Raw genomic sequence first — 60,572 nt, 5'->3', positions numbered from 1 at the left:
ATGTATTTTTTCATCAGAAAACAGAAGACTGTTCTTGCCTGCAATCCTGGTTTTTTTTTTTTTTTCAAGCTTTTCAACTCAGTTTACTGTAGTTTAATTGTGGCTGGTGTGTGGTTTTCTTTTATTTAAAGTAGATGGTCTGGATCCGAGTCAGGCTTTCGCAGCTGTTGTGTAGGTAATGAGTGCTCACTGTGGCGCAACTTTTGCTTGGCTTCCCGCTGACAGGCACTTTTTAAACAGGGCTATTTATGGAACAAACAGTAAGGGAAGTTAGTAATTTTTTCCAAATGACAGATCGTCTTTTCTTTTGGGCGTTTAGGTCAGAAGTAGATACTCTTCCTTCCTTACCTATTTGACCCCATGTTTCTCTCTTGGTACCCATATGAAGAATGTTGAGGTTTTTAATGTGTTTTTAAGCTATGAATCAGTAGTTTCCTGTGATAGGAAAATAAATACTAAAAAAGAATGCATGCTTCAGGCTTCTGTTAAATTGTTCCTCAGCTGCTTTATGTGGAGTTTTCATATCTACCAGAATTGTTTAGAATCAGAGAATGGTTTAGATTGGAAGGGACCTTAAAGATCATCTAGTTCCAACCCATCTGCCATGAAGTTTTTTTAATCATGAAATGCTCAGAAAAACACCCAATTTTCAGTTTTATCTGATAATCTAGTGTGAGGTAGATTCCAAATTTAAAGGCTCAAATGATGCATGTTAACTGAGTAGTTAGGCACAGCTGAAGGTGAATTCAGTGCCAGCAATTAAAGCAGTAGTCTTAAAGCAGCTGCTCCAAAGCTCTTTTTCCTGTTGGATTATGAACCTGATCTAGAAGTAATGGTTATTACAAAACCACAATCACAGTGTGGCCCTGAATGTGTATGTACATCATAAAACAGCGCTCTTCCCTCTTCCTCTACGCCCACAATGTCCCTCCTCCAGTCCAGTGAAGATGCAGAGAACTATTTTCACAGGCAGTGAGGAAAGGCTAGGGGTCTGTGGAGAAGCAGGTGAGGGAAGGAATTGTGTGGAACAAATGGATCCTGCCAAGTACCAAAATGCAGTGCCAGATCTTACAGAAGGGTTTATTTACACAACCGCTTAAGTTGCTTTTCAACTCACTCACACACATCCTCTCACAGATTTCAGTTTTCTGCTCTCAGGCCCATGCTCACGTGTTGTCTGCCCAGGATTGTGTGGGTGTGATGCAGAGGATGAGGGATGCTGGCTGTCAGACATGTCTCTGGAGTTCTCACTGGCAGGTGACAGTGATATTAGACAGCTCTTCCCTGTCTGCTGGGAGTCGACAATGGTTTGGGGTTTTCCTTGGTTGTGCTCGCCTTGGTGGGAGGGACAGTGGTGTCTGTGGTGCACCCTCCTCTTCTTGCAGCGCAGTATTTTCAGCTGCGTGGCTGGTGCTGTGGCCCTGCCAGAGCCCGGTTCTCCAGGCTGGGTGGGAGCTGCCCCTTCCCAAGCTCGGCCGATGGGAGTGTGCGTGCCCTTCTCTTAATTGTTGTTGTGTGGGTTTTCCTGATGACCTCCTGCATGTGCATTTCCATTTATGTTTCTTTCATGCCAATATTTCTGTGACTTGTCTCTATATTATAATCTCACAACACAGAGGAAAAGTGAGTGCTCCCAGCCTCTCAGTAAGTCTCATTTACTGTGCGGGCGGTGAGCCCCTGGCACAGGTTGCCCAGAGCAGCTGTGGCTGCCCCATCCCTGGAGGTGTTCAAGGCCGGGTTGGACAGGGCTTGGAGCAACCTGGGCTGGGGGGAGGTGTCCCTGCCCAGGGCAGGGAGGTGCAACTATATGGTCTCTAAGGTCCATTCCAACCCAAACCCTTCTATGATGGGCTGTTCTTGGGCTGTTCAGCCTGGAGAAGGCTCCAAGGAGATCTTATTGAGGCCTTCCAGTCCCTAAAGGGGGCCTACAGGAGAGCTGGAGGAGGACTTTTTACTGGAATATATAGTGATAGGACGAGGGGGAACAACTTCAAACTGGAAGAGGGCAGGTTCAGATTGAACATTCAGAAGAAGTTTTTCACTTTGAGGGTGGTGAGGCACTGGACGGGTTGCCCAGAGAGGTTACTGAGGCCCCATTCCTGGAGGTGTTCAAGGCCAGGCTGGATGTGGCCTTGGGCAACCTGGGCTGGTGGGAGGTGTCCCTGCCTATGGCAGGGGGGCTGGAACTCGATGACCTTCAAGGTCCTTTCCAACCTAAACCTATGAGTCTACAATTCCTGTGATTTCCCATTGGGGCCACTAAGTCCTCGCTGGGCGATGCCTTTGCTGGTGAGAATAGGTAAAGCGAGTGCCAGCAAGGGGAAAGAGTGACAGAAATTCCTCCCTGAACCACCCCCACCCCGAGGTGCCCGTGCCGGGGTGACTCTGCTGGGTCTCGGAACAAGCCCATGCCGAGGGCTCTGTCCTGCCACGGCACCCTCGGCGGCTGCTGCGGGTGCGCGGCGCGGGCCCACCCGCGGCACCAACGCTGCGTGAGGCGGTGAGGGCCGCGGCTACCGCCTCCCCGCCCGCGGTGCGGAGGACGAGCTCCCGCTCCCCGTGGCGGGGCTGCAGCGCCCTGCGGCCGCCGTTGCTAAGGCGCGGCGCGGCTGCTGCTAGGGGCGCCATAGAGTCCCGGAAGTGCTCTCCGGCTAGAGCGGCACCCGGAAGCGGTCGTTCCGTCCCGCTCTGTGCTGGGAGCCGCGGGATCATGGCGGCCGGCGTGCAGGGCGGCGGGACCTGAGGCGCCGCCATGTACTCAGCTGCTGCCGCCGCCGCCTCGCCGCCGCGACGGGACTTCATCTCCGTCACCCTCAGTCCGGAGGAGGCGGTGGGGGCCGGCGGCTACAATAACAGCAAGGCCTGGAGGCGGCGCTCCTGCTGGCGGGTGAGGGCGGGCTCCGCGCCGTGAGGGCACCCGGGCCGCGGAGGACTCCGGGCCGTGAGCGAAGGACCCGGTCTGGAGCCGGTGGGGAGCTCTACGGTAGTGAGGGCTACCCCCGAGCCGTGTGCGGGGGCACCTGGCAATGAGAGAGCCCTCTTGGGCCGGTAGTGGGCGGTGGCCCTGGGCCTGGGCGCGGCTGGAATGTGTGTTGGGTTCCGGGCTCGGCACCCCCCGTTCCGAGCTGGGGAGGGGGCCGAAGCTGTGGGCCCTTGCCGATGGGGGTGCCCTGGGCCTTGGGGTGGGGTGGCCCCGGGTTGGGAGCTCCGTTCTCGGCAGCGTTCGGGTGGCAGCTCCCCCACCTGGTAGGGGTTTGTGGAGCACAGGCTGCTTGAGGGTGCTCCAAGTCATATCTTAATTTTGTGATGAAAGTTGGGGCGGGGGGATGCGATGTGCGTTTGAGGGGACTCCTGACCTCTGCTATTGGGCATTTTAGGGGTAGCACTTTGCTCTCTCTAGGTAGGAGGGCAGGGGCGTGAGATTTGGTCTTAGTGCCTTTCCCCTGGTTTAGGGCTTGAAGGGGGAACCCTGTACTCTGCCCCGGGAGAGTAAAGGGAACGGTTCTGCTTTCTGTGGGAAGGTTGAGTGTGAGAAGAGGGGTCTCTGGCAGAGCTGTGTGGAAGTGACCTTTGTGTCTGCTTGGGGATAGGGAGTGAGCAGGCAGCTTTACTGGGGGTGGGAGTCTTGAGCTGGAGAGGCGGGGTGGGAAAGTGTGAGTCACAGGGACAAGATAACCCTTGTTGCAGATAGGAGATGAGGTATAGCCACCTATAGAGGCTTTACAGGTGGACAGATGAAGCACGTGAAGAATTTGTTTAGGGATACAGTATGGCAGCTTCTCTCTTATTAACAGATAGGGAAATGTGGGGACAGGGCACAAGATGTTTCACCCTTCATTTTATCCTTATTCTTTGTCAGAAGAAAAAAACGGTAATATGGTGGCGAATGCCCTCATGTGTTCTTGTGCCTCATTCCTACCCATCCCAAGACACTACAGTCAATGCCTCTTCTGTCCTACCCTGAGGAAACACAGGGCTGCTGGGTTTTGAGCATCTTTCTGCAATTGGGAGATGACGATATGGTTGGCTGTGCAGGTAGAGCGGAAGGTGAAGGGGTGGGATCAGCACCTTGCAGTGTGCGTAGGGAAGGGTGTACAGGATTACTGTCAGCAGTGTGAGAAGAAAACATGAACTGTGTGCTGAGGCTTGGCGATGTGAGCACGTTGACAGTTCTTTACTGAAACATTCGCAGCCGCTGGTTGTTATTAAGATGATGAGGACTGTGGGAAGTGCTGTGGGGCGTAGAGTGGTTCGTAGGAAACTGCAGGTTGTTCCCAAGTGTAGCATTAGCACTGAAGCGCCCTCTCTGTATGCCCAAACAAGTAATTAGAAGCAAAATGCTGCTCTGGTGAATTTTGGTAGGACTGTTAGAAAACTAGCGAAGTGGTAGTTTAGCAGTTAATGTTTAACTCCAACTGCTCTCTCTCTAGATGGAGGAAGCTTCTCTCTCAGGCTAATATAGCATGTGCTGTCTGACTTTTAGTGATTCTTGTTGTATATACTGCAGTTTTAAAAACATAGTTTTTGCCCAGGACTAAATTTGAAAACATTGTGCTTTTGTCTTGTTCGTTGTTCTGTTGGTTTACTTAATTTTCATGTTGCTGTGGGTTGGTGACTGTATGTGTGGTGGCAGGACCTGTTCTGTGTGACAGTTCCACATGTGTTTGTCAGAGGCAGGATGCCTGGCTTTTCTTGTCCAATGACTGGTATTTAGCTTGTTTGAGCCTTTCTTCTTTGCTGCAGTAACATTTTTAGTTTTCCTACCACTTTCTTGTGTTTCTTATTTTGCATGTGTGTTCTGCGTCCCCAGCCAGAGGGGAGGAAAGAGGGTTTTGGCTTATTTCCCAGCTGACATCTGGGCAGATGCACAGGTCAGCCAGTGAAGGTTATGAATCTCTTTGGGAATCTCAGCACTTGGCAGTCTCCGAGGTTCTTGCAGCAAGTGGCTCTGATGTTTCCCTGAGCTTGCTGTGCCATATGCTTGTATGTTATGTTTCTATTTTCTCTGTCTTCAAAGAAAATAATCAATGGATGTCTGCAGTTGGAAACAGAGGGTAAAATTAAACTTACTCAGTTCTGTGTTTCGTGCTCTGAAAGAACCGGTAAGAGTTTATTTTTGACCGAGTGGGCTCTTAATGCCATGCTAAATGTTCTTCCTCTTACTTATTTTCTCTCCTAAAGAAATGGAAGCAGTTGTCTCGACTACAGCGGAGCATAATTCTCTTCCTGTTTGCCTTCTTGGCAGTCTGTGGAGTCATTTCATACACAAGCATGGGGGAACCGTGGAAAAGTATGTGTTCTGTATAGCTCAGAATTACTGGAATTTGGTGTTATATTTAAGAGATTGTTGTAATTCTTATAACTAGTTTTAATTTTTATTGACAATGACTGGGTGTGTCCGTTAAAGCGCAGTTCTGAAGTGATTTTATGGAACGTGTTTCAATGACTTGTTTCTGCTTAATTAGAAATATTTTTCATATGCCTTTTATTTATCTTGACTAGAGGAACATTTTGGTTTAGTTGATCAAGATTTGGAGGCTGTCAGTTTTTTTATTACGTTTGTATGTAGATATTGGTAACCCAAACCTAAACAGTTGAATAAGATAATCCTCTCTTGGTTTTGATTGTCCATCAAATTAGAAATTCCAAGCTTTTCTACAATATGAAGGCACTCTTACCTTTGATATTACCTTACTGCCTGTATGGAGAAGCTAAAATAATAGCAATTTTAAAATCGCATGTTCCTTCTAGCAGCCACTTTGTATATTAGGGAGAGTGTTTATGCCAAAAGGCACTTTCTGTCTAACAGTTAGTGTGTGTTTATCAGTGTTTTGTGAATGGAAACACTTTTTGGAGATGCATCTAGTATATGAATGCAGCAAACTGTTATAAATTTCTAGCTGGATCCTAAACTGTTGATTCCTTGTGCTGAGGAGTTTTGTGTGTCTAGGTCTAACAAACAAATCATTGGATGATCAGAGAACAGAAGCAGAAATTCCTGGATTAAAGCTGGCAAATCCAGCTGTACTACCAGCACCCCAAAAAGCAGATGCCAACCTTGGAGATGACCCAGAGCTTTCACCGCAGGTACTATGAGAAGAAATGAGTTTTATAAGCTACCAAAGAGTTTGTGAAAGCTGCAAATAGTGCTTGGTTGCAACAGTTGTTGAGGAGAAAGGAGTTAAAACTTGCAATAGAAGTCTGCTCTGGGTGGAATGCTCTCCTCAGGAAGGGCTTTGCTATAGTATTTCTTGGCTTTACCTTTTTTATTTAAGTGTTCAGTATACTATTTCTTAATCACTGATACACCTAGGAGTGCCAGGACTTTAGGTCCTAGTGACCTCTTACTTGAGGCTTTACTTTCCTGCTGTGATTAATTTGTTTGGACTTGGAGTACTCTGGACACCAGTCTTGCTGTTGTGAGGAGCCTAAATAGAGTCATGGCTGAATATGAGATGAAGGATATGGTCAGTGTCACGCTGAATTGGAGTAACTTTTCTGGTAGTTTGAAAAATAACAGCAAACAGAACAGATGTTAGTAGGTTTTGAAGGGTTACATTTGTGGGGGATGCAACAGGGAAAAAACATGAACTGACTGTGGATTAATAGAATAGAGGAATACTGGTTACTGTACATACGCATGTGTTGCTCTTCGTGTATTTACCTCAGATTTCCAGTTAATGAATACAAAATTTTGTATTAAATCTTTCCCTCATCGTGCACAAATGTACCTGCATTACTGTAGAGTAATTCTTGGTATTATTTAACAGTGGCATTGTATAAGTTTTTTTTTGTGTGTGCTTTTTGCTAATTCTAATAAATTTTTGCTGTGCCTAGTAAAATGGAATCAAATATCTTTACAGTCCTTTGGCAGTGCCTCGTGTTAAATTAAAATCTGGTAGCAGTAGAGGTAGTTTAAAAGTAATTTATCAGTGTCAACTTAAAAACTGGATAACTTTAAGAAAGGTTTAAAGCAAACAAAAAACCAAGGTCTGTAGCATACCTTTCATTCAGGGCAGAACTTGCATGCTGATACAATATCAAAATAAGATTTATCTGAAGTTATGATTATCACTGGACGGCTGTTGATTTATGGTTTGAAATTTTACCATCTCTGCAACATTCCAAGCATGGTTTTTTTCCTTTATTTTCTTAGAAGCCGCCAAAACCTCCTCATGTTCGGCGTGGTCCTTCAAATCTTCAGATCAAGGCACCACGGAGGGATGTGAGGCTGAAGACCCGACATGATACCAGCAGGGTTGTAGAAGAGCCGGTCCAGGCTGATAAAGAAGAGAAAACGGAGAAATCCATTATCAGGTAGAAATGTTTCCAGCAAATTACAGTGCTCCCCCCCAGGATCCGTTGCACGTTGGAGTGAAAATTGGAAGGGCCTTTTTGTTGTCTGTGTCTGAAGTTGATTTCTTTCCTTGCATATATTTGTTTTCAAGTCTGCCCTGACAGCTGTTGATATTGCTAGGCCGATTTATTTAATTTTGGGGAATGTGCAGCTTTTCTGTTTTTACTGTTTGCATCACAGAACTGCAGAGGATTTGGAGCCCTACAAGGCTGTCTGTATTTCTAATACGCTTAGACACTCTTAATGCTCAGGAGAATTCTCTGTGTCTGCAGGTTCCTGCTGTTTGTTTTGCAGTAAATATTAATGTACCAGTATCAATACACTAATACTGTCACAAGTGTCTTTGTCCTGGGCCAGACGTGGAAAGTTATACCAGTGTCAGTGTTGGGGTGTGATGCCACGAAACACAGTAAGCCCAAGCTGAACTGGCAGAAGCTGTAGACATGTACGTAGTTGTGTACATATAACTGTACAAGATATGCTTACTCCTTTCTTATAAAAGGTTAATTGTACAGTTCAAAGACCCCTTATGCAAATACAGTAGTGTCTTTTACAGAGGGTTTATGTTGTTGTGATTATATTTATACAAAGTTATTTCCTAAGATATTATTGATTGGAATATTTTGATTTGCGAATAACTGAAGGGAGGTAACTTGGATATAGAGAAGAGCTACAGGTTCAGCAGAGGTTCTTAAGAATCGGAACACTAAGCTTGTTTTTTTATATATATGTTTGTGTCCTTTTCAGCATCAACATAGCTGAGCTGATCATAGCATCAGAGCTGTGCCTGCATCAGCATTTTGGCTGTTGGTATTACCTGAAATCTCTCAGAATGACTTGAAGTTTTTTATTCCTGTGCTTCTGCTTACGCTCTAACTCATAGAGTTAAATGGGTGGTAACAGGAAAACTTAGGAGAGCAATGAAAGCATAGTGAAGACTGGTTAGATAACAAAATACTTCTCCTAAATACACCATTCTCAGGTAGTTTAATTATTTTTAGAAGTTCTTTGTTAAATTCCATTGCCAAGATATTTAATGAAATTCCAAAAGCCTGTAAGATATGTTTCTTAATCCATTAAAATTTCTCTGGTGCAAAGTACTCTCTTTGGACAGAAAAATTATCTAGTGGACAACATAGTTATTTCGATCCTTGATACAAAATCCAACTCCTGTTTTATCAAAGTATTGCGAGAAAAAGGAAATGCAGAGATAAGTCTCATTCATTTGCATGACTTACTGTGATCAAATTAAGTCTTAAATAGGATCCCTTGTATTTGCAGCTGGAGAGGAGCAGTGATAGAACCCGACCAAAGCACTGAACCTCCATCTAGTAAAATAAAGGAACCAGAAAAACCTTCATCTGTGGAAGCTGAAGACCAGAAGGAGCCAGGTAAAAGTACAGTTAATGATAGCTTTATTTCTGTTCACTTTTATGGTTGAAGTTGTGCAATTCCTTCCCGCACCCATCTACTTTATTTATTTATTTTAATTAAAGGAAACAGAAAGTGTACGAAAGATTATTTGCCTAGAACATCCAAGCCTTTCAGTGTCCACCATGACAGCCTTCGTGCTTATTAGCCTTCAGAATTTTGATTGAATTTCAGTCTCAGTTTTCAGTATTGAATAAAGAATATTCTGATGCATAAGTAAAACTTACCTGATGTGTCCAACGCCATGGCAGGAAACTGTTTGCTGTGGCTGTAATGGCCAGGCTCTATGTCAGTGGGTTGCAGAGTGCATGTTAAATGTGCTGCTCCTTGCAGCTCGTTGCAAAGTTTCAGCTAATGGGCTTGAAAATTTCAGTAGAACCATGGAGAAAGACAAGGCTTTGGTGAGGAGGGAAAATGTAAATTTTCTTCCTTTTTTGTATTAAATGAAAAGTTCAACAGAAATCATTTTGTATAACTGATTTTAAATTTAGCAGAAAGCAATGAATAAGACGGGGAAGATGAAGAAAAAAATGGTATGTGGTAAATTAGCCAAGGATTGTGTTGTTAAGCGTATGTATTCAGCAGCTGAATTACAGTTGATTTGAGCAATCTTAATTCTGGTATTTCCTGATTTCAGGTCTTTGAGCTTTAGTGATACTCATCTAACAGCTGTGCGTGTGATTATTTTAAAGTTTTATTTGCAGAAGTGACTTTTTTTTTGCCAGGGAGAGATCTCTGTTTCCACCTGGCTGAGTTGCTGTCCAGAAACACTGACTGATTATTCCGCAGAGGAAAGGCTGTACTGAAAAGAATAATCTGAGGATGGTTTTTCCATTACACTGATCATTTAGCTTGGAAGAAAGTTTATTTTGGGTAGAATGCAGCAAAATGGTGTTTGCTATAGCTGCATAACTCCCCTGCAGAAGTCTTGAGCAAGGTGCTGTTTCCTTTCGCAGTGCCCATAAATGAACGTCAGACAGCTGTGATAGAAGCATTCCGCCATGCATGGAAAGGATACAAGGATTTTGCCTGGGGCCATGATGAGCTGAAGCCTTTGTCCAAGTCCTACAGCGAGTGGTTTGGACTTGGACTTACCTTAATTGATGCCTTGGATACCATGTGGATTTTAGGTTTAAAAGAAGGTAATTTTCTTTCCTCTGCTGTTTTTTCCCTCTAAAATAATTCCTTATTTTCTATTCAGGCAGTACATGTTCAGAGTTCTTTGAGGGGAGCATTTACTACGTGTGGCCAACGAGTAGTTTTCATGTGAGGGCAAATACGCATATATATAAAAGTTATATGTATAAAAATAAATATACCCCCCCCCACAACTCATATTAAAAGACACCATTTTTCTTGGAATAGAATTTTAAACTGGAAAAAAATACTCTGCTGTTACATATAACAGTGGGTATATCTGCTAGAAACTGAGGAACATATTAATAAGCCTCCTGACTTTTGTTTCTGTACTAAAACCCGAGTGCTATCTTTGTGCCGTTATATAGCCACTGTAGGCTTTCTACCCATCAGATTTGAGTAGTTAGCCTGAAAGCTCCAGGCTAACCAAAACTAAGCCAAAAATTCTGCAATTCTGTTGAAAAAAAAAACTTGCTTAATCAGTATTTCGGAGTTTGGGGTGGTTGTTTTTTGTTTTTGTGGTGTATTTTGTTGGGTTTGTGGTTTTTTTTTTGTGATGCAGGGTTTTTTTTAGTGGTATTTAAGAATTTCTGGAACTGTATCTATTTAACCTTGGTAGATAGTTTTTGTAAAAATTTAGCAATCGTGCTTTTTTTGGTGTCAAGATAGGAAGAACAGAGCTGCTAGTAAGGGGACAATAAACAGTCAGTATTTAACACAAACTTCAAAGGTAGAAGAGACAGAACCATCAAACACTGTCAGACCAAAAACTCCATATCATGTGTTTGCAGCTTTAGGCCTGAGCAGGTTATTTTGAAGTTTCATCAAGTTGACATGCTGCGCATTTTTTCATAAAAAATTAATTATGAAGTGCATAGAGCTTTTAAAGTACATTATTAGTAATTTAGATGTGTTGAAAATGGGTTCTTGGTGAAGGCTTCTTCATGTTTTATAGCAGTTCTTTTGCTGATTCACTTAGAAAGGTCCTGGGGTTTCTTCTGAAGATCAAATGTTACATAAATGAAAGCTCTGTTTGAGGTTGCCAGTCTTTTTTACAAGCTGATGAATGCTAAGGCTTCTGTGAAAGAGGACCTTACCTTTTCTATTGTACTGCTAGATAGTGCTAAAATCCGACAGCAGAGATTTTTCTGGTTTTCTTCTCAGTCTACCCAACATCCGGTATTTACCCAACGTCCGAGATGTTTTTTCTCGTGAGGACATGGAAACGTCCTTTTGCTTTAGTCTTGTGTGGAATACCTTCCATTTCTGGGAAACTGGTTGTTCTTCTGTGCCTGCTCACAAGCAGGAGTTTCTGGAAGGTGTGAGATAATTCAAGTCGGCTCATGCCTCTAACGGAAGGCTGAGCTAACATACATGCACCATGGAGTCAGACCCTGTGCAAAAGCAATCATTGAGTGATGCTGCTGATAAGATGACTGGTGAATCTAAAATGGCTTTTTTTACATTCCTTTTGCATTAGTATAAATAAACAACCATTTTTGTTTCTGGGGAAGAAATTGTGGACTGTTGGGATTTTATGGGTTAAGTGCTGAAGTGGGGGCAGCCTCCTCAGGGTACTGCTAGACTACTGACTGTTAACTGAAAACCTTATCCGTTTTCTTGGTAGATAACAGCTTTGGTTTAAAAAGATTTAATTAAAAAGTTCAGAAGGCTCTTGTGGAAGCGTAACTAATTATCTGACAAGTCAAATAGAAATGGGTGGCCTCAGAAGATCTCAATTTCTGGACTATTTTAATAAAGAATTCCTCAATTTCTTCCTTTTTTTAGACTATTAGGAGCTTACTGTTTTGCTGGGTATTTCTGTGTGCATGTATCTGTGGTGCATGCTGAATAAGAATTAAGCCAATGGTAGTCAAACTTCTCCCAGCATATGCTCTTCACTTTAGTTTTCCACCTAAAATTATGACCTCTGTAGACAGATGTAAGTAACTGTTGTGGACATATGGAGTACTAATGTCTCTAGTCTAGTTGTTGGAATATGCCAGAAGTTCGTAGCTGAAATGCGTTTTATACTTTGCAGAGTTTGAAGAAGCAAGAAAATGGGTAGCAAACAATTTAGTATTTGATAAAAATGTGGATGTGAACCTCTTTGAGAGCACTATTCGTATCCTGGGGGGCTTGCTGAGCACCTACCATCTCTCCGGAGATAGCCTCTTCCTGGAAAAAGCTGTGAGTGACTGGTCTTACAAATGAACCTGGATTATGTATTCCATATTGAACAAAGTTGAGGGAAGATCCATCAGAGAGTTAAATGTTGATGCTTTTTAACAGTTCCATACTTAAAGTGGTGGGAAAGGGATTTACCATTAATCTTTTAAGCCAGTGCCTTTGTTTGCTCTGTGGATAACCTCAGAGTCCTGCTGGGTTTTATCAGGTATTCCTATATTTCTGTTCCTTTGTTGACGAAGAGCTAACCATAATAAAGTTCATGAAAAAAAAGAGGAAATAAATGGTTGGCAAAGAGTAATAGTTGTCTTTTATCGCCTGTTCTATGTGTCTTAACAGCATCAGCCACCGCTGTAGATTAGCTAGATGCAGTTAATGACTTCAGAATTACATCATGTTGCATAGGGACTACAGACTCTAGTGAGGCATACAGTACTAGGAACAAAGTAGAAACTTGTACTCATTATTATATATAGATCCATGACCCTTAGCTTTCTTGCAGCATCTAAAACTAAGCTAAAACTATTCTCTTTTTCTGTCTGCTTGGTGAAAGAAAATTTAAAGGGCTGTGCACGTGTGTATATGTTTATTTTTTGTTTTGTCTGTTGTTTTGTCCTCTGCTCTTGGGTTTTCTTTAGAAAGACATTGGCAACAGGCTTATGCCAGCATTCAAGACCCCCTCCAAGATACCGTATTCTGATGTCAACATTGGCCGGGGCACTGCACATCCACCTCGTTGGACATCTGACAGCACTGTGGCAGAGGTGACCAGTATTCAGCTGGAGTTTAGGGAGCTCTCTCGTCTCACTGGAGATGAGAAATTCCAGGTATGGCACACTCAGCCGATGTTTTTCTCTTTTTCCACCTCTCTACAGCACCACCACAGACTCTCCATCAATATGTGTGGTCTCTCTAGTCTCTAAGTCACGTTACACGAGTTGTGAAACTCTAGATGAGGGAAGGAAAAGAAACAAAGTAATTCCAATTATTTTCTTAAAAACCAAAAAGCAGTAGTGAAGGTGAGTAATTATTTCTCTCCCTCAGAAACAGCTTTTGGTTTCAAAAAAAACACCAAACAAACAGCTAAACCAAACCACACCACAACCAAACCAAACACCGCCCCCACTCTCCCCCAGCACCCCCAGTTTTTATCATTAATAAATTTTTTCAAAATCTCATAATAGCGTCAAACAAAAATTGTTTGATGCTATTATCAGATTTTGAAAAAACATTAAGCTAATCAGGGGACTGTGAAACTGTGCCTTGCTTTACGTTGTTAGAATGCTGTGTGTGGTTTCTTGATGCCATTATCTAAATGCAAAGAACAAAACCTTGATGTTGCCATCCAAGGAACTGAAATGTGACTCGCTTGATAAGGGTCTGACAGCAGGTCATGGCATAAGGAAAGGTTAGTTGAAATAAAAATAATTCCAGAGAAAAAAGTATTTTCCACTCTTCTTTTTGTTTGGTGATGCTGTTTTATTGTTTTAAACTGAACCCACAGCTGAAGTTTTGGAGAGTGCGGTTAAATAAAGAAGTTTTAGCTATTGCATGATTTGTGTAGCTGTTATTTTTGCTGGACTTCTACTTTGCAAATGTAAGTCAGCTCATGGTCCCCTGCCATAGAACCGGCTTTTGAGTGGGCTTAATTGAAGGAAAGGAAATAGTTATAATTATTTCAGAGTACTTAAATGTACCCAGAACATCAGTTTTAAAGGTCAGAAAGTTTGAAGTCCTGTATTTAATATAATGCATGAGCTGAACTTGATGTCCCTGCTGCTCATTTGAGGAAGAATAGTTAAGTATTTGTTATTGACCTGAACTTAGTAACCACAGTTTTGTGCATCATTTATACCTGTAATTTATGTTTGCTGTTTTCTTTCTTTTAGAAAGCTGTAGATGAGGTGATGAAGCATGTTCACACCCTCTCAGGGAAAAATGATGGACTAGTGCCTATGTTCATAAACACCAATAGCGGGCAGTTCACTCACTTGGGCGTCTATACTCTGGGAGCCAGAGCTGACAGCTACTACGAGTATTTGCTCAAGCAATGGATTCAGGGTGGGAAAAAAGAAAACGAGTAAGTTCTTTCCACTTCTCATATCGATGAGAGAATTATGTGAGCTGTAAAACTTTCTGTGGTAGTTTGCTGCTTAAAGAAAAATAATGTACGTGCCCAAGAGTGCACTGACAATATCACTGCAATAAAAGCAAGCTAGGCAAGCAAGAGTGAGCTGTGGTAACATGATGTAAAACCGGCACGAGAGTTAGGGCTAGTCTCAAAACTTCTCCTCAGAAAACTTTGCTTCCTCAGCGCATCAGATGTGAGGAGTGTTACAGACAGAAGAGAATTAAGTCTTTGCAGTAGATAAGGAGCATAATTAGATGCTTCTGAAATACTGATGATACTTCATTTCACCATCGATGTCTGCGTTTTCTCTGGGTTTGTTAGGGAAAGGTGAATCCTACAAGATGTTTGAGGTGGGAGATTTACTTCATAAGGAATAACTTTCCTTAGAAGAAGAGACTGAAGTTTGATGTTTGTGTAAACTTTGCTTTAGATCTCTTATGTTTCTCTTCTCTGCACTGGTTAAGTGGAAGAGAATGTTTGCAAGGAGCAGAGGAATTAGAGATGTTGGAAAAGAAGGTTTCCTGTAAAACAAGACAAAAAATCCAAGCAGTTTTTTTCTGCTTATAAGCTAGTTATGTTGGACCTGTTCATGTCAAGGGGTTTAATGCATACAGAATGACAAGTGCCTCTCTGAGGCGTTTCTTTATATCAGATCGGGTGCATCTCTACAAAGAGTTTGCATCGCTGCTATTTCCAAGCCATACCTCACTGTAAATGGAGAACCATTGTCTTTAGGACCATAAATGATGACATTTTGTGAGCCTCAAAAAGGAATTATTCAACAGGTTTTTTTTTCCACCTAAAAGTACATTGAAACAAGGGGATTTCCAATTAAATGCTGTGAAACAATGTTTCTCAATGAGAGAGGTCAAACATTGGAAGAGATTGCTCAAGGTCATTGAATCTCCATCTTTGGATGGAGGTAATACCACATCTTTGGATGGAATTACTGAAAAATTGCTCAGATAAGCCCTCGGGCAACCTGATCTAATTGAATCTGCTTCAGAGCAGAGGGTTGAAGTAGAGACCTGCAAGAAGTCCTTACCAGCCTAGATTTGCTGTTATTTGAATTACTGTACTTCTAAGGATTCCTGAAAGAAAACTCATTACTGCCTAGAAACAGAGCTGGGGGTATGTTTTCCTTAGTACTTGAATAGGAAACCAAATATTGCTACATGGTAGCGATAATTAATTAATGTCCAGTTGATGGAGACTGAGGTATTTTTGTCAGTTTTCGCATTTGGTTAAATATTGTTCATTAGACTGAAATTATTAATAGTCTCCAAAAGGATTGTACTGAACATCAGCTAGTTTTCTTACTGTGTGTATGTGAGCCAACTGGGAATGATTTTAATTCACAGACTGTTGGAAGACTATATGAGAGCCATAGAAGGAGTGAAAAAGCATCTTCTTCAGACATCACAACCCAAGAAGCTTACTTTTGTAGGAGAGCTTGCTCATGGCCATTTCAGTGCCAAGATGGTAAGAAGTACAACTACATTTGAAAAAAACAACTACAAAAGAAAATGGAAAAACCACCACCAAAAAATAAACCCCAAAACATATGGACAGGCAAATGCAAAGCTCCTATGCTGTCTTTCCCCCTTCCCCCCTCTAAAGAAAAAAAAAAATCAACAAAAAACCCCAATAAAACAAACAACAAAACCAAACAAACAAAAAAACCCCCTGAAATAGCCAAGACTGTGTATATAGCCAGTGTGATGGCAGTTCTGAGTAACTAGTTTGTAGATACTAGTCACCAGTGCAAACCAAGAGCTTTCTATTTGAGTTACTCCAGTAAATCCATTTATGTTCCTGTAAGACTGAACATTTTGGTGCTGGAGCCAATTTTCTTTCTGTTTTTTTTTTTTTTTATTATTTTTGTCAGAAATTTCCAGTGCCTGAAACTGTTGAGGCAGTACCTATTATATGTATTATTTATTTTACATAATTCAAAAATATATGTGGACACTTGCATACCTGGCTTTTCAGACTTACCATCAAAAGAAGCAGGTGACATAATGTTATGTTACTGGGTCTACAAAAACGAGCCAGTAATTTTGGAGGGTGCTGTCAATTCATGACATTTGTTTCTTTTCCAACATGTAGGGTTAGTGAATAAAGCAGTATGCTATTCACTGTAGGGAAAATCGATCGATCTTAACTTCCTGAACTCCATGTTCTTAACTTGTGCATTCATAGTCTTTAACATGCATTTTAAGATCTTTCAGTTTCAGTTATGTATCTCATGCAAGTGTGCGTGGGGCACTTTTTTTTTTTTTTTTTTTTTAAAGATGAGTGGTGTATTATCATAGAATAGTTTGGGTTGGAAGGGACATTAAAGACCATCTAGTCCCACCCCCCTGCCCTGGACAGGGACACCTCCCCCCAGCCCAGGTTGCTCCAAGCCCTGTACAACCTGGCCTTGAACACCTCCAGGGACGGGGCAGCCACAGCTTCTTTGGGCAACCTACGCCAGGGGCTCACCACCCTCAGAGAATTTCTTCCAGATATTTAACCTAAACCTCCCCTCTTCCAGTTTAAAACCGTTCCCCTTTGTCCCATCGCTCCAGTCCCTGATAAAGAGTCCCTCCCACATACATTTTTAATGTATGTATAGCCTTATGCATACTTTTTCAATACCTGAATTCTTTGACTTGTTCGGTTACTTGATGTAGCATTTTTGAGCTGTTCAGTTCTGGTTTTCAGTATGTGCTGGAGAGTTGGGCAGAAAGAAACCTTATGAAATTCAACAAGGAGAAGTGTGGGGTCCTGCATCTGGGGAGGAATAACCCCACGCATCTGTACAGGTTGGGGGCTGACCTGCTGGAGAGCAGCTCTGTGGAAAGGGACCTGGGAGTCCTGGTGGACAACAGGGTGCCCATGAGCCAGCAATGTGCCCTGGTGGCCAAGAAGGCCAATGGCATCCTGGGGTGCATCAAGAAGAGTGTGGCCAGCAGGTCAAGGGAGGTCATCCTCCCCCTCTGCTCTGCCCTGGTGAGGCCATATCTGGAGTACTGTGTCCAGTTCTGGGCTCCCCGGTTCAAGAAGGACAGGGAACTGCTGGAGAGGGTCCAGCAAAGGGCTACGAAGATGATTAGGGGATTAGAACATCTCTGATGAGGAAAGGCTGAGGGACTTGGGTCTTTTTAGTCTAGAGAAAAGAAGACTGAGGCGGGATCTTATTAATGCTTATAAATCCTTAAAGGGAGGGTGCCAGGAGGATGGGAACAGTCTTTTTTTCAGTGGTGCCCAGTGACAGGACAAGAGGGAATGGGCACAAATTTGAACGTAGGAAGTTCCATCTAAACCTGAGGAGGGACTTCTTTACTTTGATGGTGGTAGAGCACTGGCACAGGCTGTCCAGAGAGGTGGGGGAGTCTCCCACATCAGAGACGTTCCAAACCCCCCTGGACGCCATCCTGTGCAACATGCTGTAGGTGACCCTGGTCTGGCAGGGGGTTGGACTGGGTGAGCTCCAGTGGTCCCTTCCAGCCCTGACCATTCTGTGATTCTTGCATCTGAATTTCTCAAAGGGTCTCCAAACCTGCTGTGAGTGAGACTGGAGTCTGGGTTTTGGGTAGAGGGGGCTCCCCCACCCTGAGATATGACAGAATTGAATTCAGACAGATAGATTTGGCTTAGGTTTCTGTATGTGTCGGTAAACTTCTGTTCCAGGGAATCAGATGTGGTGTTTAATCGATTATTATTGGGTCAAAGACTTGACAGATATCTTACCCTGGCCAACTGGAAAAATGGGGGATGTTCATCTCCTGTGCCTATGTTGACCTTCACCACCTTCAACCATTTCCTTTAGGACTGGACAAAGTTTTTAAAGGTCCATATGGGTGCTGCTTGTGCACCAGAGTGTTTTTGCTATGTTTTTGGGTGATGAGACCTGAGCTTTCATTCCGAATGCTAAGAATAATTTGAAATTCCATATGTGACATTAATCCGTAATTCTTACATTCACAATATCAGTGGTGAATTAGCCCCTGAAGGAGGACAGTCAGTGTTGTATTGCTAATTTAATTTTTCTGGATATGAGTTTGGGGCATTTTATACAATGTGTTTTCTGATCTGTTCTTCAACTGACTTTGATGATTGAGCTTTCTTGGAAATTTAACTAAATTAATCTTGATTGTTTATGAATGTTGCACAGTTCTTGTAGTAATACCACTCTTATCCTTTGAACAAACTGTTGTAGCAAGTAAAAGCTAAGAAAGAAGTGTCCCTGCAGGCCCTTCATTGCTGCTGCTTTGTCTTGCTTTGTCATACCATCATCTCAGGTGCCCGTCTTCCATACATACACAAAGAGCCAAAGATGTTTTGTTCAAGGTGCCTGGTATCCATGGCGTTCAGCTGGCTGTAAATAAGAGAGGAAGTCTAGGAGAGCTAGTGGTGGGAATGGGAGCCTGCTGCATCCTGGGCTCTAGAAAAATGGTGCTTTTGCATCTTTGGTGCTCTATAGATGTGAGGGGTAATAGGTTTTCGTTACCCCAGATAACAAAGTTGCAGGAAAGGGGGAAGCTTTCAGGCAGAAGTATGCTTGAAAGCTTATCTGTGTTTTCCAGTTGTGTCAGTTGGCTCTCTTACAATAATGCTAAGGTGATTATTTCAGAAGGATGAAAATCTCCTTCAGCTGACCTCTCCTGCTTCTCCAAAGCTTTGTTTTGTGTGGCTGACTCCTATCTCTGTTCCATGTTAAGATTAAAATTAAATTCAGATGATCAGTTTGTCCCCATATGTTGTCCCTTTAGGTGTCTCTATTGAGAATCCTTGAGGTGGTGCTGCCCGCTCCCCTTCATGAGTTGTTACGAAATGTACACTTCTGGTAAACCAAAAGACAATCTCTTCCCCCTTGCCCTGACCTGAGACCTTGGTTGTTTTTTTTTTTTTAATCAGAAACTTGACATAAAAGAACAGAGTCTTGTACATTTTCCAAATTAGTGGTGTCTCTGTAATAAGATTGTTAAAAAGTTATCCTCAAATTCTTAGTACCTGAAACATATTTTGAAGAAGAGAAAGAAGGCGGAGTGGTGGTGGTGGTGGTTGGTGGAAGAAGACATATAGGTAGGGACACAGGGAGGCACATACACACACACACAAATACCTGCTTGTTATGTAATTTTCCCCCAGTAATAGTAGTCTTGCCTTGCAGGATCACTTGGTTTGCTTCTTGCCTGGTACTTTGGCGCTGGGAGCTCACAATGGATTGACTGCTGATCATATGAAATTGGCTGAAGCCCTTATAGAAACCTGTTACCAGATGTATGCTCAAGTAGAGACAGGCCTGAGTCCGGAGATCGTACACTTCAATCTTCATGCACAAAAGGGCCACAAAGATGTGGAAATCAAGGTGAACAGCTAGCTGGCCTGAACTGTAATTGGATGATTCTTCTGTTTCTCTATTCTGCTGGATATTGGTGATGTGCTTTGTTGTGGAGCAGCTTGTTCTTTTGCTGTCTTTCTTTCTAAGTGTACCCTAACCTTCGTTTTTAATTGCCCCTGTAGCGTATTTAGAAGCTGAGTTATGCATAATAAACTCTTTGGGGTAGATGGAGATGGGAATCGCTATTTTTCTTCCTGCATGTGTCCTTGAGGAAATTCCGTCTGAATTATTCTTGCCTTTTTTTTCTCTTGCAGCCTGCAGACAGGCACAACTTACTGCGACCAGAAACTGTGGAAAGCCTTTTTTATATGTACAGATTCACCGGTGATAAGAAGTACCAAGACTGGGGCTGGGAAATCTTGCAGAACTTCAATAAATACACACGGGTAAGGTCAGCCTATAATTACCTTGTTCTGTCAGGCCTGTATTCGCTCACTTACTATCTAACAAGAACTTTGGAAACCTACTATCTTTCAAGAGTCATCAAATACCTGTGGGGAAATTCATAAGAACACACAGAAAAATTCAGTTCAGGCAGTGCCTTACCGTTTGAGAAACACTACTTAGTACATTCAGGGAAACGACTTGTATTGCATTGATTAAAAAGTAAAATGCAGAAGCTGTATGCAGACTACTAAGGTGTCTCTCTGTCTTCTTGGAAGATGTTGGAATCACTACTGTGATCTTTTGTAGAATTTAAAAGCTGAGAAGGACCTGGCTGGATTGAAAGAACCCTTTGGTTGAAGTTGCCAAAAAAAGAAAATTGCCACAAAATGGCATTCATGTTTTAATAGAGGGGGTTTTGTATTCATTCTGACTATGGTGCTCATGGAGATACCACTCTGACATGCTGTGAAAGATGCCAGTCATTACAAAAAGTGTGGCCTAGATGCCAGTCATTAAATATTCACGTCTGTTCTGAAGAGAATAGGTATGGTACTTTGATCAACTCTGATGTAGAATTTGCACTAGTTACTGTCTGTAACATTTGTCCCGAAACTTCGCTGGGATGTTCTTTGTGATACCTCTTTAAAGTAAGCATAAGTGGACGTTTTGCTTCGTTTTATCCTTGTGGTTTCTTTTAAAATGCAATGAGATTTTTTGCATAACTGATGTTTTATATGTAAATGAAAAACAAGTATGAAATTAAAAACACGCTGATCTGTTTCTTAGCACTTATTTTCTCCAAGTGCGTGTGTATGTTAAGAAGTGAAAATAATTAATTTTAGATTTTTGAAATATACAAAATTTCTGGTTTGTGTTTTTGGCACAGGTTCCTACAGGCGGTTATACTTCCATTAACAACGTCCAGAATCCCAGTAATCCAGAGCCACGAGATAAGATGGAGAGCTTCTTCCTTGGGGAAACACTCAAATACATGTTTCTGCTGTTTTCAGATGACATAGACTTAATCAACCTTGACAAATACGTATTTAACACAGAAGCTCATCCACTCCCTATCTGGGTGCCAGCATAGACTGGGTGTCAGTAGACCTTCCAATGGTGGCATTTTTATATCTTCAAGTCACTTTATTTTTCAGGGTTTGAGGAGAGATGCTGTATTGCACCTTTTTTGGCTTAAAACAAAACAAAACAAAAAAACCTTTGGGAAAGCATCTCTGGTTTGGAGAAGTCCTGTCAGTCTTAAATCTAATCCCTCGTTCTGGGATGGACAAACTGTGCCATACTAAGCTGGTTTTCCTGGTATTGACGATGAGGTTCAGAGAATCAATATGTAGTGTGGACCACAACATTCACTGGGCTCTGGTGAACCAGAACTCACTTATGTCAGTCTTACTAAATGCTCATTAAATATCAGGAATGCAGCAAGTTGTCTAACTGCACAGGATTGTCCCTGGAGAGAAGGAATAAGCCTACAGGTTTCTGGTTTATTCTGGATTCACTGAAACACTTGGTTACGGTGCCATTCCTTCATAGGAATGTATAGTGTTTCAGGTGGTAAGTGGAATAAACGAAGAACTGTAATATCTGAGGTAGAAGCAAAGCTGTCAGTATTGCTACTGATACTCTGATCTCATTCCAAACTATGGAGCTATGCTGCATCGTGTTAGGAGAAGGAAGTGGCAGCAAAGCCTCTGTTGTACAGTGTCTTAGTTTTTTAGAGCACTTTGAACAATCTGTTCAAGCTGTGGCTGAAATGAATGATGGAAAAGAATTTGCTGCTGGTTTGGCTCAGTGGTATATAATTTTGTAGAGGTATTGCAGCTTTTTAACTTATCTGCAGGAATGCAGGAGATAATGTGAAATGTAAGTGAAACTACACATGCATTTTATATGTTATTTGCATCAGTTAGTCTCAGGTATTCTGACTGAAAGCTGCTTTTTTGAGGTTGGGCACTGGGAAGGCTTGCGAGCACATTAGGTATAATTCTAAGTCAGCCTCATTCCGTCCCTTCCTGTCCAAATACTGCATTGTAAGGTGTTTGTTGATTCAAAACAAGCTTACAACTGTACAGCAAAGTTCATTTTTTGGACTGTGGAGAACTTGTCATTTTTTCTTTTTTTACTTAGGAGTACTTTGGATAGAAGCATTTTCATTAGTAGTATTAAAAGCAGACAGTCTAAATATATTACAACAATTCCTGGTCCCAGCTGAATTAGTGAATCTGTTCAGTTGCTTGACAACAATGCAGACCCAGTGGTTTTGTTTTTTTTTTCCAAGAGTCTTACGGGAACCCTGGGATCTTTCATTTTTATGTGCAAATAGATTTTAAACTATGAATTTGGAAATCAACTTTCTGTAGTGCTTTTCCTTTTGGTTTTGTAGCTACTTGGACAGTCCTGTATTTACAGATAAGTTCTCGAAAATGTGCTTTTTCATATTTCCTAAAGAAGTTGTTCTCATCAAAATGTCATTTCCCCTCCAATTAATGGGGGCAGTGGGAAGTACGCAGGTACGTGGTAGTGACTGAGCCCCTCTACATCTAGGGCTGTGAAATGGAACTAATTAAATCTGACTGTAATGGTTAATTTTCCAGTGGCTGAGGGGGGTATGTGTATTTTATATTATTTGTAACCTTTGATTTGTAAATTAAGATGCATCTTTATTTGTTGTATGCTGATCAGTTCTCTTTGCTGGAGTCAGAAGTTACCCTTGGGACCACTATTGAAGTCTCTTAAAGAATATTTATCATTCCATTTACTAATGATGGCTTATGGAAATGGAGAATACTACAAATTATTTAAATGCACCTTTTTCTGTCATCAGAGGGACCCTGGGATTTGCAAGTCATGCTAAGTTTGTGCAGAATGTTAATGTTCCTCCAGTTCACATGACACCAGTAACTCGGGAAATTAGTTTATCACTTGTATGCAGTGGAATCCAGTAACCGTAGCCTTTGTCTGCACAACGGATTTGCTCCTAAGACTTTTGTTTTCTTTGACATAACAGCGAAGAAGGAAAATGCTGTTGAAATGTGGGAGGAAACACCTTCAGTGGTTTTGTTTGTGGAGTGGGTTCGTGTTACTGAGGAGCTGAGCTTTGGCTAAAAGCTGGAGGCTTCAAACTGGATATTGAAAAAGAAAAAAAAAAAAAAAAGATAAATTCAGGGAGACTACCGGGGCCCTACGTTGCTTTGGCCTCGTGCCTTTGATTGAAGCTAGTATTGAACCCTTAATTAATAACTTTGCTATGGATTGTAAAAGTCCCAGAGTATGGTGTTTGACCTGTATGGCAGCCCTGCTGAGAAAACAAAGAGATTTCTTAGAAGGTGGGATACATATAAATGCTTACCATCAGTCTTCTGGTTTTGAAGTCTTAATGTAATCGACTCTACAAATGGGACTGTGGGAGTCTGTTATATTTTTTTTTTGCCTTATGATTGGCTTGAGAGTGATAATCCACTTCATCGTGAGTTAAATGAAGGAGAGAAAAATAAATCATCACTTTCCCAAACACACTTCTTGTCTTTTAGCTGAGCCTGTTGGTCCAACTGATTTCTTTTCTACCTAATTCTTCCTGGGAAACAGAATCTTTATGCAAAGTGGCTTTACTGTCTTCGTCCTTTAAATCTGAAGTTAAGATTGTTCAGCTTGCTCTACCTTTGAGAACAAATGCTTGTTTCAGACTCCTATATAATGTGAAATGGCACAAACCTAAACAATCTGATAAAAGCTCATCTGCTTCTTCCTGTTCTTCTGCAAAGGTTACTTTAATTGCTCATTTATTTTTACTTCCTTAAGAAAATATGTTGTGTCAGATTAGTCTCTGAGCTTTACAGCCCATCTCAATTCCACTGTTTGCTCCCCCAGCACAACAGAAGCTTTGCAGGTCTTTGAATTTTCTTTCGAGTACTCTGGTTCTTCGAACCAAAGGCTTAGCTGCAGGCTCTGCAGTCCATTTTGGTGTTTCAGTGTACGGGTATGCTTCTGCTGCTTAAGTCGAATGTTGCCGAAAGGCCATCTCCTTAGCCAGTGATTCTGTCCTTTTTGCACAAAGAGCTGCCTTTGTTTCTCTCGAAGAGCTTGAGCGCTGTGCCTAATTAAAATAAAACCAAACCACCCCCACCCCACCCAGCTCTCCTGGTCACGTAGGCTTTCACTGAGAAAGAGAAATGGGTGCGGGCGCAGCCAGAGAGTGCTGCACAGCTGGAGGACTTGCAAGTCTCACACTCTGGGCTCTATGCCACAGCTCCGAAAAATAATACATACCTGTTTGCTCAAAGAAAATTCAATAAATGCATGGGGCCATAGTTAGCATCTAATCTCTGAATTTACTGAGAACTGAGGTCTCACTACAGGTCTTAGAAACTGGCAGTTTTGTGAGGTCCATGGTATTGGCTCACATGGCTTTCCATTAACCAGATATTTAACGTTACATGCCGAGCTCAGGTACAGCTGTATTTACTCCTCCAAATACCTGGCAAAGAATCTGCTTTGTTTCCTATCCCATCCCAGTGTGACATTGCAGTGATGAGGGATGCAGACAGGATAGGTTTTTGCAGCTAACACGTTTACAGTTTTGTGCGTTTCTCCTGCCCTTTAAGACTACTTCTCTTCAGCGGTGTGCTCCTAGAAATAACCCTGCAGGCAATTCAGCTCCTGTTTTCCAGTGCCACACTCATCATCTTTAACAAGACCAGTAAAACTGACATGTCAGGGTAGCTCCATGATGTTGTCTGGCAAGCTTGTTGCTTCAACAGAGGGGTTAAGAGTTTCCTGGCCTTGGGGTTTTGTCTCTCAAGTATTGCTAGATCTTATTGTCAAAGTCTGGAGGCCTCAGCTTCTACTAAAAAACAACCCCGAGTCCTTCAGAAACAGATGACTTGTGCTTGCCAGGAAAATGCTGCTTTGCATGCTCAGTTTTCAAGCTCTGACTTAAAGGCATGTGACCAGAGAGACGTGTCTTACTGTTTTGTGCAATGTTCCTTTCTTGGTCACACTCCTCATGCTGGAATAGATAAGCCATTTCTCAACAGCCCCGCTGGAACAGGTCTTAAACCAGCCTGGGGGCTCCACCCATGGATGGTACTCTGGGTCACTTACTCTCTGCTTGCACTCCATTTCCTTTTGTGTTCCCTGAAGTTCAGCCACAAGCAGTGTTCCTGCTGTGGTGACTGCTGCTGTTGGCTCTTCCCTTCAGCTCGGAGAGCACCACACAACCAGCATTTTCCACTTAGATCCCATTCTTCCTTGCCCAAGGCTTCAAAATGCATTGGTGGCACTGGCTTCTGACTTCTGCCACAGTTCCTGAAGCCTGTTTTTGTAATTATTTTATGGCCACTCATCTATCATCTGCGGGGAAGTCCACGTATATCTTGTTTATCCCTTTGCCATAGCATCTGAAAGCCTTTAGTTCATCCTTTCATATAAATCAAACCATTTGTGTCCCTCGCGCTATGTGGATGCCTTTGGGGCAAGTACTATCTACAAGAGGAAAATGAGAGATCAGTATCGTCCATTAGAAGAGGATTAAAGAACTCTTGTCCTTCTGGAAGGTCAAAAGACGCTTGGGCCTCTGTTCACTCAAAGACACAAAACAAGCCACTGGCCAAAGGCGGTAACTTGCAGGTTACTTTCCAAAAGGCTCATACTGAGCAGCTTTAATGCACTGCCGTGTTGATTGCGTTAGGGTGCCTGCTTGCTGCGGGCTAAGGATGCTGCTAAGAAGGTAATATAAGCAAGGTGTAATCCTCTCTGTCTGCAGACACACCCACCACTGTCTGCTTTATTTTTAATGTGGTGCTAGTCCTGGATAATCGCTGAGGTACAGCAACTCTAAATTCAGAAAAGTGGGGGGGGGGGGTCTGTGGGCACGGAGGGTGAGTACCAGATCCCAGCCTCTCAGCAAGGCTGGAACTGGCAGCCTTGTTTGTATAAGCTGCAGTTTCAGCAACACACCTGAAGCCTGACTTCAGCACGAGCAGATGGGAGGTTAACGGCTCTTGGAAGAGGCATAGAGGTTTTCATCAGCACAGAGACAATACGGGTCTTATTGAGGACATAGTTCCACTAACAGTCTAAAAGCGTTTTTCTTTAGGGGCTGGAGTTTGATTGATCGGGTCTTCCATATGTTGTCCATCAGCTGTACATATCTGAGAGATCTGATAAATGGACTTCATCTGTTCCTGCTCTTCCCTCCCTCACCCCTCAGCAGGGGGTGGGGAGCAGAAGCTTTGGCCTTTTGTACTTAAGAACAGGGAAGAGGAAAGCGGGTCATGTGCAAAACCCTCTTTTGTCAGCACCTGAATATTGTGAAATAACATCAGTGACTGATGTAGCTCTGGGAACCCTTCCTCCCGTGGTGGCAGGGAGGACCGAGCAGTGCAAATACTTAACACAAAGCCTTGTGTTTGAGCAATGTAACAGCCGTTGAAGCAATGCTGTGGCTTTGCCTGTATAAGTAACGTAAGCCTTTGATGACCCTGGAGGCTTCTCCGCTAACTCATAAAAATCATTGCAAATGGATCAACTGAGGTATCCAATTGATTACTGGGATTTAATATTTTTGCAATTGTGCTAGTATTTATTGGTGCATAGTAATTCCAGTAGGTAAGAATCCACATGTTTTTGTGCAAAGATGAGTTTAGTCCACCTGGGAAGGTGAGAAGTATCCTTTTTTATCTTCTTTGATTATACTACCAAGCCATGAAATTATATCACATGCTTTAATAAACTTGTAATTTATTTTAAAAGATCTGAAGATGTCTCAAGTTGAGTGACAGCAGTACATACTGGGATTACTTTGTGTAAATCACCAGTTCAACAACTGGAGCTCTCTTGTGCAAGTTAAAAACAAAAACAATCAAAAAACCCAAACCCACTGCATTGGCTGAGGTTCACGTATACCTGGTCACTAGTGGTGTCCTCTGTGAACCTGTGTAAGTAATGACCGTATGTCCTGGTTTGAGGTAAAACAGAACCAATTTTCGGTTTTTCCTCTGCTTTTCCACTAGTCATCTAGTATTTACTTTTTGTCTAAAAATAATTTAACTTCAACCTTCAGGTGTCTCCTGCAACCATACTGTTCAGTACAGTGATGATTCTTGGGCCTTCAGGCAAGCTTTTATTATTTCTACCATTTATATAATGCCTTCCCATTCCAAGCAGGTGAGCACGAAACCCATACAGTGCGATTTTGGCTTCAGTCAGTGATTTGGCCTTTTGCTTTTCTTTTGATGCTTGATCAGGGGCAGGGCGGACACTTCAGAAAGGTGAATTGCCACCGTGGTGGCAGAGGAGATGACGCTTCCTGAAACAGTGCAGGCACAGCTCAGCAGGTTGCTGCCTTCCTGCATCCTGGTGGCAGCCTCGCACCACCGCCTGTGCTGTGGGGATGGACATATTCACAGCTGTCCGCCTGCTGAAGCTCCTGAGTGCTTCTCCCGTGCACTCTCCATCCCTGCAGATTTCACCCAGCTGTTGATGATGCTCGCTTCCAGCTTGCGCACCTCTGTGACGGATGGGGGGTCAGCTGGATTGCGTCCTCTAGAGAAAGCAGAGTAGTGTGAGCTAGTCAGCAGGCAGCAGCTCTTTGCCTCGTGCAGAGGGAGAGCCAAACCAAGGAACTGAAGGACAGAGATTATTTGTTTTGTGCTTTGTATTTATGCCCTGGAAAACAAGTTAGAATGTCACACCCACCAGGAGGTTGGCAGGCAGGCTTGAGACGCCTGGCCTCTCCCTTGCTTCGGTGGCTGCTGCCCTCTCTGCTCCAGGCCCAAAGGCTGATGGCTAATGCCAAGAGATGCTGAATTACTTCATATGACTGATGGCTACAGGCTATGACACGCTTGTGCCAGTCCCTATGCAAGAACATGGAACAGGCTGCCCAGGGAGGTTGTGGAGTCCCCTTCTCTGGAGATTTTCAAGACCCGCCTGGATGCAGTCCTGAGTGATGTGCTCTGGGCAATCCTGCTTTGGCAGGGGAGTTGGACTAGATGATCTCTAGAGGTCCCTTCCAACTCTGAAAACTCCGTGATTCTGTAACATGTTATAATGGAAGTCCATGAGCTTAGAGCTGAGTTCTGCACAGCCTGGCTTCCCTGAAGGCTGTAAGAGCCCTGTGCGGGGGAAGAAGATTGCTCTTCCACAGTTAAGCTGAAACAGTCTGGTGCCCAGTCCACTTTGAGTAAAGTATCTCCTGGTTCTTTGGACTGGGGCTAGCTAAGATCAAACACTGAGGGCAGTAGGATTTGGTCAGCCAAAGGAGAGTTCAGTACTTACCGGAGGTCTAGGTGATGCGCACCTCCTTTAATGGTCAATGCAATTAGTGAAGGACTGAGGCTGCTGTTTATCTGGAAGGAGAGGGAACAGAGACAAACTCACCAAGTTACCAGGTAGAACTGGACATCAGTTCTGAAAACTGGAAGACGAGCTGGGCAGGACTGAGGAAAAGTCCAGGAAGAGATCCTTGGTGTGGCTGATATTGTGTGCATGGCTAACAGCGCTAATGAGCCAAATCATCTGCCACAAATGATGGCATCCCCCAGGATGAAAACTGTCAGCCTATTCCAGTACAGGTGGTTTGAAGTAACAGGCTCCTTTGTGCCCATGTGCCCTAAGCAGCCTGTTCCTCTTGCAGATGGGATTGCCAACACAGCCTAAAACAAGGAACTCCTGCATTACAAGCAGGAGCTAAACGAACTCAAGTCAGTTTTGATTTTAAATTTAAAACAAGGGCTCTGCCACCGCTCTGAAGTTTTGTTGAACCTAAGCCAAAATATGCCCTGAGTTGCTGCTTACAGCAACCGCTTGGTCTCACAAAGTGTGTTGAGGCTGGCGACAGCACAGAGCACCTGTCTGTCAGCACCGAGAGATAGTCTCGACACGGAGACATGACGGGTTGTGGTTCAGACCCCGGGTGTCGGGTAAGGAGGCTCCTGCTCTGTCTGCACGACGATCAGCCCTGGCTGATGGGCTCTATTCAGTGTGTCCTGAAGCTCCTGAAGGGTTCAGTGTAAATCAGCCGCTTGCAGAAACTCAGCTGGGCTAACGATGAATTGCCAGTGCTGCTTTGCAAGGGAGAGGGGGGCGGCGTATCACCTGGAAAGGTTCCTCTTTGTGCTCAGGGTGCAGGAGTGCATGTGCTTACCCCACCTCCAGCCCACGGGTCCAAGTCTCCGTTTGAAAAAATGATGTTGCTTGCACTTTTCAGGTCTGAAATTCAGAAAGATGACATTTGAGAGGCCTCTTTCCTGCCCATTTACCCAAATGTGTTTGGCCACTGCAGCAAACATGGCCAAGAACAGAAAACACAGAAGAATAAACCAAATTCTTGGCAGTTTCAGATTTCCACTTCTGCCTCAATGAAAGGTTTGCTTGGCTCAAGTCAGCCCAAGGCTGTGACTTTCTGCCAGGACTTGTTAGTGCACTGTGCCTGTCCCCACGGAGCTCAGCTGGGCCGGGGGGAGGACGGGACAGGCGGACAATTACAGGGTAATGCAAAGGGACGAGCAGCCAGCACAACTCACCTCCTCCCCAAAAGTTTGTCTGCAGCCAGTGTGCTCGTGGCTTCACCTGCCATTTGCTCCAACAGTACTGTTCCCGCATGGCCTCCGTGAAGGGCATCTCAGGGAACATGTCGGTCACGTTGTTGCTGTCGAAAGTTAAGTTGATCTCGGTGCAAACCTAAGAGAAGTACAAGAGCTGTCATGGGGTGGGGGGATAACCAGGGCAGCAGCTGAAACTTGTTGGTGTCACCAACACCTTACCTGGTAGTCCCAGGCCTCAGCATCTGAGCCAATGCCGCAGCCCGTGGGGTCAGCACAGGCCTGGTACAGCTGGTATATGTCATAACACCGTGCCGAGCTGGAGGAGTTGTAAAACACCCCTGCCAGGTGGAAAAACAACACAAAGCCGACCTGTCAGCACCTCTCTGCTGGCCCACCCACCGCCTCCTGCACAGGCCGCATGGCCAAGGGCAAGCAGAGGGGTGGCTATCCCAGCTGGGCAAGTGTGTAAGGCTGGGGCAGAGCTAGCAGGGTCTGCATCAGCCTGAGGCTACAGCCCAAAGTTTATGTCAAAGCTTTCACATGGTCTCAAGCCTGACTGTACGGTGTCCTTTGCTTCTGCTTGTATCCACGAGGAGGAAGAGGCTCCCAGGTGCTCTCTGCTCATGCCAAAAGCCAAGCGACTGGCTCACTAGTCCTTGGGAGAGCCCTAGCCCCCAGCCCCCAGTCCCCCTGGAGCAGGCTGTGCACAGGTCATTAGTGCTTCAACCTGAATGGGACACAACTGCTGAGCCCTTCCCACCCCCTCCCTGAAAGTAGCTGAATCCATCAAATTTAGTCAGAGGGCCAAGGCTGGCAGGTCACAGACAGGATTTTGTTTGACTGTTCAAGAAGGGAAAGATGGCATGTGCGGGCTTGCCCAGATGAAAGAGCACCTGACCAGGCAGCCCAGCACCGCATAGCTGGGGAGCTGCCGAAGAATGAGCTGCGCTTTGTGCGGATGGGTAGTTACCAGATAGTGAGGAGGAGGAATGCGGCTACACCAGTGGCCGTCTGCTGCTGCCAGTATCACAGCCCACAGGCAAAATCCACAAACATTGTGGGTTTTGTGCGATAACCAGCACCAACAGCTCCACTTGCAAACGGCCCCGTGTGGCTCTGCGAGGCACACAGCGCCCGGTGCCTGCACAGCACAAGGCAGAGGCCATGCAGGAGGGAGGCTGCTGCAGCTACTGCCTTTTGAATGGCTCCGCGGCGTGGGCAGCACAGCCTCAGCTCCCTCGAAGCATGAAACCACTGGTTCGGCTGCAGAAGACTGCTGAGGAGATGCACTGAGTGTGCACAGCAAAGAGTCCTGGTGCTGCTCCAGGACGCACCGTTCAGAGCAATGCTGCTTAGCTCGCAGGCCAGCACGGCCAGGCTCACGTCAGACACCTACCTGGCGAAGCTCCTGGAAGGGCTCAGCAGCCTTCGCTCGCAGAGTGCTCTGTGTGACGTGACGCTGGAGGCAGAAGGGGTCTGCTTTCCAGCCCACAAGATCATTTTAGCATCGGCAAGTAATTACTGCAAGATCCTGTTTGTTGGAAACTTGACAAGAGCAGGGAGTACGGATGGTAACGTCCGGCTGAAAGCTGTCAGTGCTGCTGGGCTGAGGAACGTTCTCAACTTCATTTACTCCAACAAACTAGACCTCTCATTACAGAACATAGAGGAGACCTTCAAAGCTGCGGAAACTCTCCTGGTTCGGGAGGTGATCAAGCTGTGCTTTCACTTTCTGGAGGGTTGCTTGAACTGCGAGAACTGCATGGATGTACTTAACATTGCTAAAAAACTCGGCCCAGCAGAGCTGAGACAGAAAGCCATGTGCTACGTAGGGCAGCATTGCAAACAGATCCTGGCTGATCCTCAGTGCTTGAAAGACCTGGACCTAGAAACCCTTTGTGAAATTTTAGACAGGACCGACACTGAGGGATGCAGCGAGCTGGAGCTGCTGAGAGCCACTGTCAGCTGGCTGCAGCACGACCACACACGGCTGAAAGATGCAGCAGATCTTTTAAGGCGCATAAGATTCCCTCTCATTCCTTTACAGGATCTGCAGAGATATGTCCAAGAAATGCCTCTTATGAGGTTGGATTCAGGCTGCCACAGACACCTGCAGGACGCTCTGAATTACCACTCCCAGCTGTATGCTCAGCCAGTCCTGCAGACCCAGAGCACGAGCCTCCGCTCCAGTTCCACCATGCTGCTTGTCACTGGTGGCAGAACCACAGACAACCACCTGTGCAGAGAGATGTGGGCTGCGGATCAGAGTTGCAGCACCTGGCACAAGGTCGGGGACCTCTGTGTGCCTGTGTACAACCACTGTGTCGCCATCATCAATGACTTCCTCTTTGTCATCGGGGGACAGTGCAAATTTGATCCCATGGGAAAGCAGCCGTCAAATGAGGTAAGACATGAGAAACCTTTAGCCTTGCAAAAACAGCTGGGTGAGGAAGGGAGGGAGGGAGTAACTCCTCTTGCCCACCACAGATCTCCCATGTCTACATATTAGTGCTCTGGGCAGCACTGAGAGCTCTTGGGAATACAGCTTCCAAACTCTCTGGGAAGCAATGGCGTCCTGCCCTGGTCTCACCTTGCTCCTACTGTAAACTGTCATCCTAATCCTCAGTGTAGGTTCAGCCATGTTCACATTGGTCAATCATGCAGCTCCATGAATGCTACTCCTGTCCCCGTTGTTGCTGCCCTGGGACTTGGGCTCTGCAGGCACAATTAAAGGCTACCACTTCAGAACTGCTCCTTCCTTGGTTTTGCCCTTTAAAGGCAAATCTGCTTCAGCTCTCAGGATCTTCCCCTTCTACCTGGAGAGTAAAAAGACTTGTGCAGGATTTTATGTTTTCCTAGATGGCTTCAGTGAGCTTGCTAGAAAAAACAGCGTGTTTTTCTTTCCCCTGCTCCCAGGGGGCTTATTTCAGCATGGTACTTAGTTCAACAGTGCCACTACAAACAGCAACTCTCTTCCACTGCCTTGACGGCAGGAGGCAGCTCAGCAGCAGCAGAGCAGCTCCAGCCCAAGCCCAGCACTCACCGCATGTGGTTCTGCAGATACTGACCTGGGGTTTCTAAACAGGACTGACAAAACAATCTTGGGGAGGTATTTACTGCTGAACAAGACGTGGGTGGAAGCCCAGCCTTAGCAGAGGTGCTGTGCTGCTGTGGTGATGCCACCTGGGATGAGGGGAGGGGAAGCAACCCCTGCTTTCTCCTGTGTGAGAGCAGTGGGCAAAGCTCAGCTGCTCTCTTTACAACACAAACAGTAGCAGAGATGTGAAATGTGCTTGTTTAGATCTCACTGAAACAGGTTTTAGCTGACACATGCTAGCTGGTGTTTCCAACAAAGGTCCCATGGCAGGTGATTGGAACTAGATGATCTTTAAGGTCCCTTCCAACCTAAACCATTCTGTGATTTCATTAAGCCAACGTGTTTCACCACCTTGCTGCAAGCTGAGAGCACAACCTCTGCTCAGAGCCCACAGGCGTGTAGAAAGGCTCTAACCGAGCCTCCAGCTCCACTGAGGAGATACTGGTCTGTCATCTGGCTGAATTGGAAGGTGAGCCTGTCCAGGTCTGAATATAAAACCTTCCTCAGACAAGGGAAAACATTTATCAGTCCTTGAAGCCACAGGAGATGCAAGCCAGCCACATGCCTTCTGCTAACTGTCACCTATCTGCTGTGATCCTAGGTTTTCCGATTTGATCCCCGCAACACTTCCTGGATCCAGGTCGCCAGCATGCTGGAGAGGCGGACACGCTTCCACGCGGATGTGCTGTCTGATCGCATCTTCGCTGTGGGTGGTGGGACACTGCTGGGGACCCTCACCCGCACTGTGGAACTGTACCAGCCCGCTGACAATAAGTGGGAGTTCGCAGCTCCTTTCCCCACACCTATTGCTGATCACGCAGGCACAACCCACAAGGGAATCCTCTATATTTCAGGTGACAGAGCCAGTAGAAAGCAGCATATTTTCATATAGATCCATTGATTTTTGCTTGCATCTTAATGTCACGGTCTAAGCCTGCACCCACACCAGTAACACCCACAGCTCCAGCATCCCTTTCCTGCTGTCTCAGCATAGCCTCACTGCCCTCCTGAATGGCAGGAGTTATTTTCTTTCCAAGACATTAAAGGTGACATCACCTGCTTGCAATCCACACCCCTGCTCGCCTTTGAACTCACAATCCTGGCTAAATCCCAAAGCTTTGCGGTCTGAAAAGGTAAACCAGGAGTGGGCTGCCACAGTGTTGGGGATGGGATTAAACCCTGGTATTAATCTGAATGGAAGATGTGGGACTAACCCTACTGTGCTGCTTTGTTAGTGTGTACAAAAAGAAGTATAATGCAGCTTTTGCCCTCTTACCCTCTGAGCCTGTAGAGCTCTTGCCCTACAAGGCATCCTCAGTCTTTACGGGGATTGTTGCTAGATGGCGCGCAGGATGTTTATCAATAAAGCAGCATGGGTTCAAACACTTCAGGAAATTGTTGTAGGATCTTTAGCTTTTGCAGCTACTTATTTGGACTTGAAAGATAATCTTTGGTTTGTCCCAAGAAAAAAAGAACTGTGGTGTTTGTGCTATTGCCTCTGCAGTTAAAAGTCCTGGGCCAGTCTGCCATGGCTTCATACACCAGTTATGGCCAGCTGGGATCACTGCACTGATCCAGTCCAGATTAACTTCACTCGCACAGTTGCAATGAAGGGCGCCTCTCTGCGCTGGACTGTACAGCCGAGGCCCCCAGGGCACGGCAGGCAGCACACGGGCTGTCCTACCCGGACGTGTCCCCTGCTGGCAGCAGGGCTGTCCCCCTCTGGCAGCGCAGGTGGACAATGGTTCAGCTGAGGGAACGAGGCTCAGGGACGAGTCCCTGCTTTGACTCAGCTGGCCCGCGGTGCCACAGGCAGCTCATTTAACCTCTTGGCCTCGATTCCTACCAGACAGCAAGGACAAAATTGCCTCACAGAGCTTCAAATATACCACAGTCATCTCAGCTGGATAACACTACACCCCTTTGGGTATAAGATCTCACCTACCTTTACCATTCCTTTCCTTCTCAACTAGTGGGGTGACTGCAAATCTGATTTGGGCAGCCTACAGCCCTGCCCAAGCAAACTGAAAAATTAAGAGCATTACTTCAGTAGAAGCTTCAAACACAAGCTCCATGCAGACCAAGTGGCCGCACCCAGGTGAGCTGGGGCTTATGGCCAACCTGAAATCCCATCTCCCTTGTGTGCAGAGACTCTCCACAGGCTGGAGTTCAGCAGGCAGCTGGAGGCATTTACCCTTCCCAGAGCAGCACCCTCTTTCTGCAAGGAGCTTTTTATAACGCACCCCTGAAATACCCAAGTGTGTTCCTAATAAGGAGAAAAAGTTGACAACAGCACTGACAGATTGGCTCTGACCTTCTGTCAAAGATTCAAAGTTCAAAGAGCTTTGAATGCTTTTCTTTCAAACCACCATTTTGCAACTGTGCGTGCTGGAAGCAGATTCCCTAATTAAAGCGGTTCCTGTTTACACTTGAAATACCCCCAGAGCTTTATTCAACAATTTTTATGGGAAACTATTTACAGAAAGAGCTGGAACTGGTTTGCTTTTGGGTTTATTTTTCCCTCTTTAAAATACCTAACAAGCTGAGGTTTTAAATTTCACACCGCAGCAGCTCTGCAGAATGGTGTGACATTTTAAACCTGAGCTTCTCAGGTATTTTAAAGAAAAAAATCAGCTCTGCTAATGTTTGCAGGTTTGCTGGATGTCAGAGAGGATGATGGAGAGATTTTCAAGACTTCTGGTTTCCTTCTAGGGGGCTTCTCTGGGGGTAAAACCTTACGAGACACTTACAGCTACCTTCCTCGCCTCCGACGCTGGATTGGCAACAGTGCCATGGCTTTTACCCGCTGTGATCATGGGATGGCTACAGTCAGGGACAGGATCTTTTGCATCGGAGGAAGGACACTAAAAGGAGTAAGTTCATTTGCACTTATAATCCCAAACGTGATGCAAAATGGGATCTCTGTATTGCTAGGCCCTGACTGGTTTCTTCCAACGGGTTGACCAGTAACTTCACTATTTTTGGTCGCTTAGCGGACTGGCACAGTCTCAATTCAGGCCAATAAGCTTATGAAAATGTGCCTGCCATTACAGTCATGTGCATCAGAAGCTGCCCTGTTGTCACACTCTATTTGCTAGAGTACAAAGGCTGTTTAAAGCATTTTTTAAAATACAGAAAACATGGTGGAGGCACAGCCTGCTGACATAGGAAAACCTAAGTGTAAAACTGGTCACGTACCTGCCCCAAACACTTTGACCACCTCGTTTTCCTTGTTCAAGCTGAGAGGGGGCGAAACACTGGTAGACGGGAAGAGGGATGGACTGCGGTGAGGACACTAGCCCAGATTTTAGGAAAGATGGGCTCAAGTCCCCGAATGCAAATGAATTCTCTTCAAACTTGGATTTCCCATCTCTGAAAGAGGAGGGAAAGCACTGCCCAGACTTCTGGGGAGAGCAAGCTGAGAAGAGACCTGACAGTGACTGAACGACTCATTCTAGCAGAATCCCATTCCCTGAAGCCAAGAGAATGGAGTTTTCAAAGATCATTCAGCAATTCCCATTTGAAGTGTAAAGACTGAGGGCCGGGCCCTATTTTACCATGATGGGTATGGTTTCTTACGAAGGAACACAGGTGTCAGAGTACTTAATTGCTCACTGAGGAAGGGATAGAAATCTAGCAAGAGAAACCTCACGTTCAGGCTGACATCAAATTCGTCCAGATGACACAAACTCATTTTTTTGTCCACAATTCAATGCAATATAGCCCTCTTTAGATGGTTTCCTTTGTAATGTGTTAAATGTCCAGAGAGCAGGCAGGACTTGGGCTATGCCAGTTCCAGGAGGTCCCTGTAGCACCTTGCTCAGCTCACTCCTCTGACTTTCCAAGAAGGAGAAAGCTCCTTTAAAGCCGGGCCATTCTTGTATTGTTTTCAGTTTCTTTTGAGGCTCTGATTGCTAAATGTGGATTGAAAATCTGGCACCTTGAGCCCCATGGTATTCAAACAGGTGTTGAAACACTGGTTTCCTTTATGATCAATGGAGCGAGCCTGACGTGACAGTGATGCCCACTCGAGGCGTGATCTGATGGGTTAGTGTTGGTCTGGTTCTTTGCAGGCGGAAGAATGGACTCATGTCAACGAGACGGAGTATTATTGTCCTGTAAGCAATCAGTGGACAACGCTAACGCTATCCCCATTCAGCTGCTGCCAGTTCAGCATCACAGCCCATGACACCACGCTCTACCTTGCGGGAGGTGGGTCACTGCAGCACATGCAGAAAGAAGACGGCGTTTTCCTGTACGACACAGAGGGGCAGGTATGGAAGAAAGCCAGTCCCCTGCCTAAAGCTCTGGTGGATCATGCTTCTTGCATGATTAAACTGATCCAAGTGAATGCACCTGGTCAGACAGGGAGAGGCACAAAGTGCTCCCCTGAGGGCAGGAAGAAATCTACCCTCAGCTTGTTCATCACAAAGAAACAAGAGTCCCACTCTGCCTCAGAAAAGAAGTAGGATGTGAATACGTCAAGCAGATCTGACAGTGTTTACCAAGATACTAGTATTTTAACAACTAATTAATGATTTACTTCACAGCCAAACATCTTTAGCAGTGATTTGGAATTGCTATGTTTTAAACTTGGTGCTATCATGGTGACATGCGTAATTTGCAAAAAACAGTTAGTTCCCACTTCTACTAAGCTGCATTAAACCTATAAAAATTCCTTAAATCATTTTTTTTTGTCATTCAGAACCTGTTTTTCTGAATAATGACCAATGTAGAACTTATTTTCAATGAGCAACTTGAGAGATTTTATGAGGAAGTCTTCAAAAAAGCTTTGAAGAGCTTTTCTATCTCTAATAATTTCCTTACAAACACCGCTGGCTGACAAATTAAGTACTCACACAGATAAATATACACGATGTATTATTGCCAAGTACAAGGTCCTGCACATGGGTCAGGGAAATCTCAAATGCAAATACAGGCTGGAAGGAGAACAGATTGAGAACAGCCCTGAGGAGGACTTGAGGGTGGTGGTGGATGAGAAGCTCACCATGAGCCAGCAATGTGCGCTGGCAGCCCAGAAAGCCAACCGTATCCTGGGCTGCACCCCCAGCAGCGTGGCCAGCAGGGCGAAGGAGGGGATTCTGCCCCTCCGCTCCCCACTGGGGAGACCCCCCTGCAGTGCTGCCTCCAGCTCTGGAGCCCTCAACATAAGAAGGACACGGATCTGTTGGAGCAGGTCCAGAGGAGGCCATGAAGATAATCCGAGGGCTGGAGCACCTCTGCTGTGAGGACAGGCTGAAAGAGTTGGGGTTGTTCAGCCTGGAGAAGAGAAGGCTCCGGGGAGACCTTATAGGAACTTTCCAATATCTGAAGGGGCTACAGGAGAGCTGGGGAGGGACTTTTTACAAGGGCATGTAGTGACAGGACAACGCGGAATGGCTTCAAACTGGAAGAGGGTTGGTTTAGATTAGGAAGAAATTTTTCATGAGGAGGATGGTGAGACACCAACCCAGGTTGCCCAGAGAAGCTGTGACTGCCCCATCCCTGGAGGTGTTCAAGGTCAGGTTGGATGGGGCTTGGAGCAACCTGGGCTGGGGGGAGGTGTCTCTGCCCATGGAAGGGGATTGGAACTAGATGATCTTTAAGATCCCATCCAACCTAAACCATTCACATGATTCTATGATTTAAGACAGTCTTGCCACTGGATTAAGACCATAGGGCACTGTGATGACAACCTTGTCTTCAACAAGCAGACCAGAAAACTTCCTTCAGTGAACATGGTTTGAACCTGTGACTGCTTGAGCCAGAGTATGGGTAAACTTTTAGAAAAGAATCAAGTACCTTAGAAGTCCACATCTCATGGACAGTCAACAGGCTAAGGGGCTGGAATGGCTGAAACACCTGATGAAGATAAGTTTGGAAAGGTGAGAGAAAGAACCCATGGCCACCACGGACATCCTGACGGACAACGCCAATATGGGGCAAAACGTCCCAGGGAAGATCGGAGTCATACCAGCTCCCACAATACACAACCCATACAGCAATGCAACAGCTCTACATACACGTGCTTCTAGAAAACAGGGTGCTAAATAAAATACCAAACTGATACTATTAACTCACCAACAAGAGCAGCCAGGCCTTGAATTGGGTCTGTGTGGGCAAGGATTTGTTCACAGCCGACCTGGATGAGACACATTACAGGCAAATTGCAGACAGGATAGTTAACAGTCTCTGCTCCGCAGAAGGGCTAAGCTGGAAGATTCATTAAAATTACCACTTGCACATTTTACAGTTCACCAGCTTTCCAAGGGCCTAATGCAACAGGTTTTGGGGGTATTTTTCCTCCCTTCTAGCAACAAAATACATAGAAACAAGGAGAGGGCTTAGGACAAACAAGTCCTTTACCAGGCTAAGCAGCTGTGCAGAGGCTGCAGTGATACATGACAGTTCCTTCCTCCTACAATCAGAATATTTTAATCCCCTTCTTAAAGTGGGGTAGAATAATTATTTTACAGGTTGTTAAGAAGGGAACTGGATGCCCAGTGGAGCCAGAGACAGCATCTCCTGAGTCCCAGTACAGCGTAGCCTGTATGACCTCTGGCAGAGTATGCATTTCGCCCCAGGTGGGACTTGAACCATAGATGCCACAAGGCCAGAGGGGAATGAAGTCAGGCTGCTGTGGTGCGCTGCAAAGCAGCAGAGAACAGCAGCACAAGGCTGACAGCACACCAGAAGAAACCAAGAATTGCAAAAGCAACTGGTGTTCTGGGATCAAAGCCGGGACCTTTCCAATGCAGCTGGTGTCTCAGAAGTCTATAACCTCCAGAGAATCAGGCCCCCTTCCCACACTTTGCTATCTCCGACTGTCAAGATGACAGTTTACAGGTTTTCCAGTCCCCACAGCAGCAGACATTTCTCTGCATTATACTCTGAGGTATGTCATCTTCCTGGGAAATACTTCAAAAAGAGTTTGATTTTTAGGTCTCCATCCCTACGCATCAAGAAAAAATATCTATGAAAGTATGTTGAAGTGGGCTACAACAAAACTACATTTTTTTAAAAGCTACAGGTTTTTAGTGTTTAAAAGCTGAAGTCAACAAGCTTGCACAGGCCTTTGTGTCTAAGGTAAAGGCAGAGCAGGGCAGGAGTGGCTCCGGCAAACCCTCCCTGATGAGCCTCACAGTATTTCAAACACACCACTCACCATCACAGAGAGGTTTAAAATGTGTAAATTTACTGGCAGAGTGGAAGGGCTGCAACATCCATCCTGCCTCTGTCACCATCACTGATGGTGTGTGCCTGACAGCGCACCGAGGTACACATCAGAAACCACAACTCTCACCCGCATCCTGGTGCTCACCTTCACTGGATTGGCAGGGAGGTGACCCATGAAATCGGTTTTGTAAGGGTAGTCCATCATGGCCATCATGGTGAAGGCATTTCTAACAAACCCAAAAAGCTGGTAAACATCCTCCTTGCTAGAGATCTTATTGCATGTGGCCATTTTGCTGCTGATTTCATCGTAGGCTGCAGAAGGAAGGAAAATGAAAGACACCAGCTTCAACAGAGGAAAGTAATACCAGCCGTCGGCATCTTGTTTCACTCGGGAGTAAGAAGATGCTGTACTACACAGATAAGATTTCTAGTGGGAAGGACACATTACATATAAATTTACACACATGTGGATGTTCAGGCACAGCCTTCCTGTGCAGCTTCATGACCCCACCTGGCCCGCACCCTGCCCCTCGCAGAGCCACCGACACCTCCCTGGGGAGCCCAGAGGATTCGGCACCCACTGAGACAGAAGCAGTCCTGGCTGGCACAGTAAGAGGAGCAGCTTGGTACGAGCCTGTCCTCACTGGTGCCCTGCCTGGATCCGTCCCCAGGGTCTGCTGTGCCCTGCAGAGCAGCCCCCCCGGCAAGCTCTCATGCAGGAGAGAGCAGGGTACAGTGTGCAGGTCCCAGTGGGATTCAACAGCTGGAAGAACTGGCAGGAAAAAAACCCCTAACAACAACAACAACAACAAAACACATCTCCTTGGGAGCTGGGTGCATTTGCAGTAAGAATTGCCAGTGGGAACAGTCCTAACAAAGTCACAAAGGACTCCTGAGATATGCCTTCAAACTTCAATGTGATGCAGAGAGCTCAGCTCGAGTCAGGAAATCCATCTTTGAAGAGATCCCTTCAAGATGCACTCATATACCTTTGCATTTCTACTGGGGAAAGCTGCTCCCATCCTTTTCATCCTCCACCCTGTCTGCACCCATCGTACTCTACAAGCTACCCACCAGAGCCTAACTGTCTTTACTTGGAAGCCCAAGGCCTGTGACCTTCCTCTGGATACTCACTTGAGAGCCTAAGCCTTAAATATGACCACCTTATCCACCCCACTGCACTAAGTGTGGCTCCAGGCAGACCTTGAGGACCTTGGCTATTTAATGGTAACATTTTTCCTGCTGCGACCCAAAGCTAAATGGGGTTTTGGACCCCCAGCTCCTCTGGGCAGTTCCACGACCAGCTCCTGAAGCGAGGCAGCTATTGGAGGCAGACAGCCCTTGAGGCGCAGCACCACAGGCCAAGCCAAGCTTTGAGACACACCAAGAACCCACCACAGCTCTTTCAACACCACACAGGGCTCCCAGGAGATGCTGCACCAGCCTATGATATCTGCTCTGGTCTACTTGGGAGACATTGCAGAGATCTTCACCAGTCTCTGTCCTTAGCTTTACCTAACTGACCAGGGTTGGAGAGGAAAGAGAAAGTAATGGCTGCTTCAAAACCTAGACTGCCTTCCAAATATTTCTCAGATATGTCCAGCGAGCTGAGCCACGCAGTTGTCATATGGTGTGGGTGTTAAGGACAAGTATCTGGTGAAACACAAGGCTTTACCAGCATAAAATGCAGGTGTTTTGGCACTTCAGTGCAGAAAAGCCGGTTTCATTAACACTGTGCAGGCCCCCCCAGATGCTTTCATTTTGGTGTTGATTACTAATTTTAATGCTAACAGAAACTGTTCATTAAATCAAAAATCAATTGCGTAAGCAGAAAGAGGCAGCCAGGTGGGCATTTGCATTGGTTTAGCTGAACAACTGAAGACCTAGCTGAAGTAAAACTGAATCAGCTTTTTTCCACATGGCTGGGACTGCCTGCTGGCTGCCTGTGGGAAGCCATCGGCAGGACTGGCTCTCCTTACCTCCCCTCAGGCACAGATCCTTGATCTGCTGGAAGGCTTTGCGGACAGCTGTGACGCAGCCTGGGATGGACTTCTGAAAATCCTGAAGGGACAGAAAAGACATGGGATTACGGTTGCACAGAGGAGACAGGTGTGGAGGCTGCACTGGGAAGAACTGCTAGAAGTACCAGGAGATGACAGGTGTTACTGGCCCACTGGTCAGAACCTCATCTGCATCTCCAGGAGCAGTGACACCAGCGTTTCTGCCTTGTCCTCCTGATAATCAGCACATCCCAGCAGAAGTCAACAGCCTGCACAGCTCAGACCAAGCAGCAAGTGTTTCACCAGGTCTTGCTGGGATGAGCCATTAGAGAAAACACTGCACTTAGTGAAACCCTCAGACTGAACACAAAGCAGCAAGAGGAGACACATGCCTTGGCCAGGAGACGGAAAGAGGTTGCCAGGCTGCTCGACCTAAAAGTTTTTTTTTTTTATATTGTTTTTTTTGTGGTTTTTGTTTGTTTGTTTGGTTTTTTTTCGAGCACACAATAGATTTCTTCCAACTGCACTCTGTCTATGAGAAGGAGCCATGGAGAAGTCATTTATGCACAGGGAGGCAGAGCACTAGTTTGGGAACCAAGACCTGCTTTTCTTCTTAAGCCTGACAGTGACCTGCCAGATGACCAAGGTGGCCATGTCCTTTTTCTTGAGAAAAACATCACCGATCCTGAAAAAGCACTTTAAGGTATGTTTGAAGAGCTGTGGCTGGTAGAACAAGTTGTTTCTGTCACTGAGGGCTCTAGCCATGACAACTGTTTCTCTTCTGTCAGCTTGTAAGGCAGTTTGAGATCTGCTGGCAATCAGTGCTTTGTACAAATGAGAATTATTAGGGCTCTTCTAAGGTCTCTTTATCCTGCTACAGCAAAGCTAGTAATCACAAATCACTAGCTAAGCACTTTTCTTATAAAGAGCCAGACTCAACTAAAAATAGATCTGTGACCTTTCTTTTATTCCTAACTCTGCCGTTTTGTCTGATAGTTAGACTTCGAGAAATTGCTACAGAGTTTTCCACAGTTTACCTGGGCATCCCTTTAGGGGTTCCAAATCTCCTTCTGGATGTGCTTATTGACCTTCATCCACTAATGGCTCTAATTGGAGCATGGGGATGCATCAGCCTGGGACAGAGGAGCAGGTCTGCTCTGGCAGCTGTGACAGCAGAGCTCCCCACTAGGCAATGCCAGACTGCTGCAGCGCACTGCCCAGAAGGCTGAGGAACCACCACCACTTCCAGTTCTCCCCCAGAGATGCTTACGGACCTGGGAATAGCTCAGCTGACCTGGTGCAGAAGCAGAGACAGGAGGCATTACAGCCATTCCAAGGAAAGCTGTTCCCCCTCCAGGCTGCCAGCTTTACTCTTTTGAATCACACCTAATTCAGATGTCTAAACTGAGCCAAGCTGATGGCCAGAATAGCCCCCACAGCAGTAACCTTATGGGAAGCATGCATGTGGCTGCACGTGTAGTACTCACACAGGGGCTTTCTGCCTGGCTGCAGGCATATATAACCTCATCTTATGCAAACGCCTTATGCAAAATGAACTCTCTGCCCTTTGCTCACTTCCCCTGTGAGCTGGAGGCTTATGAAATGAGCTGGAAAAGCTCAGTAAAAGTCACAGAGAAAGCTGCTTTGAGACAATGCACTCTGACTCACGGGAAGAGAGAAGTCCCACAATGATTCGTGAAAGGTTACTGCCTTCATTAGTATTAACAGCTCTCAGGGGTGTTCTCTCACGGAGAAGAGCAATTGAATTCAGATTTCAGATGCACAGATTGCTTTTATGCAAATACATCGAAGGTGGAAGGAGTTACTTTGAAAACAACACAAAGCACTTGCTTAGAATCCCAGCCCAGAGGTCGGCTTGCTGCTACAGACAGAATATATTTTAAAATGAATTGGAAAGTTTTTCACATGAAGAAGTCAAAGCCCTAATTTCAGGGGTGTGTAGTGACTCACAGCATATTCACAGCTGAAGCAAGACAGAGCTATCAGCTGAACAGGGCTTCTGAGAAGCAATTACCTTCAGCCTGGGAAGAATTCCCACTGCAAGGCCTGTTAGATGATTAAATGGTATTACATTTTTTTTGTTTTAAAATGTATCATTTTAAGGCAAGATGTCTTTTACTCTCTTATACACTTAAAGTTTCAAATGCTTTTATTGTGTTTATTTTCATATGATAGTCTCTTCTTTACACTTACTGGTAATGCCATCTGTCCTGTAAGCCTCTGCATTGAATAAGGTTCTCATATATGTAAATAAGAGCAAAAAGACCACAAGTTTCATACACAGGTAGTTCATGCAAAGCTGTGTCACCCAGATCTAGAAATTCATGTTGAAAAAGAGGCAAACAGACATCATCACAAGATTTCAGCGCTACCAGGTAGCACATTTCTTTTCTTATAAACTAAATGTTAGTCAATTCTAAGCAATAACACCTTCCTATAGGTCCTATATCCTCAAAATGTGAAAGCCACATTTAAATTTTGGTTTTAAGTGAACCCAGGACACCTTGCATATTTTTAGTTAGTGAAATGAAGATTTCCAAGCTCTTCACTGAAATGCAATCATCTTGGGACTAAGAAGCTACTGTGAATCATTGATAGCAATGCAAAATATAGCATTTTGGGAGAGGATTTGAAGAATGAATTATCCAAAGAGGGTTTGGCCAGGCACAAAGGAAGGCTTTTGGGCTGTAATATGGTTAAGTCACTAGAAACGGGAAAGTGAATCCTTAGTGGTACTAAAGATGCTGGAACCAAGTTGTGTTGCTCATCAGAGCAGCACCTTTGGGACCTGAGCTGCCACAGCGAAGGCACTGCCCAGCCATCACATCTGCAGCTGCTGCTTTTCCTTGCAGGTTCCCATTTAATTGCATTCCCTGCCCAGCACTGATGCTGTGAAGACAGATGTTGGTTTAAACACATGGAAAAGGAAAAAAACCCAGTCTTCGTAAAGGAAGAAAATACTGCTCCTGAAAAAAGCATATACTTACTGCTGTTACATCTCTGAAGAACTGGGTAGGGTCTCCGAGCCCAGCCACAGACAACAGAGGAGCACTGGCAGCTAATGCTCCGGCCACAATGTTTGGGTACTTCATCCTCATGTAAGCACTCAGCATTCCTCCATAGCTGCCACAGGGGAGACAAAAGAATTATTTCCTTTAAGAGACAGCTTATAACATAGTAACTCAAAAGTTCAGGCCAGTATTCACAGGCTTATGTAACCCAAGGCAACAAGCAGCTTATGGATATCTAGCAGATGCCATCCTCATGTAAAAAGATACAGTTAGGGCCAAGGAGCAACACACAGTGTGTTCTTACTGGCCTCTCCCCAGATGGGCCGCTCCAGTGGGAACACAGCAGCCCAGTTTGCTTCTGCAGCCAAATGTAAATCCTGCCTCAATATTTAACTCTGCACCATCCTGAGTGTGTCCTGACAACTTCAGGGCAGAACCAAGTGGGGCTCAAGTGAAGCTGTCACTATTCAGTGGGGAAAGGAGACACATTTTGCATACAGGATTATAAAGACTAGCTAGGCTCTTAGTCAAGGGTGTCCCTGAACACTATGGAATATGCAGTCCTCTCTAGTGCTGGGAAGTGGAGAGTATTCTCCCTGGGCACCCCAAATAACAGCTGCATAGATGATCAGCACAGATACAGGGAAGGAAAGACATTAACAAATACCACAATAAAACTCAAAGCTACCTTGGTAGCTTCAGTGCCAGGGCCACAATCTGCAGATATATCAAGGGTTGCTACATAAACCCAAGGTGACAAAAGTTATTCATATGCTGATGTTTGTGGAGTTACTCTGAGGTCACTCCTGGGGGTGGCAAATGACAGTCCCAAAATGCAGGTAACGCCCGGTCTGACTCCAAGCTTGCAGGTATTCGAGTCTCCCTCCCCACAACCTCTAGTGGTTGCAGTAAATACCATTCCCTTATCACTCACATGTAAAGCAATATGCATTTCCCTAACCCTGGTCTTTGAAACAGGCATTAGCTGAAACCTTGCCACAAGATTGGCAAAGTTATAAGCAACTGAAGAGGTTTTGTTTTTTTTCCCATGGGAAATGCTGTGCTGCTCCACCACTGCCGTATTTCAGTATTCTTCACGTGGGTTCAGTGCTGCTCAGGGCTGCGGCAGACTGAACTCTAATTTACACACACGGAGCTGTAGTCTAACATGCAGCCCAGCTAGCTGATTTTGCTGAATCTCTCTCCCACCTCCCCACCCCAGGACAGCTCCTGGCCCTTTTTACACAAGCTACTGGCCTGACAGTCACAGTACAAACACCCCTGAGATCGACAGTCCAGCCACCACTACAGCGAGCTGGAAGCTTAATGATAACCATCAGGTCAAATGCTTGTTAGCTCACTGCAGCTGAATTAGAAACCCTGTGCTTGGTGGAAGCCTTTTAAAGGGAAGCATCCCTCTACTCTAAGTGTGGGGAGCCATTCAAGGGACAAGGACATCGCATCAACACAGCTCTGAGCTGCGACGGAGCAAGCACTTTGGGGAAGGACCTGCTATGAAGCCAGGAGCAACCAAGCAGCAGGTTGCAGAGCAGAATTATAAAGGAGCCTACAATGAAAATGGCTGGATGTTGTTAAAGAGGCTGTGTTTAATAAAAAGCTGGGTGCCCCCTGGAAAGAATATTTTACACTTTTCTGTATTTCCAATGTGAAAAGTTCTTATCCTGGAGGAGCAATTTCCCATTTTCTGCAATTCTGGCTGACTCCTATACTGAAGATGCCTAGAAACATCCAGTCAGTGGTGCTTCTCCAAAGCAATCACTCATCGAGACTATTTCTTGATAGGAGAGCTGATTGGAACCTGATGATGAGCTCTTGGGAGCTCAGGCACAGGCAAATCTGTTGTTTATCAGATAGCTTAAAGCTCTGCCTTTGGAACTTGCCAAACAGATCTGTGAGAACAGCACAACTGTGGCTGGGAAAGGACGCAGAGAAGGGAAGGAGCACATATAACCTTTACCTGCCTCCAAAAGCAATGACAGGGCAGTCTGCAGCACCGTACTGCTGCTTAAGCTCAGTAATTAGCACTGCGTAGTCAGCAAGGGCTTGTTCCACAGTAAGCAGACCAGTCTTCTTCAGCTGTGTTGACTCAAGTCCAAAGGGAAGAGACTTGCCATAGTACCTCTAAAAGGAAAGAGATGTGCTATGGAAATGCTGGTGTCAAGGTCTGGGTCTTTTCTGTTGTCACTACAGAACTGGGATAAGTGTGCACAAACAGGAAGCGGTAACAGAGCATGTGGTGTCCTCTAACTTGTTCATAACTGAGGAAGTGCCTAGTCTCCTGCACTGGATAAACAGAGACCTTCAGGACGCATACTGAAGGATACTGAAGGACAGTCCATCACAAGCTACTTCAGTGGGTGCCATGTAGGCCCTCAGCACGTGTCTCTCTCCTGAAATCCCCAACTAGAAAAGGGAACAGGGTAATCTCTTCATTCATAACTTGTGGAATAGTAGATTTAATAGAGTGGTGTGGGAAAGGCTGGCTTAGGACTTCACAGGCTAGAGAGATTAAATATTATCCAAACAAAATAACTCTCTAGTCCAGTTCAAGGCATGTGGAAACGATTTACAAAAGCACTGGTCTAAAGCAAATACACCATGGCATAGGTTTTACTGAAACAACAGTCACTATCCTGGATTGCTGGTAGGCATAGTAAAAAAAAAAATAATATCAGAAGCCATGGTTTAGTAAAGAGCTGCCACCACGAGGAGAAAGCTTACAGCAGGTATACCTCAGCTTCGTGGCAAGAGATATTATTTTCCCAAACCTGCAGAAAGCTGAATTCGGTAACACTGAACAGAACAGGACTCTATAGTATACGTAATAAATAAAATACTCACATGCTCAGCAAAAATCACGAGAGCTTGCTGTTCCTCTGCTAATTCAAATATGAAGTCAGAGTTCTGAGCAAAAGTCCAGATGTCACCTTCATTGCCGGTATAGAAAAAGATGGGTCCAAATCCTTTATTCCAGAACTTGGCTGAACAAGACAATTGACAGAAACAAATATAAAAACAACCAACCAAACCCCATGAGCATGAAATGACTCTACTTTTGGTGAGTTTGGGCAGGAGCTTAACAAGGAAGAAGTCTGTGAACAGGCTGATCCCTGAGACGGGGCATAAAGGTGTCAGAAACGCCACGCTACAGAAGTCTCTCATTTGAGCAGGGGTAAAGAAGAGCTTCTATGAGATCAGCACATGGCCTGGAACTTCCGCTTCTGCCTGAAAATCTCTAAAATCTGAGTTCTGCAAGGCATTTGGAAACAGCTGCCCCCCAAAAGAGCAATTTCCCATTTATATACCCTCACCCCAAACTGATTCATATATTATATAAATATTATATATTATATTTATATATCCAACTCATCCCAAAACACATGCACTTTTCCCACAAAACAGATGTTAGGGAATTGCCTGCATCTTTCTGCTGCTTCTGCTGTGATATATAACATACAGCCAAGCTGTAAATCATAGAATGGTTTGGGTTGGAAGGGACCTGCGAAGCTCATCCAGTTCAACCCCCCCCCTTCCATAGGCAGAGACACCTCCCACCAGCCCAGGTTGCTCAAAGCCCCATCTAGGTCTTGAACATCTCCAGGGATGGGGCAGCCACAGCTTCTCTGGGCAACCTGCGCCAGGGGCTCACCACCCTCATAATAAAAAATTTCTTCCTTACGTCCGACCCAAGTCCACCCTCTTTCAGTTTAAAACCATTGCCCCTTGTTCTGACACTGCAGGCCCTGGTAAAAAGTCTCTCCCCAGCTTTCTCATAAGCCCCCTTTATATATTGGAAGGCCACAATAAGGTCTCCCTGGAGCCTTCTCTTCTCCAGGCTGAACACCCCCAACTCTCTCAGCCTGTCCTCATAGCAGAGTGGCTCCAGTCTGCTGACCATTTTTGTGGCCTCCTCTGGCCCCACTCCACCAGGTCCATGTCCTTCTGATGTTGGGGGTCCCCGAGCTGGAGACAGCACTGCAGGAGGGTCTCTCCAGAGCAGAGCAGAGGGGCAGAATCCCCCCTCACCCCGCTGGTGGGGATGCAGCCCAGGATATGCTGCTGATGGTATAATGATATATGTTATATCCATAAAACACGCACATGTCTCTCTCTGTCTTATACAATACATCATATATATATACGATGATATATGAAGATGATATGCTTCATCCTCTGATCTGTTTATAACCAAAAGCAAATTGAGAGCGGCGGGACAGGCTGACCCACGATGTCAATACTTACTTGTCTAACAAACATTTGCTTTAATGCCTGCTGACTTTACCAAACATTTGATTTTAGCTTAGTCTTAAATTGCACAGGAATTAGCTTTCTTCAACAAACAAAATAGCTTTCTTCAACAACAGACCTCAGACCATCAGTTAAGTGTTGATTTCAACACATTGCCACATCACCCAAAGAGACTCTCCAACAGCATTTGTCTTATAGACATCGCTGCAGCATGTCACACAGGGCCATTTCCATTAACAGATGCCTGAATTAAATTCTTGGCATTCTCAACACAGACTTGCCAAAGCAGGATTTGGCTTGGAAATGGGTTTGAAACCTTTCATTTAGCAAAACTGCTGCTCTTTGTTAACAAAGAGGCTGATTCTCTTTCTGTGTTGCATTTGCTTTGGGTACCAGGTAGGAAACTGAAGCGCTTTACTCTGGCTTTTCTTCTGATACGCTTTGTGGCTCCTGGAGTAAACAACCATTCACAGGAGCCAAAACCAAACCAGACAGGTTGCTTAAAAAGGTATCTATTTTTAGATTGAAATCCTGGGTAACTGCCAGCCAACCTCAAGACAGTCAGATGCCTGGTTGTGAAATAATAGTCTCCTTCAAGTTCTCGATGATAATCAGAAAAGTCTCATATTGCACAAGAAGCAGTAGAGGGGAAAGGAACTACTCACAGGAATTTTAAGTAAGAAACTATTTGTAGATCATCAGAACTGCAATGTTAATGTTTTGTTTCTCACAAATATTATTCAGCTATGCCCAGGAACACAGATAAAATACTTTAAAAAGAAACCAAATAAAAATTATGCAATGCTTTAAACCAGGTGATCCCAAAGTTCTGTTTAAAAAGGGCCAGTTAATTAGTGAAATTTCAGCCTTAGGTGAACCATCAAAATTCACCGGCATTCCCGTATCTTTGGGCTGAACTAATCCATGAATTCATGCTTGGTAAAACATATATGGCTGGGTGCAGGTGCTGAGCAAGTTGCAGAGTAACAGGTGAGATGCTGCATCTGGAACCCCAGATGCAGGCACCAGGCTGGGCAGCACTCTGGGCCAGTGTGATTCACAGCTCCACATTTGCACTCTCCTTGACTCCTCCAAGCAGGCAGGATTGAGAAACATGTGATGCTGGTTATTGAAATTACTGCCTTTTTAGTCACATGCTGTTTAGAAAAGCCTCCTCTCTCTTACTGTCTGTTGCACAGAAGATAACTCATTATTTGACGAGGAAAGAAAACACTGCCGGCTCCTTGCTGGAAGCCCTCATTGTTCAGCATGGCTTACGCTATCTGAAGTTGCAGGGTTTTAGATAACGCAAAACACTGACCCAAGAGGAGTTATTTTCACTTGTAAGAATGATGGGTACAGAGTGCAGCGTTTAGCTCACTGTTTGTTTTTCCTGCTGCATTCAAAGCACCAAGTGGCACTTGGAAGAGATGCTGTGGCCAATTGAAGACACACTTGCCCAGAGCCAGCCCTGGTGCAAGCCTAACACAGCTGCTGCTTCTAGTCAGCTCTTGCTCCAAAGAGGCAAATCCCCACAGCTGCACCCCACACCAGATTGAAGGGAAGGGGAGGGGAGAAGGATACGGACAACACCGGGGTGGGGTGGGGGGGGCCACAACTGGCTCAGGAGGGGCTGGCACTCAGCTCAAACTGACTGCTCAGCTGTCGTGGTTTCAGCTGGGACAGAGTTAACTTTTTAACTAGCTGGTTTTAATTAGTGCTATATTTTGGATTTGGGATGAGAAAATACTTTTGATAGCACATTGATGTTTTTAGTTGTTACTAGGCAGTCAAGGCCTTTTCTGCTCTCCACCCCACCAGTGAGCGCTGGGGGTGCACAAGAAGCTGGGAGGGGACATGGCTGGGACAGCTGACCCCAACTGACCAAAGGGCCATTCCATACCAAAAAGCATCACGCTGGGCATATAAAGCTGGGGGAAGAAGAAGAAGAAGGAAGGGGGGGAGATGTTTGGACTGATGGCATTTGTATTCCCAAGTCACTGTTATGCTGAACACCCGCCTGCCCATGGGAAGCAGTGAGTGAATTCCTTGTTTTGCTTTGCTTGCATGTAAAGCTTTTGCTCTACCTATTAAACTGTCTTTATCTCAACCCGTGAGGCTTTTATTCTCACTTTTACTCTTCTGATTCTGTCCCCCATCCGAACCGGGGAGAGTGGGCGAGCAGCTGTATGGTTCTAGCTGCCGGCTGGGGTTAAACCAGGCCACCAGCCCAGCTCTCTTGAGCACCGGGCGGAGAGGCTCTCTGCCTCAGCGCAGGGGCAGTTAAAGCTTAAGCAGACAACAAGGCAGCCCTGAGCCACAGCAAGGCCCTGCCGCGGCCATGCTCGGCTGCAGCGCACCCCCGGGGCCTACCTGAGACCAGGTACCGCTGCGGGAAGGTCTCGTTGCCGCAGGTCTCGAAGCTGAAGTGGTCCCGCACCTGCGGGAAGAGCCGCTCCTCCAGGCCGGGCCCCACTGCCCGGGCAGCTGGAGGGGGGGACCGTCAGCGCCGGGGAAACCGAGGGCCCGGCTCGGCCCTGGTACCTGGGGCCCAGGGGAGTCCGGTTCAAGGTCCCGCCCGGGGAGGGGGATTGGGGGGGGGTCCCGCCCGGGGCCCGAGGAGGCAGAGAGGGGCCGGGCCGGGCCCGGCCCGGGTCACCCACCGGGAGCGGCGGCAGTCGGAGGCTGCAGCAGCAGCGGTGGGAAGAAGAGCGAGAGCGGCAACAGCATTTCCATGGCAACCGCCCGGCTCGCACCTCCGCCGCGGACAGTCCCGCCGCGTGGGAACCCCGGGCAGCTGGTCACGTGATCCCCGGGCTGTCGGCATCACGTGGCGACCTGCCGCCCCCTCACGTGACCGCGCGAGCGCCGCGCCATGCCTACCGGGGCACCGCCATGTTGCCTGGGGGGCCATTTTCTCGGGGTACTCCGGGGGTGCTGCTGGGGGGGTCGGGCCGGGCCGGGCCGGGTGGGGTGGGGTGGGGTGGGGTGTTGCCCGCTGGGCCCCGTGGAGGGTGCGAGGGATCGGGGCAGAAGCCTCGGCCTCAGCGTGGGCCCGGGGATGCTGAGGCAGGGCGGGGTGGTGGGGCGGGTGGTGGGAGCCCCCCCTCTGAGGGAGCAGCGTCGCTGCTGGCTTCTGCTCTTCAAACCTCTGGAGTGTTTGCTTCCTAGTGCTGGATCGGTGCTGGCCTTCGCAGGGACAAGTAGTGGCACCTCAGGCCCCTTCCATGGTGTGCTTGCTTGAGAAGGAAGAGCCAGGGAGGAGTGAAAGCCTGGCCCAGGCAGCACGCAGCGTCCATGGCAGCTCGGCTCAGCGCCTAGCAGAGGCGAGGGAGATGGGAATGTGGCACGGGAGGAAATCAGTGTGAGGATCCACCTCTCCGGTGAGGAGTGGTGGGTGAGGGAGTAGCAGGAGAGAGATCTGGAGGATGCCCCTCACTCTCTGCAGGAATGGAGTGTGTCCCCGTGGTGGTGGTGCACCAGTGGCTCCGTGGTTGGGTGTACTGGGGAGAGAGGGAGCTTATGCTGCTCTGAGAGCAAGTCAGAAGCACCATGAAATTGTGTAATGGGTGATTTCTCGAGGTTTTTGTTCCAGAGGGAGGCCCCAGCAGATACCGCAAGGGGCATGGGGCCCTGACAGAAAAGGGGAATGGAGAAAGTGGTACTGCAAACCAGGCAGTGCTGAACCTGCTAGTATGGCTGTAAGTAAACTCAGCAGTACCTGTGACGTAGCTTGATCTTGTTATACCAAGTGCTGTATAAATGTGCAAAAAAAAAAAAAAGAAAAAAAAAGCCTGGTTTTACCCCAAAGGGTCAGTTCATTGTCAGCTCGAAATGTTGCAGACAATTTACAAGATGTCTGTGAATGTCATAGATGTTTATATTTTATAAGGGAAGGCTTTTAGCTTACTGAAGAGCAAAGGAGCCGTTAGAGGAAGAATTAAAGGATGTGGTTATGAGTGGGAAGCTGCAGCAGCGGTGTCTTCACGTCTGCTATTACCATCTGCAACCACACTGTGGCAACCACAGCATGGGAGATGGGTCTGGTTCAGGCGGTCACAAGATGACAAAACCAGGTGGAAGTCGGATCTAGCCTGTTTCGGGGTGATGAAAGGGCAGCACCAGGCTCCGAGGATGCGTGAGTGGCTCTGGCCAGGGCTTCTCTAGGGCTGGTTTTGTACTCGGGTCCCCCCCACCTTAGGAGGTACAAGATCCTGCCTGCTTCTTGTCTGAAACTTGCATAAGATTTATCCCCGGTAGACCAGTCACTTGATTAACAAAAATGTTTTTTCATGCATGAGGACTTAAACAGTATTATGCTTTCTTTATGAATTTAATAGAATGAAAATATTGTATTCAGAGGAGTTCTGAGCAGTATTTCAATTATGTTACTTTTTAATTAGTTTCCTGCACTCCCAGGTTTGTGCTTTCAATAAAGTGTCATTGTAATTAAGACTTTGAAATCTCTGATTTTTGTGGACTGACTGTTTTGGCTTGATGCTCCTGACCAGGTTTATTTCTGCAAAGGATAAGGCTCAAGTAACTTTCCACTTCCCTGTAGAGGAGAAGGCTGTGACATAAGAGACTTCTACTTCATAAACCACTGGATAGTCTTCAGATACGTTAGTTCAAAATGTAAACTGATAGAAAGAAAACTAGACACGTTAGCAGGAACTTCTTTGTTTTTGCAGTGGAGAGGAAAGCCTGGAACTGTTCCTTGGAGCAGGTCATATGTGGGTTCAGCATGAGGGCTGTGCTGCATGCAGCAGGATTAAGATCTTATTTTATCTAAATTCTGTTCCAAAGAGCTTTGCAGAGTTAAGCTACAAGTAATGGCTGTGAGGTGTGTAATCCAGGGTTTTAAGGTAAGAAGAAAGGATTTGTACTCCTTGCCAAGCTTTATGAAGAGGTTAGGGAAATCAATGAGGTGACATGGGCAAAGACCTTCATCCTGGGGTGAGGAAAAGGTTTTTCACCAAAGCGTTTTGTGTAAACCAATCTTAATAAAATAATCCCTTTAAAAAGGCTCTTAGTATCTTCAGAAATTAGAATACTTGCTGGTGGATGGGACAAAGAGCCAAAGGCTTTCCAAGATCTGAAAAGAGAAAGAAATAGTCCGGTTTTGTCCCTCCCCTTCAGTAATATTAAACTCATCCAAAGATACTAAACTGAGAAGGCAAGTCCCTCTCTGGTGATACTTTCAGACTGCTGGCCCTGGGCAGCTCCAGCTGGACAAGTTCCTTCCAATCTCCCTTGGTCAGATCCTTGGTGGGATAAAAGAGCAGGGGGTGCTTGGAGTGACTTCTGGACCCAAACAGCGTGGTCCAGTATTTCTAGACAGCTGCGTTTGCATTTTGCCTATTCATTTAAAATTATGTAAATCCTTCTTCCGTCTGCCCCAGGTTAACTGTTTCCAAGTTCTTGTTCTGTGGAAGTGGAGCGATCAAACACTTGTCCTGTCTGAACTGAGCAGCATGTCTTGCTCTAATAACCTGTGGCACGGTGCTGCCTTTTCATGGATCGGTTTCTGTTGTCTATGTTGGCTAAAGAATGGCCAGTGTAAAGGTCCCTTGGAGCATGGAACAGCATCAAGACTTGGAGCAGTCTTGCTGAGAGACAATATGGTATATTTGCACACTGTGTCCTATCCCCTGCTTTTAGCTGACAGCCTGGGAGCATCCCCTAGGACAAAAAAATGCAGCTTTATTTTGGAAGAGGTTCCTATGCTTCAGTGTGTGTAGCAAGTGGAGAAAAATACAGAAGGTGGTCCAGGATTCAAAAAGGGGAGCATTGGATTGAAGGGAGGACCTGATGGAAACTTATTAACTAACCTTATTTTTAAGGAACAGGGCTAGCTTTAAACTATTACAACTATCACCCAACAAAGTGAACAGGACGATTGAGACACAAGGAACCGGTTCTCGGCCAGAACCAGCAGCTTTGGCAACCAGATAAGGACAGTTCATCAAAAGAATACAGTGATAAATAGGAGTAAAGAACTACCAGAGGATTCTGAAGGACCACTGAGAGACTATAATGCGCATACGGGAGTGGGCAATAACCTATGTTAATGAGTTCCTGGAAAAGTAATGAACATGTTAATAGTTTCTCAGAAACCTTGTGAATATGTATATATGGCATGTATATAAGCTGTATAACTAACCCTTTACGGCATGCACATTAGGAGGAGTGATCCCCTGTGTGTCCACTGCTGCAATAAAGAATACCTTGATAGTCACCAAGACTACTGAGTCCTGATTTCAGCTTTTCATGGCGTCAGGATGTTGGCCTGTGTATTGCAGAGGGCAAAAAGGCAGTGGTGGTGGGAAGGTGGCCCTGTAATTGCAGCGAGGCCAAGGTCGCCTGGCCACTTGGTCTTGTGTGTGCCCAGGTCAGAGCTAGGAGAAGAGTGCACCCTGGTCAGGTGGCCTGTCATGATCTATCACAGGCACAGGTTTGTGTGGTTTTTTGGGGGTAAAGAGCAGGACCAGGGAGCTGAGCCAGCTGAAACTTTCCATTTCCTCCCGTTGAATTAATTTTCTGAGGGATTGGTCTTCAGGTCTGGCTCACAGGACTTCAGCGCAGAGGCTGGTGCTAGCAGGGGGTTGAGGGCAGGGGCAGCTGAAGCAGAGGGAAGGTGCGGCCATGCTTTCCAGCGGCAGATGGCTTTCTTCTGGATTGCAGGAACGGCATAGCCTAGGAAAACGCTGTGGGGCAGGTGTCTCAGCTCACAGAGGATGTGATGTGGAAGGCTGCAGTGTCTGGCTGGGAGGTGGCCTCCCTGAGGGTTGTGCTTACCCTGATCTTTTTTTGGCCTGTTGGTTGTCAGAGGAAAGGTTTCACCTTGTCTTTTGCTGCTCCTAACCCTCTGTCCACTGGGTGGATGTTCCTGGGGCTGTGTTAGCTGCTGCTTTCAGCTAGAGCTCAGCACGGTGGCACTGGAGGTACAAAGGAAGCATGTCCCCGAGGAGCGCAGCGAGCTGGGAGCGGTGCGATGCCATGCTGAGCCTCAGGTGCAGGAGGCAGCATGGGGTTTGTGCCAGCCGGGGTGACCGAGTGTGAACATCAATCCATGTGCAGGTTTGCCAAAGCAAAAGGTGCGTGCACTGTGCAAAGTGGCATTACAGCCTCCAGATAAGATGCTTTGGGAGGTCAGGTTTAGTGGTGGCATCGTGACCTTCACGAGGCGGTTAGCTGAGGAGTGATGTGGCTGCGCTGCTGCTGCCAGAGAGCTGGGGGCTGGGCCTGGCAGAGCCTGGCTGGGTACAAGGAGCCTCCGTCGCCCACCTCCACTGGCTTGGAGGTGCTGTGATCGGTGCTCTGGGGTACACCGAATCTGCCAGTGGCACTTGGTGGCAGGCTGCTGCCGGTACCTGCAGCTCCCTACTGCAGGCAGGAGTGGGCACAAACTAGAGGGACCACCCGGCTGCTGTGCAGCCTGGGGAAGGTGTTGGTGAGAGTGCTGGTGAGGGACTCTGCCCTCCCTCCCCCTCCAAATTGCACTTTCACCATTGGCTTTTCTTAACTTGAGCAGTCTGTGCACTTCTGGCAGGTATTCATTGCTCTGAATTTACTCTGCAAGCGATACCTCCAAATCTAGTTGGGGTATCCATTGGGGCATGGTTGAGCTGTGTGTGACAGATTCAGTGCCACTTGGCTCTTGTGTCTTGCAGGAGGGCACAGTCTGTCCCTGAGTAAGGTTCAGGGATGCCAAAAGCTATGAGTGCTTTTCGTAAGCTGGAAAATAGGAACTTGCCTGTGGGCAGGAAAGGGCGGGCTGGTGGTGACCGAGGGGCCATCCCTGCCATGGGTGGCTCATGGTGCAGAGCCCTGGGTGAGAATCATGTTTCGCAGGCAGGAGAGCTGAGGCTTGGGGTCTCCCTGCAGATGCTGCTCCTGCCGGAATCCAGGCCTCTTGGTTTCTGTACAGGGTGCAGCAGATCCTACAGCTTGGGAGCGTGCCAAGGGACAATATGTCTGCCCCTGCTCGGGCTAGCAGGCAGGGATGTTATCAGTCCTCAAGGATGTTCAAGGACAAGGTCCTGGAGCCGCTGTTAAGGGGTGCGCATGGCCAGCGTAGCTGTGCAGCAGGCTGGTGGAGGGGTAGACGTTGGTGCGGGACAGGGATCAGCAACAATCTCAGCCTCGTTGAAAGGACCCAAGTAAGCCACGGTGCCTGTGGGGTGATACATCAACCAAATTTTTCCTCCTCTGGGGTTATGAGAAAGGTTCGAGTACACAATTTCTCAACCTATAATCTACCCCCTTCTGTCAGGATCCAATTCTGTGGTGCTCTATTCAGTGTCAACAATCTCCCAGTTTTTCCGTGTTGTCTTATGTTGGAAATAGAAGCTGCAGCAGATTTTGGCAGACACGGGTAGTCCCTGTGCTGACTAGGGGCTCTCTTCAAGGGTTTCCTCCAGTTGAGTATGCTTTTATGTTGTTCTTGGTGTCTAAGAAGGTGCAAGCTCCTACCAGAGACTCTCCCACTGCTGGACCTTGAGGCAGTTGCTCAGGGGTGTGTATTCTCAAATGTCTGCTAAAGGCTGCAGCACCTTCTGCACTGGGAGCACAAACAGGGTCTCACTTCCCCATGTGCTGCCTGTTTTCACAAAACCAAGCACCTCTGAGGTCTTGACCCTTCTGTCAAATGTAGCTGAAATGACAAGTGAGCCCCCAAATTGTCCAAGACAGGACAAACAAGTGGAGGCAGTGTGATTGCGCACTTCTTTTCTAGAAGATGCCTCCCAAGGAGCATTAAGAGAACAAATATCTTGCACTGCATTGAATGACTTACAGAGTGGTGTCAGGCTGTGCTTTGGAGGACACGGCCTTTCCATGAGTTTGGGTCTGAAAAAGGCAAGTGCTTAGACCCATCTGAAGTCTCTCTCTGTTCTTCTCTTTGTTGTCCTGGTCTGCAGGCTGTCCCGATCCAGAGTCGGGAAGGTTTCGTTATAATCCCAAGGACAAGATTAAGATGCTGAAGTCGGTCAAATGTCGTACAACCTTTTACTTAATTCTCTTAACAAAACCGAGAGAGAATGGTAACAAGGGAGGCAAAGGGAAGGCAAAGGGGAAAGGAAAGGGGGGTAAGGAAGAAAACAAAGAAAGAGGAGAAAGTTCGCTACTGCCACCCTGAGTCCAACGGTTTTCTGGTGACTTTGTCTGAAGTCGTGCAGTGTGGGCCGGGGAGGTGCGCAGCAGGGAGGCGAGGAGAACAAAGAGAGAGAAGCAGCCCGCCAAAAGCCTTATATAGGGATCTTGCTCATGTGCAGGTCGACTGGAAGCGCTGGTCCCCTACAAGCCTCTTCCTGCTCGTTTCGCGCCTTTGGTCCCTGCGCAGGAGCACGAGGTCGTCCACTTCCAAAACCGTGAAGAAGATGGTCCTCCCGGAAGATGGCGGCAATATCAAGACAAAATCGCATTTGGTATTGGTACTCTACACAGGCCCAGCTGGTCTGCCATTCATCTTCAGCAGAGGGCTTTTCTGTATGCTGGACCTTTTTGGCTTTGCTCTTTTGCACCTCCCAGAGGCTCCCCTTCAGGCTGATGCTTTGGAACCAAATCCTGGCTGTGGCAGTCACACCTGTGGTTCTGTCAGTGATTTTTTGACATTCACCTGTAGAGACCTCCAGTGTTTGAGACAGACAGCTGTCACCCCACAACTTCCTGCTGGGGCAGTATGGCTGCTGGCTGGCTTGGAAATGCTCAGAAGCACTTGGTGTCCTGGGCTGGGCTTCAGATGAGAGGCTTAACTGGCTGCTCAGCTCTTCCAGGGACAGGCTTTGACCTCCGTTTAATTACTTCAGTGACAGCAAGCACACAGAAAAGAACATCCTTGACAACCTCCCAGGGTCCTTTGATAATCCCGCAGTGACTGAAAGCAGGGGTGGAGGAAGGGTTGCAAGCCTCCATTAGAGCCGAGCTGCTGCCTGGTGGTGCTGCTGCAGACATGTCGGAGCCCCTGCTCCTGCCAGCTGTGCCTGGGGGCTGTGGGCATGCTGGCCGGGGCATGCTGGGGGCACCAAGGAGGCTGAGAGAGATGGTGGGATCCTTTAAGGTCCTTTAAGAGAAGAAAAGCACTTAGACAAGAGGAGGAAATTCTTGCAAGAGGAAATGTAAGTGGCACAACACCTGGGTGCTGTGGTTTTCTGCAGAGCAATGCAGGTGCTTCTCAGCCATCAACACTGAGATTTGTTGCTGGCACTGTGTCTGCTTGATAGTGGTCTTCCTGGTGGGTTGGCTGTCTGGTGTTCGTTTGCCTTAATGATGTGGACACTGGGGCCACTGAGCCATCTGGCTGGTGTTGATGGGGCTGCTCATGTGTTGAGCACCAGGACAGCATCTCTCTGCTTTGACACCTGATGATGATTGCTCACAGCTTCCCTGCTGGCTGTAAGAGCAGACAGCTGCTGCTAGGGCTGCTCTGCCTGCTGCTTGTTGCAGAGAAAGCGATCCATGCTCGCAGGTGAGGCAGGACAACGTAGCAGGATGCGCCGTGGAGCATAAGCTGCTCATGGGCTCGGCCGGGTGCATCACACAGGTATGCAGTCTGGGAAGGGATGTCTGCTGGGAAAAGCGAAAAGGGAGAGAGGAGCTGGGGTTCTTCTCTTGCCTTAGCACTGAATATGTTGCTGTTGATGGATATTGTAGGAGGAGCAGGCAGAAGGGAAGGCAGGAGAGCTGGCTGGGCAGCAAGCTGGACCAGCCGTACCTGAAGGGGAGACTGCACTGCAGCAAGGAGAGACATGCCTGGGATTGCACACCAAAGTAACTGGGGATGCATCCACATGCTAACGTGAGCTTCACCCCGCAAACAGGCTTGCCTGGCTGACCTGTTGGATTTGCTGAGATGGCTGACATATCCACCCTGTGAATGGAGTTGATTTTAGTCCCTGTGAATCCCTTTCCCCATTTCCCTTAAAGGAAATGCAGCCACAGAGCCGTGGGTACCCAGAACACAGCCTGACCGACAGCCCTGTCGCTGACAGGCTCCTCATGCCACACGTGCAAATCTGCTACTTCCCACTGCATTTGTGGTGGTGGTCGTAAGGAAAACGTGCCTGGAGTGGTCCCCAATTTGAGAGAGCAATTTGTAGCCCAAAGTTGTAGCCTGACTTGTGAGTACACTGACTCTGGGCAGCTCTGCAGGTTGCTGCTACCCAGAATCTCAGTGCAGGAACAGTTGCTCTCAGATCCTGTGCTGCAGTGGAAGGACGCTTCTGAAGATGTTTTCTCATTGTACCGCATCTTAGCAACCGTGTTTACAAGATAGCAGTAAATGGGCAGTAAATATTCTTAAAGTCAGATATCTAGAAGCCATTAAGAGCTGTAATAGCTAGTTATGTCTAAATGCCCTCTTTCTGTCCTTGAAGGTGGCTTTAAAAGTGCATCTTGTGTTGTGATCTGTGGA

General features: G+C 46.2%; 3 protein-coding genes across 3 annotated transcripts; 2 read left to right on the top strand and 1 right to left on the bottom strand.

The window, feature by feature from the left end:
* Positions 1-2,709: 2,709 nt before the first annotated feature.
* MAN1B1 (mannosidase alpha class 1B member 1) lies at positions 2,710-23,562 on the top strand. The gene is made up of 13 exons (XM_082492649.1): positions 2,710-2,887; positions 5,182-5,290; positions 5,951-6,087; positions 7,157-7,317; positions 8,639-8,748; positions 9,745-9,930; positions 11,967-12,115; positions 12,751-12,939; positions 14,002-14,192; positions 15,605-15,725; positions 19,405-19,602; positions 19,890-20,021; positions 20,909-23,562. The coding sequence occupies exons 1-13, from the start codon at positions 2,753-2,755 to the stop codon at positions 21,110-21,112; spliced, it is 2,022 nt and encodes a 673-aa protein (XP_082348775.1). The 5' UTR covers positions 2,710-2,752; the 3' UTR covers positions 21,113-23,562.
* A 3,186-nt stretch (positions 23,563-26,748) lies between these two features.
* DPP7 (dipeptidyl peptidase 7) lies at positions 26,749-51,968 on the bottom strand. Its single transcript, XM_082492808.1, has 13 exons — positions 51,823-51,968; positions 51,533-51,646; positions 47,753-47,892; positions 46,869-47,032; positions 44,867-45,002; positions 41,838-41,919; positions 40,004-40,170; positions 38,764-38,824; positions 29,805-29,923; positions 29,565-29,721; positions 29,186-29,250; positions 28,318-28,388; positions 26,749-27,582 (listed from the first exon to the last, which is right to left on the bottom strand). Exons 1-13 carry the CDS (start codon positions 51,893-51,895, stop codon positions 27,441-27,443), a joined length of 1,491 nt encoding a protein of 496 aa, XP_082348934.1. The 5' UTR covers positions 51,896-51,968; the 3' UTR covers positions 26,749-27,440.
* On the top strand, positions 30,724-37,151 carry LOC309679479 (kelch-like protein 13; the record flags this gene model as incomplete). The annotated part of the gene is made up of 4 exons (XM_082492807.1): positions 30,724-31,989; positions 33,284-33,536; positions 35,395-35,555; positions 36,756-37,151. Exons 1-4 carry the CDS (start codon positions 30,931-30,933, stop codon positions 37,149-37,151), a joined length of 1,869 nt encoding a protein of 622 aa, XP_082348933.1. The 5' UTR covers positions 30,724-30,930.
* Positions 51,969-60,572: the final 8,604 nt, after the last annotated feature.

The sequence above is a fragment of the Vanellus vanellus genome, assembly GCF_965231255.1.
Source record: "Vanellus vanellus genome assembly, chromosome: 18".
Lineage (NCBI taxonomy): Eukaryota > Metazoa > Chordata > Aves > Charadriiformes > Charadriidae > Vanellus > Vanellus vanellus.
Note: the sequence above shows the minus strand (reverse complement) of the source record. Positions and strands in the feature narration are given on the sequence as shown.

Coding starts and splice junctions, on each gene's coding strand:
- MAN1B1 (XM_082492649.1), top strand. CDS start 2,753: ATGTACTCAGCTGCTGCCGCCGCCGCCTCGCCGCCGCGACGGGACTTC. Junction 7,318..8,638: donor ACGGAGAAATCCATTATCAG/GTAGAAATGTTT, acceptor TTGTATTTGCAG/CTGGAGAGGAGCAGTGATAG. Junction 12,940..14,001: donor CTGGAGATGAGAAATTCCAG/GTATGGCACACT, acceptor TCTTTCTTTTAG/AAAGCTGTAGATGAGGTGAT.
- DPP7 (XM_082492808.1), bottom strand. CDS start 51,895: ATGGAAATGCTGTTGCCGCTCTCGCTCTTCTTCCCACCGCTGCTGCTG. Junction 47,893..51,532: donor GCAGCGGTACCTGGTCTCAG/GTAGGCCCCGGG, acceptor TGTCTTGTTCAG/CCAAGTTCTGGAATAAAGGA. Junction 29,722..29,804: donor CTGAGGCCTGGGACTACCAG/GTAAGGTGTTGG, acceptor TACTTCTCTTAG/GTTTGCACCGAGATCAACTT.